General features: G+C 43.6%; 1 long non-coding RNA gene across 2 annotated transcripts; it reads left to right on the top strand.

Moving 5' to 3' along the window:
- Positions 1-34,386: 34,386 nt before the first annotated feature.
- On the top strand, positions 34,387-56,120 carry LOC309329403. 2 transcript variants are annotated; one of them, XR_014151131.1, is made up of 3 exons: positions 34,387-34,430; positions 43,549-43,728; positions 56,029-56,120. It is a non-coding gene; the product is annotated as an uncharacterized lncRNA (long non-coding RNA). The 2 variants fall into 2 exon arrangements; XR_014151132.1 differs by lacking the exon at positions 56,029-56,120 and adding an exon at positions 51,919-52,116.
- The last annotated feature ends 15,969 nt before the right edge of the window (positions 56,121-72,089 follow it).

Genomic DNA, 72,089 nt, shown 5'->3' with positions numbered 1-72,089 from the left:
CACAGTAGCACAGGGACATGGGTGGCGCTGTGGGTTAAACCACAGAGCCTAGGAATTGCCGATCAGAAGGTCGGCAGTTTGAATCCCCGCAACGGGGTGAGCTCCCGTTGCTCGGTCCCTGCTCCTGCCAACCTAGCAGTTGAAAAGCACGTCAAAGTGCAAGTAGATAAATAGGTACCGCTCTGGCGGGAAGGTAAACGGCGTTTCCGTGCGCTGCTCTGGTTCACCAGAAGCAGCTTAGTCATGCTGGCCACATGACCCAGAAGCTGTACGCCGGCTCCCTCGGCCAGCAAAGCGAGATGAGCGCCGCAACCCCAGAGTCGGCCACGACTGGACCTAATGCTCAGGGGTCCCTTTACCTTTACTAGCACAGATGTTGTACAGGTTGTTGCAAACAACCCCACTGAAGAAAATAACAGTGGTTATGCAGACCTCATTGCTGGTGGGAAGGGGCCCCCATAATAGTTCAAGCTTCAGGGCCCCAAAAATTGTAGGTCCGCCACTGGTTGTCAGCACAGTATTGAAAGAACAGTACATCCCCCGCTGGCACTGCCACCGAGAGATTTCAGCAACCTTTGGAAATTAGGAGGGAAACTCTGAAGAGCCTAGGGTTGTCTCCAACCAAGTTATACTCAAAGTAGACCTATTAAAATTAATAGACCTGAGTTAGGCTCCATTCACACCTTACCTTTAATGCACTATAATACCACTTTAAATAGCCATGGCTTTCCTCCAAGGAATTCTGGGAGCTGTAGTTTGTTAAAGGTTCTGAGAGTCCTGAGGAGACTGTCTATTCCTCATAAAGAAAAAATGGTTGTTGAACCACTCTGGGAATTGTAGTCCTGTGAGGGGAATAAAGGTCTCCTAGCAACTCTCAGCACCCTTAGCAAACTACAGCTCCCAGAATTCTTTGGGGGAAGCCCTGACTGTTTAAAGTATCATGGTGTGTTAAATGTATGGTGTGATGCGGCCCATGGACTGCAAGAAGATCAAACCTATTTATTCTGAAGGAAATCAGCCCTGAGTGCTCACTGGTAGGACAGATCCTGAAGCTTAAGCTCCAATACTTTGGCCCCCTCATGAGAAGAGAAGACTCCCTGGAAAAGACCCTGATGTTGGGAAAGATGGAGGGCACAAGGAGAAGGGGATGACAGAGGACGAGATGGTTGGACAGTGTTCTCGAAGCTACGAACATGAGTTTGACCAAACTGTGGGAGGCAGTGGAAGACAGGAGTGCCTGGCATGCTCTGGTGCATGGGGTCACGAAGAGTCAGACACGACTAAACGACTAAACAACAACAATGCGACCTTAGTCATAGCTAATACCTTCAGTGAGCCTACTCTGAGTTAGACTAGCATTGGATACACTCTCAGGTTTGTGCTTGCTATAGAATGAGGTGGAGGAACCCTGGGCAGGTCAATCGACTATACTGGGGTGGCTAAGATGGCTTCTTCCAGATATTGCTGGGCTCCAACTTCCCTCAGCCCCCACCCAGAATGGCCAATGACCAGGGATGATGGGAGTCCAATAACATCTTGATGCACTATCGTGGCTTCCCCTAGGCCAGTGTTTCCCAACCTTGTGCCTCCAGCTGTTTTTGGACTACAATTCCCATCATCCCTTGCCACTGGTCTTGCTAGTCAGGGATGATGGGAGTTGTAGTTCAAAAACAGCTGGAGGCGCAAGGTTGGGAAACACTGCCCTAGGCTATAGTGCTTGCTGTGGGCAGGGATGGAGGAAAAGGGTGTTTCGTGCATTGAATGTGAACCTTCCTAATTCTCACTTCCAAACCTGTGCAGAAACTGGAACATGGCTATCCTTCAAAACGTGCATGTTTCTGAATTTTGTCATGCAGTTCTTCAAGAAAAAATGGCAGAATGCATATATTTAGGGGTAAGTGTACACCAAAATGTATATAATAGTGAAGATAGCAAACAAAAATGTGTTTATTAGGCAAAGTTGCATTGCAAAAATATATTAGGAGTGAAGTTCACGAAAATGCTGATTAATACTGTATCTACACAAGAGTAAGACTGGGTCAAATGGGGCAGCTCCCAGGTAAATGATTGTAGGATTGTAACCAAAGACTTGTGGGTCACCTTAAAGCCCAGCACATTTATTATGGCACAATAAATGGGAGTCTATTTCATCGAATGTTGGGCTGTAAAGTTTACCTTTGAAGTAATTTGTCATAAGTCTGTCTGAATCTGACGCTCAGCTCCTGATATTTTCTACGCTAAACCTTGGAATGACTTTGGGGAGTCTGAGCAGAAATTCTCTCAAGCAAGAGAAACTCGAGGAAATGCATGAGCGAGTGGAGAAAATCGGAACGAGTCCCTATGCGGTTTTCCATCATGACGCTTGTTCCAAGTTCTTTTTCTCTTTCTTCTGCCTTTTAAAGGAAATTCGCCTTCCTGACTAAAGGACTGAAATGCTACAGTCTCTGCTGGAATGAAAGTGCCACCATAGTAATAAGATGGAGTCAAGTGGTATAGTAATCTATTTAAAGTAGTATGAACAGACAAAAAAGGAAGATATGAAGATGTGAGTCTTGTAAAGTTTCCAGGCATGGGGACACTTCAGGCAAGTGGTATCTGTTTTCTTTTGTGTTCCTTTTATTTTTTATTTGAATGCTGAGGTCCACCAAGGTGCGAAATAATGATTCACGGGGTGGAGACCAGGTTCAAAATGGTGGCTCAGGGCGTAGTGAGAAACTCTATTGTGTGTAAAAACAGTTAAACTGAGCCCTGAGCTCATGTTGCAAGTGGGTGTGGCTTAGCAGGCATCTACTCCCCACTTTTCTCTGCCTTTTTCTCTTTGTGCTTCCTGGAACAAGTAAGGAGCAATGCGTACAATGGCTCCCAGCTACAAGAAAAACCAAGTGAACTGAATCTCTTTCAAATGCTATTTTAAAACCTGCATCTTTGCTAATACAAAGATTGCATGGTCCTTTTTGTAAGGAAACCAATTACTTTCATTTTAAGTTGTTTGGAACCATTTTTCTTCTTTGTATTTCTGCCAGCAGATGGAGACTTGTTTGAGGTAAGGTCTGGAAACGCTGTGAATAAAACATTCACTTATTTGTAAAGCTAAGTCTGTGATTTATTCTAGTCCAAGTATTTTTATGGGGAATGTTTGTTTAAAGGTGGATGAGGGCAGATGTAAATCTAACCAAGTTTGAGTGCTTGGAGCAATCACCATTGTGCTTAACTCTGCTACTGGAGAGTAGACTCTCTCTTCCAAACCTTTCTCTCTCCAACATTGAGCCCCTCCATCCTATACTCAGGTTGTATATATGTTTTTATAGATCCATATATCCTAAAAACACCAGTCTGCATTGACCTTCATTCCAAAGAAATCAAACCCTGGGAAAGCACAGGGACCTCTGAAGCCTCTCACCACTTGGAGATTGGTGTGTGTGCAGAGAGAGGGAGACAATATGCATATATCTTTCTTCACTTATCATTGATGTAGTTCAGTCGCTGGTGAACGTTCTCTAGCTAGGAATTTCTCAATGGCCTAATAGCACCATAAAACAGCCATTCTCCAAGAACAACAGATAATTTAATTTGGTAAGCAAGCTGCTTTCAACTGCATTTAGAAATTCATTTGATAGATTTTCAAATGAGCTCATTGGAACACAATCAGTGTGCTGATTCTTCCTGCTTGCTTGCCTCTCTCTCTTCTGTCAGGCCCAACTATGAAATCATTAAGGGCTAATATTTTATTGCATGAGGATTAAGGAAGTGTGCAAATGAGACACTCCTTACTACACATCCTGTGTGTGTATGTGATTGTGCATTTGCTTTTCCCACCCATACATTACTACAGTGTTTGGAAATGCTTATCACTTACATACAGAAAAAGTCACAATTTGCATGAAAGAGGGATTGCAGCAGGCAGCCCCGACAGCCAAGCTCCAAAGCTGCTATCTCCTCTGAAGCCTGCCTTTGGAGACCACGGCACAAAATTTCATTTCACTCCAAAGCTGGTTAGCCAAACCCCCAAGTGCTAGCAAAATCTCCAGGGCTGATGCACAGAGTTTAGTTGCCAGAGCAAATGACGGCTGGTGTCCCAAGTGAGAGTAAAGCTGTATCATCCACAATTTCCCAGAATATCTGATTCCTCATCAGCTCCCATAGACCCCAATAGGGCTGTTGCAAAATACCCTCTTCCTAAGTTGTTTCGCCATTAATGGTGGAGGAAGAGCAGGAGAAAAACATCTCAAGCGGCTGAGGGGGAAAGCTGCATGTTTAGTTGAGGTGTGTATATTGTGTAGCAAGGAATCACACTCTCCCACCTTCCCCCACCCCGCCCACATCATTGTTCAGGTTAGGGAAAGAACTCAGCCAGCTAGAAAGAACAAAAATAGGTTGGGTGCAAGATGAAACCCAAGAGGTTCAGCTGCTTGACTAAAGGAGCTGAGCACTGGCAGAGCATGCCAGTTTCGGCCATTGTAGAACTGGGAGAAATGTGACAGATTCTGACATTTTCAGAAATGAAAACAGAGCATGAGCTGAATGTGGAGGAGGAAGACTGTGGGCACTGAAAATGTACCCACAGCGCATATGGCAAGCAAACAAGGGAACGCTTGATGACAACCCTGTGTCTGGAACCTACATGCTTGGAAGTAAGATTTCATGAGAGCCAGCTGGTGTATGTTCCACCACGAGTGGAGCTTAACTTGATGTTCTACATGAGGTTGAATGAACGGCTGGGGAAAACACTGATGTCATGGGGAGTGGGAGTTTTCTCCTAAGGCTTCTACATTAGTATCAATTGGTTAACTGGCAGCCAACTAACCATTCCTTTTATGAGATACTGGATACTGCAGTGTTTCCCTACCTTGGGTCCCCAGCTGTTTTAGGACTACAACTCCCATCATCCCTAGCTAGCAAGACCAGTGGTCAGGGATGATGGGAATTGTAGTCTGAAAACAGCTGGAGACCCAAAGTTGAGAAACACTGGTATACTGGATACGTTGGTAAGTTGACCTCTAATAATAATAATAATAATAATAATAATAATAATTTATTATTTATACCCTGCCCATCTGGCTGGGCTTGCCCAGCCACCCTGGGCGGCTTCCAACATAATATTAAAATACAGTAATGCATCAGACATTAAAAGCTTCCCTAAACAGGGCTGCCTTCAGATGTCTTCTAAAAGTCTGGTAATTGTTTTTCTCTTTGACATCTGGTGGGAGGGCGTTCCACAGGGCGGGTACCACTACCGAGAAGACCCATCAGATGTCAAAGCGATAAATAACTACCTGACATTCAGAAGACATCTTAAGGCAGCCCTGTTCAGGGAAGTTTTTAATCTGTGATATTTTTGTGTATTTCTGGTTTTTATGGAAGCCGCCCAGAGTGGCTGGGGAAACCCAGCCAGGATGGGCAAGGTACAAATAATAAATTATTATTATTATTATAACTCTGCCTGGTTCCCTGTAACTTGGCTTCTCGCAATGAGGGAACCGCCAGAAGGCCCTCGGTGCTGGACCTCAGTATCCGGGTAGAACAATGGGGGTGGAGACGCTCCTTCAGATATACTGGACCAAGGCCGTTTAGCTCCCATCAGCCAGTTAGGTTATAGGAAGTAGCTGGAAATGAAGAACATAAGAAGAGCCCATGGAAAGCCCACAAACGGATCCTGAGCACAGCAGCATGCTCCTCAGCAACTAGTATTCTTCCTCTGGTGAAGGAGGTAGAACATACTTGTCATGGCTAATAGTGGAGTCTGAATGAAAGATCCTTCAAAGGCAGGACCCTTCCAACTCAGGAAAGGGGTATGTTTGTGTGGGGAAGCGGCTTGCAGATTGGAAGAGGCAGGTAAAGAGCAGAGGGCTGGCGTAAGGCTGAAAGGGAAGGGCATCTCCCTGGGTACCTAGTATGTGTGAACGGATCCGCTGCCTTGTAGAAATGTCAGAACTATACACTGCTCTCTTTTCTCCAAATGAAATGAAACCCAGATAGCCATTCCACCTTTGTGCTGCAGAGAGAGAGATGGGACAGGGCCCTCTCAGTCACTCAGCTGAGAGACCAACAGTGATCCGGCTCCACCTGTCTCTCTATTGCCATCTACTGTCAACCATCCCATCTGACTGCAGTAGAGGAGGAGATGGGATGCAGAGCCTCTCTGCTGACTTAGATGAGATGCAGTGCTGCTCCATCGGATTGGGAGGCCTTTTGGCTCCTCCCCTTCATGAATGGTTTCCATGGAATTGTTTTATTGTTTTACAGTGGTACCTCTGGATGAGAACAGGATCTGTTCCGGAGCCCCGTTCGCATCCAGAGCAGAATGCAACCCACCTCTGTGCGGGTCGCGATTCGCCGCTTCTGCACATGGCGTCATTTTGAGCATATGCACATGCGCGAGTGGTGAAACCCGGAAGTAAAGGGTTCCATTACTTCTGGGTCACCACGGAGCATAACCTGAATGAAATATACTCAGAGTCGCAAAGTGATTTCATGCTCTTTATTCAGCTCATAGTGGTGAGGAGGAATGAATGAAATTCCCCTCAAAGTATCTGCTTTATATACATTATTTACACAATGGGCTGCACATGATTGGCTAATTCCGGAATTCTACTGTAAGCCAATCAGGTTGTGGATTCACTTCTATCTGGAGCATGATTGGGTGGTTCCTGCCAACCAATCATACTGCTGCATTGTTCTAGGACCAATCAGACTGCTGCATTCTGAATCCTATTGTTCTAGGACCAATCAGACTGCTGCCTTTTGGATCCTATTGTTCTAGGACCAATCAGACTGCTGCCTTTTGGATCCTATTGTTCTAGGACCAATCAGACTGCTGCAGTTTGGATCCTATTTGACTGAGTACATAACACTGAAAATCCTCAACCTGAAGCAACTTTAACCCAAGGTATGACTGCATAGTGTATTTCGCTAGCTACTAGCCACAGTGACTATGTTCTACCCAGCGGCAGAGCAAGCCGATCGGGTACATGGGGCGACGCGCATATCCTGTGCCCAGAGGCAGGGCCAGCAGCCCCACAGGGCGGGGAGAGCTGGGGCAGGACACTCTGCAGGGCCTCCAAGGAGTCTGCTCAGCCGCCCTACAGCTGGGCGGGAGGTAGAGGGCAGACCGTTTGGTGCAGCATGAAGCCTGCGGGTGCCCAAGCCACCACATCACTCCCAGGAGAGACAAATGGCTCGGGCGCACTGCAGGCCCTGTGGTGAGAGCCACCCAGCATTTTGTCAAAGCCCCTCCTCTGTGGTGACACACAGGGCAGCCCGCCGCCACTGCACCCCCCTTCCTCCGCCCCTGCTTCTAACTCTAGTATGCCCCTGAGTATCAGAAGTAGGCAGAGTGCTGTTGCTGGACTAGATGTGCCACCTTCCTATCTAGATATCATAAACTCTTCAAAAGTAAAAACCGTCAGGGCAGCTGAGATGGCTTACTCATCTTATATGACGAGTGTCATACTTTTTGTGGAACATCAAGTTATTTAAGTGTTACACACTGGGGATCATGCCTCAAAATTCCTTTGTGGCCAGAAAGAGCCGCTTATGAATGTTTCTAAGAAACACATAGCAAAATGTGCCCTGAAAATTAGAGGGGGAAGATAATGGAATGTGGGGAGATCTGGCTCTCATGAGCCCATAATGAAGTCATAGAATCTATCAGTTTCAGTCTCTCATTTTTTTTCCAGTTTGAAGTTCAACTCTCCATATTTCCAATCAGTTTGTCTTGTTTTTTTTTTTTTAAGGCCTCATGTAAATTCATCGGTTGTTTACTGCAAATATCTGCCCATTTATGCATGCATTTTTGTCTGTCATACACATTTTTGCATATTATGTAATGCATAACGGCTGGAGAATGTGCAAAATGCAGCTGAGATATGCACTTTCCCCAAGGCCTGTTGGAGATTATGGATACTAACCAGGAAATGTGCATAATTCCCACTTTGTAGATGACTATGTGCACATTGTCCACAAAGCCTGTTCAGCATGCATGTTTGTTATGCATATCAACCACTTGGCCTACATTACCCCTAAAATAAAGAACCCCTAATGTGTGTGGGAGTGCATATGTATGTGCCTGTGTGCCCTATAATGAATGCTCACTCCTCTGACTGTGGGCGCCCTTTGTGGGACTGCACGCAGCACCCCGAGCCTCGTGGGACTTACCAGCCAGTTGTGCTGGCCTGCATCTCTGATGCCGCAGCCATTGGGGGTTCCTGCCAAACCTCAATTTAAACTATCCAATCAATGGCATTGGTGGAGGCGGGGCCAGCCAAGTGGGCCATCAGTGAGCAGGGTTCATTCCGGTCTGGTGGTGATGTTTATTAGGGGGCGGAGCCTACAACAGAGCACCCAGTTAGTTGTCAGTGAACTCCCCAGCGTTGCACGGAAAAGCGGGTGGGCTGCCTGTACAGTCTTGCAGTGCCCCCACCCCGGATCCGATTAACCCTGATGAGCCTCAGTCCCCCAGCTGGGGGGCTGGGAGGGATACACGCCCAATGCCTGAGCCAAGGTCTTTCCTACACCTGAAAGAGTTAATAAAGTTGTGGCCCATTTAATCCCATAACACATTGTCATGAGTTATTCTTTCTTCCTGGTGGTCTCTCGGGGGTCAGGGGGGGGGGACTCCGCCTGGGCACGCAAATTTATATAGCATACCGATTGCATGAACAGAGACTGGTGTGAACAGATTGTACTTCCATTTATTTAAAATATTTTAAAGCCATTTATCTAGGCATATGACCATAGAAGGCTGACATATACTGAGTCAGATCATCAGACCACCTAGTACTGCCTTCTTCTCAGTATTGCCTCAGTATTGCCTTCACTGACTGGCAGCAGCTCTCCCCAATTTCAGGGAGGGGTCTCTGAGGAGATTTCACCCCTCGCATTGCAAGAACCTGCAGATTTTCCAGAGAGGAGGGGGCAGTTTGTGCTTGCTATTTATTCCGCTCCAGCCTCACTTCAAAGGGGGAGACTGAGTGTTATCTCTGTGTAGATAAGGTTGCTGCAGAAAGCAGCTGTAACACTCAGTGCAGTCCAGCCTCTCCATTTGTATATAGTTTGTATAGTACAGTAGCTGTAGTGAATAAAAGAAGATATTCTTCAGCACTGTCGTCCGAGTGATTTATGCTCTGTTGTACTCTGCTGTGCACGGCTGTCTTCTGGAAGTGAGTTCGGTGCTCACAGCTCTGAGTTGTGAGTCCACAGCACTTAGACCTGTTCCTGCAGAAGAAGGTCTCTGGAAGTGCTACCCCAGCTCGCCTGGCCCAGTCAGGGCTGAAGTGGTTGAGCCCAGTCGGTGGCACTGGCTCAAAGGCAAAGCTGACAGTCTCTCCCAGCCCTACTTGGAGATGCTGGGGAACCAAACCTGAGACCTCCTGCATGCAAATTAGCTGATCTGCCACTGAGCTACAGCCCTTCCCCTAAGCAGCTTAGAAGCAAAACAAACGATACAGGAATAGGACAAAATGTAAAACTTCAAATACAGGCGAAATCAATGCTTGACGTAAATATCAAAAAGTTATGTGTAAGAAGTTCTATACTAACTATGTATGGAGGTCAGTGACAGGGCCTGCTGCTGTGATCATACCCACCCACCCATTGGTTGTTCTGAGATTTAAGACTCCACACAAAAGGACTGACACTGAACGGAAAGAAGCTACAAAGAAGACCCAGTCAGAATCCAGAAACGGTCTTTCAAAAAGAAGGGGAGAGAAGAAGAGAGGGGATGTGTGCAGATACCATGCTATGTCATAATTTAGCTGTGGTTTCTGAAGCTCGCTGAGTCACAGATGTTACCTTTAACAACTGATTTGTCAATCGTCACCCACTTTCTGACAATGACATTGAAAGGATAAAGAGTTAAGCTGAAACTGCATATCCGTTTCCTTCCTAACCTGATGCTGAATTTAGCAGCAAAATAGCAGGAAGGAATGACTTCCTTCTTTTGCTACTTCCCTTCTCTTGAAATTCTGGATAGCACTTGTGGACATCTTTTGTCCACTCCTGCATGAAAGATACCTGGTCCTTGAAATTATATCCATCACGTTTCCAAAAGCAGTTTGCTTTTCTCTCTTTAGCCAACAGCTCTCCAGTAAAATGATAAGATTACTCAACAGATGCCCCACTTGGGGGGGGCCTGCCATGCCTGCTTGGAAGACCACTCTCTGAAGCTCCTCCCACTCACCTTCAAACATCTCACCTGCCCCCACCCTGCTCATGCTGCTTGCTTACCTGTCTCTTGGTTTGTCATCTTGCTGGAGTTCCTGCAGCTGCCAACAAACTGCAGCGTGATGACAACCCTACAATTTTGTTGTATAGTAAGATATAGGAAAATTTCATTTGATGGTACACAGGTCATTGTTAGCATTTGTCTGTTTCACCCCAGTCTGCCTATTTGTAACATCACAGCAGGTAAACCAATGACCACCGGGGAGACTGCAATACCTCTGCTTGCCGCAGCACACTGTGACAGGCTCAGGCTGCTGGTGAGACCATGCTCTAGGAACACAAAGGCTTTGTATCCAAAGCTACTCCTACCCAGAAACCCATTAAAATTAATGAGCAGAACTAACTTAGGTCCATTAATTCCAGTGGGCCTACTCTGTGGAAAACCTAATTGGATAAAAGCAAAAAAACCTGAGATACCCAGTTTTTAGCACCACCCTTCAGTTAAAGGGGCCCAACCCATTTCAGTAGTCTCCTACTGTGACAGAGTGGGGGATGTTCTGGTCTCAGTGGAATTTCTATAATGGAGTCATCCGAGTCCATGGGGTAAGCCGAATCACATCCTTGATCCGGAAGAGTACTTGATGCACAGGCTCCTCTGGTAGAAGCACTTCTGGGTCTGGATGCTGCATACCCTTCTTCCTTTTGGCTAGGAGTGCTCAATCCCCCAAAGAAGGGGAATCTGACCCCAGGGTCATAATAATCAGAGGGATAGGGCAGGCGGGGGGGGGGAGATAACCTAATGCCTAAATTATGAGGAACAGGTGACTAAGGCAGATTTCTGTGTTCCTCTAGCACACTTACACCAAGTCCTAAAGGTAAAGGGACCCCTGACCGTTAGGTCCAGTCGTGACCGACTCTGGGGTTGCGGTGCTCATCTCTCTTTATTGGCTGAGGGAGCCGGCGTACAGCTTCCGGGTCATGTGGCGAACCACAGCAGCGCACGGAAACGCCGTTTACCTTCCTGCTGGAGCGGGACCTATTTATCTACTGACGTGTTTTCAAACTGCTAGGTTGGCAGGAGCAGGGACCAAGCAACGGGAGCTCACCCCGTCGCGGGGATTCAAACCGCTGACCTTCTGATCGGCAAGTCCTAGGCTCTGTGGTTTAACCCACAGCACCACCCAAGTGACCGGAGAAAGCTGCCTTTTACAACATCAGACCATTGCTCCATCTAGCTCAGTAATGTCTAAACCAAACTTGGGTCTCCAGCTGATTTTGGACTACAGTTCCCATCATCCCTGACCACTGATCCTGCTAATTAGGGATGATATGAGTTGTAGTCCAACAACAGCTGGAAACCCAAATTTAGGAAACCCTGGTGTAAACTGACTGGCAGCAGCTCTCCAGGGTTTCAGAAGAGGGGGTTCTGAGTACCTACCTGGAGATGCAAGGTATCAAACCTTGGACCATCTGCATGCAAAGCAGATGCATTACCTCTAAGCTATGGTCCATCTCCCATTTGATACCTGAAAAATGCTGCAGAAGAAAAAGTTAACTACATTTGCCATTTTGAGAAGCTACAGAAAATTCAATGGTTATTTTCCTGGTGCTTCTTCTCAAACGATTGGCCTACAAAGAAATATAAGAGGGAGAGGGAGAAGTCCCAAACTGCCCATTTTTTAGATTTCAACAAGAGTCATGCACCAGCATGCTAAGCAAACGGGCCAAGAGGAATAGAGGGCTGTAAAATGAATTCATCGGTAATGGAGATTCAAAATGCATTTGGGTGACCCAAATGTGATGGGAGCAAATTAGACACAATAAAATAATTGAGCATTAGTCTTTGTATAATTAATTTGTTACTTGCTGACATTAATTGCACCCTTCCTTTCAAATCCCCGAGTTGCAATTCTCAATCAAATGCTTCCTAGGCACCTTGAAAGGCAACGTGTGGGACATGATGTTGGGACACTAGTTCCTTGGACACCTCCAGGGGTGTCCATTTCAAAAATATGGTCCATTACTGTGATGCATAGCTGAAAAAAGGCAGGCATGAATGGGAATGTCTTGTTTTATTGGGTATTTCCAACAGTGTGGTGCAGCAGCAGAATAAGCTAATGCTATTCTAGGTTGCATCAACTGAAGTATTGTGTCCCGATCAAGGGAAGTAATAGTACCACTCTGTTCTGCTTTGGTCAGACCCCATCTGGAATATTGTGTCCAGTTCTTGGCACCAGAATTTAGGAAGAATATTGACCAGCTGGAACATTTGCCAAGGAGGGCGACCAAGATGATAAAGGATCTGGAAGCCGAACCTTATGAGGAACAGTTGAGGGTTTGTTTAGGTGTTGCTCTGGCTCTACCGTGATTTCCCAACTTCCCCCCTCATTTGCCTCTGAACTGCAACCTCCCTCAAACCCCTGCTGCAAATCTATACTGTCTTCTACTTCCTCCTCCCAGGAAGGGTCAGTCAGACTGGGGAGGCAGTTTCCACCATTTCCCAGTCCCTGACAAAAAGTAAGATTAACATCTCTTGCTCTGCCCACTTTTGCCTTCAACTCCACCCACCACTGGCATGTGGCCCCCAAAAAGCTGCCTAGGAGGAAATGAGGCCTTCGGTCTAACAATGGTGCCCAGCTCCTCGCATCAGATTGCCTTGGCCAACACTGAGTGCTAAGCTCCTCTAGAGAGTCAGCTTCCGAGCCAAACTCTCCAGCAATTTGTCTTCTTCCCATCATAAATGATAGCAAACTCTAGACCTCCCTGCCAGCTCATGCCATCCAATGCCAAGAAAGGAGGCCAACGTGTGCCATCTTTGCTGTTGTACAAAGGATAAATATAGTCAAAGTCAGATTAATATTTCCAAGATTACTCATTTCTCCTTGATAGAGAAGCAAAGATCATGCACAAGATGACAGAAACCCATCTGGGATTGTAAAAGTCACCATATGGATGTCTTTAGCTAATTATAGTTATTTATTTATTTTTATATGAAGGAATTGAAAAAGCGAGATCCATCCGTTTTTTAAAAAAATAATAATAATAAAATACTTTTTTTTTCCCTATCAGTGTTTGCCCCGAATCTCAGGATACCAACAGATGGGTTGAATACAACATCTTGTTATGTGTTTGCTCACCTCTTATTCACAGTTCCTTCATTTCACATAATACAGGATTTCCTCATGTCACCCTTTAGCTTTTAAAATGAAATTTTAGCAGGCAGGGAATATATTCCAGCTCAAAGTATTCTATGGAATAGAATCATAGAATCATAGAATCATAGAATCATAGAATCATAGAATCATAGAATCATAGAATCATAGAGTTGGAAGAGACCACAAGGGCCATCGAGTCCAACCCCCTGCCAAGCAGGAAACACCATCAGAGCACTCCTGACATATGGTTGTCAAGCCTCTGCTTAAAGACCTCCAAAGAAGGAGACTCCACCACACTCCTTGGCAGCAAATTCCACTGTCGAACAGCTCTTACTGTCTTACTGAATAGCAGTGTGAAGCATCAAATTCTGCATATGGAATAATGTTGGTTATAGTATAATGTTGGGTTTTGGAGCAGAAGCAGAGAAACGCATTTTCAAAGCTCTGTGTTATGTCCTGACCTCAAGCTGAAGTCAAGAGGTGTAGGACCTTGGACAGTTCCAAGTGAACAGTATGTATTACATAGCTGTGGAGGCTAAGATCATTATGTTGCAAGCCTCAAACTGCCTCCCTGCAGTCTGATATTTAGCCATTGCTCTGGTCCTTGACTTCTGCCTGAAATAAACTATGTGTGTATAGTCCAAGAGACAGCTTGCAGGCTCAACACTGCAGGCAGAACCCAACCCAGGACATCTTGCTGAATGAAGTGAAGCTCAAGACCCCACTAAACCCCACACAGAAGCTAGTCAGACTGGTAGTTAACTGACAATGGCTCCAACCCATAAAAGCGTAAGAGCATAAGATGAACCTGCTGGATGAGTCCAATGGCCCATCTAGTCCAGCAACCAGATGCTGGTGGGAAGCCTGCAAGCTAGACATGAGCCCAACAACATTCTGCACACCTATGATTCCCAGCAGCTGCTATTCAGAGGCATAATACAACTTGCACCTTAATATCAGCAAGACAAAGGAGATGGTGTTGGACTTTCAGGGGAAGAGAGAACTAGCCCCACTGTACATCGGGAAGGGCTGTGTGGAGAGAGTCTCTTCCTTTAAATTCCTAGGAGTTTATCTCAGTGAAGACCTTACTTGGAAAATAAATACAACCCAGGTGGTTAAGAAAGCCCAACAGAGACTCCATCTCCTCAGAGTATTGTGAAAGAAGAATGTCAATCAACATTCGATGATCTCCTTCTACAATAGAAAGTGTCCTTTCATACTGCATCACGGTGTGGTACGCTGGTTTGACATCAACTGATAGGAAGTGCCTACAGAGGGTGGTGAATACAGCACAAGATATTATGGGCTGTCCCATGAATCCACTGGATGAAATAGCGGAAGAACGTTGCCTCGGGAGAGTGAGGAAAATTCTCAGGGATGATTCACACCCTGGCCGGCACTTTCTTGATCTCCCGCCCTCGGGCAGAAGATATAGAAGCATGATTAGTCGCACCAACAGGGTAAAGAACAGCTTCTATCTGTGAGCTGTTAGGCTGCTGAATGAAAAGATAACAACAGGGCAACTGACTTTCAGGTTTGGTGGGTGTGCGTCAGTAAACGAGGGGAATTAAGACTAAGAGAGCTGAGTGGGGGGTGCTCGTGTAATCTCACTGTATACAAATTGTACAAGTGACAATAAAGTATTTCAAATTTCAAAATACCTCTAAAAGTGTAGGTAGAACATAGCCAACTCAGGCCCCAAATATCTGAATTAATGCCTCCTTCTCTACAGCGTCCTGAGATTGGTGGATGGGACCCTCTTGGTAGTTCCTCCACCCTCAGAGGCTTGAGGGGTGCCTGGAGAAAGGGTATTCTCTGTAGCAGCTCCTAAGCTATGGAACTCCCTCCCCACAGGGTTACATCTGATATCTTAATTATACAGCTTCCAAATTAATATGTTGAATATGTGCCTCTTTGTGCTGGCTTTTCACACTTGCACACGTGTCTGCCACTTGGCTTGTCCCAAGACCCCATAACTACCTGGCTGCCTCAGCTGTGGTGGAGGGGGACAGCAGAGGACACATTGCCTGTCTTGAAGTAAGATTCAGTGGCTGCTCCAGTTGGCTTCTGTATGGGGAATGGGGACACCATGTTGCCCTTTGCTCAGGCAAACTTCTGCAGTTTGGACTACAGAAGAATCGGCATTTAGCAAATGAGTTTGCTGTGAGTACTGAGCATTGTGAAGCGGATAGTGAATCATTACAATCCCCAAGAGAGTGAAAACATTATACATTTGGAAGTGAGCAACAGCATATGTTTACGCTTCCTTAAAATCAGCCTGAGGCCATTTTATTTTTAAAAAATGTCACTCTCCAGGATAATGCCGAGCATGAAGCAAAATATGAGTGTTTCTACATGCGTACCTTTTGTACATCTGTTTTTTAGCTGAGCTCTAATTGCACAGCCAGAGAGACATTTGTTACTCTCAACAAGGAGCATGCTATTTAATGATTTACAATGGAGGGAAAGCATCACCTTGGAAGGAGCTGAGATATATCGTCATATATCATTAATAGTGCATTAACCTGCAAGGCGCTTGATGAGCACTGTTGATCTTGTCACAACAACAGTGGGTACAGGGTGGGCTCCAAGATTGAGGGCTGCTCTACTCAGATTCCGAAGCAGATTCGCCTGATCTGATCTGGGCAGATTGTGACCAAGATCAGGTCAATGGTAGACTTCAGAATCAGTCTTAAGGGCTGTGTGCTGACTCTGTTTCACCCTAAAAAAAACAAAATCCTTTAGAAGTTCAAAAAGTTTGTGTCTCCACTCCTCCACATGCAGCTGCTAGGTGACCTTGGGCCAGTCACACTTCTCTGAAGTCTCTCAGCCCCACTCACCTCACATAGTGTTTGTTGTGGGGGAAAGGAGAATGTTAGCCGCTTTGACACTCCTTCAGGTAGTGATAAAACAGGATATCAAATCCAAACTACTACTACTTTTGTACTCCTTTGCATGCCCACCACAGATAGTGGAGAGAAGACTTAAGTGAGCTAAAGAAATTGATAGCAGATTTCCCTTGTGTAGGCCAGCCTAGTACCCTCCATATGTTTTGGACTAGAATTCCCATCAGCCCTGGTGCTTGCTGGAGCTGATGAGAGTTGAATTCTGAAACATCTGGAGGTCATCAGTGAGATGAAGGTTGGTAGATGCTCAGTCACTGTACAAGATCTGGAATATTAAGGGGAGAAATGAGATTCCTAATGTTTTCTGTTCCTCTTTGAAAACTGGACTGAGTCTTTTGGAATTTCAGAATCTTGGGAGAAATCAGATGAAGAGCATGGAAGCAGGTCATTGGATCACGATTCTTGTAAATCACATTAATGCACAGACAGAGGCCCCATCTGCACTATTCATATAATGCAGCATCATACCACTTTGAACAGTCATGGCTTCCTCCCATGGAATCTTGGGGACTGGATCCCACCTGGGGCTGCCATTTTCATTTCCCACTATGCAACAGAATGATGCTACAAAGAGAGCATTCTGAGAAATTATAAATGTCATCTCGCAGATCCAGCCACAAAGCATGAGGAGGCCCAGGACAAGTCTGTTCAACACTGCAGGAAGAGGATTCTAGATGTCAGTACCCACTATAATCATTGTGAGCTAAAAGTTTGCAAATGAAAAAGAGCCAGTGTAGTGTAGTGGTCGGAGTAGCACCTGAGAGAGCAGGGTTTAAAACCCCAAATCAGCCATGAAGCTCACTGGGTAGCCTTGGACCAGTCAATCACTGCCTCTCAGCTTAACCTACCTCACAGGGTTTAATTGTGTGGATTAATTAAGGAGAGGGAGAACCATGTATGTCACCTTGAGGTCCTTGGAAGAAAAAGGAGGGATTAAAATAAAATAAAATAAAATATACTGGCCTGTACATACCAAAGTGATTTTACTAGAGAATGAGAGACGGGTTAATTTTATTTTACTTTTTTCCTTCTTCATGCTAATAAATAGACCTTGAGGATACGAAGGCCCTATCATTTTCCTCCTAATGCTGCTTCCCCCTCTTCCGCCTCCCCATCCATTCTAAGCCGCTTTAAGCTCCCGCCGGGTCTGCAGACTGGGAAACTGAGAAGGAGAACCCTTTAAGAATGGAGGTATTCATGTTACATTTGCTGGGCAAAATGGATGTGTAATTACATTACTGCCATGCACGGAGATAATAAGGCAGGCCAGATGTGAGTGGTGCGCCACACTTCTTGGCCTGGGGCTAAAGCTGTGTGGTGCCAGATGGCAGTGATGCCGAGATGCTGGGCAGAGAGGGGAGAGGGACAGGCAGTGCGCTCGCTCTGAGCGCAATTGCACACACACAATCTCAGACCAAGGCCAATTCATTGACAGCTCTGCAGCCTGTTGGCTCATCTGCCTCACTTGGAAATTCTAAGCATGAGCTGCAAAAGAGCCTCCCTCGCTTTTCAAGGCAGAACCACACAACTGGAATAGGGCTGTGCGGTTTAACGTCTGGCCTCGGATGCGCAACCATCCTCATACTATCCCCGTCAATCTGATTTTCAGATCCTCCCAGCATGCTGCAAACAGATGGGTTGCACAACCAGGGCCATTTGGATGCTTAAGACAGTGTTGGCCAAACTTGGGTCTCCAGCTGTTTGGGGACTACAATTCCCACCATCCCTGACTACTGGTCCCGTTAGCTAGGGGTGATGGGAGTTGTAGTCCAAAAACAGCTGGAGACCCAAGTTTGGCCAACGGTGGCTTAAAATGATCTAGAACAGGCTTCCTCAACCTCGGCCCTCCAGATGTTTTGAGACTACAATTCCCATCATCCCTGACCACTGGTCCTGCTAGCTAGGGATCATGGGAGTTGTAGGTCAAAAACATCTGGAGGGCTGACGTTGAGGAAGCCTGATGTAGAAGATGACACAGGAGAAGGGCCCTAGTGGTGGAGCAACTGCCTTGCGTGCAGAAGGTCCCAGATTCAATCCTTGGCACCTTCAGGTAGGAACAATGTTCCCCTGCATGAAAACTTGGGGAACCACCACCAGTCAGCCTAGGCAATGCTGTGCTAAAAGGACCAGTGGTCTAACTCAGTATAAGGCCACATTCATACCATGTACTTAATGCCACCTTGTCTTCTGCCAACCCCTCAAAGCCAGGGCACTACACAGGGCAGGGCCTCAGTGGTGGCAGCCTCTCCTCCTCCTGCTCTCCAGGAGCCCAAGGGAGGAGGCCAGCAACAGCAGAGTGTCAGGAGTGCATGCAGGAGCCAGGCCCTGTGACTGGTAGGCCTTCGCAGGACTGGGGTTTTCCTAAGTTTATTCTGAAGAGCCAAGGCACGGCCGCACTGGTGAGGCCACTTGGTAACTCACAGCACCTGGTGGCAAGAGCCAGGAAGGGATATAAGGTCAGCATTTCCCTTTGGCTCTTTGCCACGGCAACACGCTTCCTGCCTTGCTGTGTTTGGCTTCTTGACTCCTTGCTTTCTGATTCTCGGACCCTTGACTCTCGGCTCTCTGACCCTCGGACCCTTGGCCTCCTGGCTTCTGGACTCTCATTCCTGCTCCCACCCCGCTATCTTGCCCCCGGTCCCAACATCCTCTGCCAGGACTTCGACCGCCTGTAAACTGGACCATGACACAGAGAGGCAACAGGGATGCTCACTTGCCTCAGCTCAGGACAAGCACCAATCTATCCTCCTCCCTGAGTTTGGTGGCAGCAGCACTGGCAGGGGAAATAGGGACATTCCGGGATCAAATCAGAAGCTGGGATGGCTTTCATAGTTCTGGGCCTGTCCCTGGAAAATCAGGACACCTGGAGGGTATGGTATGAACCCTTCCTTCAAACCCCACCTTTTCCTACATGTACTCCCCCCCCCCATCTTCCCTCCCTATTTTTGCTAGATAGTTAGTGCTACTAATCCTGTCTTTTCTCACTCTCTCCAGATGTCTGTGAGCTCAGGCCGTGATGTGTAACTTGTGAGGGGGGTCACATAGTGCTCAGCTGAGCCCACCTACAGGACAGGGTTAAGTACTGTTGTTCTGATGTGGCATTATAATTCATGGATAAGTAGCACTGGTATTCACATCAAAAATTTTTTAAAAGGAACATCAAGATGTCTAGGAGCAAAGCACTTGTGGAGGAAGTTCCCGCTCCAGAACATGTTTCCTCTGTTTTAGCACACAAAAACTGTGTGTTCCCTATGCAATTTTAATTTGTGTTTTGGATGCTTCAAAGAATCACCTCACCTGACAAGAATCACCTCGCCTGGTGCCATTCCTTGCATGTATTCCTTGTTGTAACAGGGGCGGTGAACCTCAGGCCAAATACATCCCTCCCTGCCTTTTTAATTGGCCCCTTGAGCGTTTCACAGGCCCCACCCCTCTGAAGCCCCCCCTCTCCCCCCCCAGGCCACATCTCCCAATGGCCTTGCTTCTACATTTTCTCTGAGTGTCTTTGCCTGGCATTAATCAGTAGAGTGTAATGATGGACCTGGGCTGGATCTAGACATATATTTAAAAAAAACATTTCAGGAAAACGCATTGTAAACCTCATAATGGGGAATCAGGTTGTCGAAAGACAGAACTCCGCAGTGTCATCTGGTGTCACAGTTTTATAACACGCTTTTTTTATTTAAAAAAAAACAACAAAAAACAGTGTAGCTGTGTGCCTGGAAGCTAACTGTGCATACTGTTACAGTGGTACCTCTGGTTGCGAACAGGATCCGTTCCAGAGACCCGTTCACAACATGAAAAGTGTGCAACCTGAAGCGCCATATCTGCACAGGTGCACGGCACGATTTAGCGTTTCTGCGCATGCGTGAGTGGTGAACCCCGGAAGTAACCCTTTCCAGTACTTCCAGGTCGCCGCAGGACGCAACCTGAAAAAACGTAACACGAAGCAAATGTAACATGAGGTATCACTGTATTGTTCTTACAAAATCCCCCTAGTTAAACTGGAATTCAGGTCAGAGGGGCTTTATTACATGGATAGGGAACTATGGTTCCCAGGGACCAAATGTCTGGTCTCTATCTGGTCCTCGGGTCTCTTTGCAGGCCACATACCCTCTTAGAAAAATGGCACCTTTTATTGGCCCTTGCTTTTCACCTCCTCTGTTTTGGCCTGGCTGGAATGTATTTTTGAACTATGGTGATGCCAGCATGCCTCAAGGACACTTGTGTTCCGGTAGGCAGCCCCATAGCTCTGCCCCACAGCATGGACTGCACTGGCAGCATCTCCCTGGGGTTCTGGGCAGGGAGCCTTTGGCTGGCCCTGACTCAGGACGTGAGGGATTGAACCTGTGACTTTCTAATACAAAACAAATCCTCTGCTGTGGGACTTCAGCCCTTTCTGGAGGCAGCTTATACCGAGTCAGATTCTTGAATTATTGATGGATTGGTTGCAACACCACCATTTAAATGAGGTGTTTAAGGGAGATAAAAAGAAAAATGGTTTTGATACAGTAAGATCTAGGTTGGAGACAGATTTATTGGATGATAAGAAGAAAATGTACAAATTACTTTTGGAGTGGCATGTTAAAGATGAAGAGGTTAAAGGGGTGATGATACAATGGGCTAAAGATTTTGGATATAATATTCAGTTAGAATCGTGGGAAAGGCTGTAGAATGAAGGTATTAATTTTATTGCATGCAGCGCACTTAAAGAAAATGTGGTGAAAATTATGTAGAGATGGTATTTAACACCATCAAAACTTGCTAAAATGTATAAGACAAGATCTAACGAGTGTTGGAAATGCAAAGAAAAGGAAGGTATCTTTTACCATATGTTGGTGGACTTGTAAAGAGGTAAGGGCTTTCTGGGAAATTATATATAATGAGTTAAAAAAAATGTTTAAAAACACTTTTGTTAAAAAAACCGGAAGCCTTTTTATTGGGTGTAGTAGGTGAAGAGATACAAAAAAAGATAAAAGACTGTTCATGTATGCAACAACGGCAGCAAGAACTATTTTAGCCCCAAAATGGAAACAACAAGAAGTACCAACAAAAGAAGAGTGGCAGATGAAAATGATGGACTTTGCAGAACTGGCGAAGCTGACGGGGAAAATCCGAAACCAGCATGATCAAGTATTCCAAAAAGACTGAAGTAAATTTATACAATATTTGAAAGATCATTCTAAGCAATTAACAACATTGTTGTTGTTGTTTAGTCGTTTAGTCGTGTCCGACTCTTTGTGACCCCATGGACCAGAGCACGCCAGGCACTTCTGTCTTCCACTGCCTCCCGCAGTTTGGTCAGACTCATGTTTGTAGCTTCGAGAACACTGTCCAACCATCTCATCCTCTGCCACCCCTTCTCCTTGTGCCCTCCATCTTTCCCAACATCAGGGTCTTTTCCAGGGAGTCTTCTCTTCTCATGAGGTGGCCAAAGTATTGGAGCCTCAGCTTCAGGATCTGTCCTTCCAGTGAGCACTCAGGGCTGATTTCCTTAGGAATGGATACGTTTGATCTTCTTGCAGTCCATGGGACTCTCAATGCGATTTTTTTTTACCTTTCTATATTTAAACTGTGAGGTATTTTGTAATGAGTTATATTAGAATTGGAAAATATATAAAATGCTGTGATATAAATGTTAGTTTTGAAAGCCAAGAGGCGGGAGGGAAGGAAGTTGACAGGCTCTAAAGAGCCAAAGAAGTAAAGTGAATAATAATGATGTGATTATATATGTTTAAATGGAAAATTAATAAAAATGATTGGCAGCAACTCCCAGGGTTTCAGACAGAGGGGTAATCCTAGCCCTTACCTGGAGATGTCTGGGCTTAAACCTAGGACATGCTGCATCAGACCCTCCAGGTGTCCCTATTTTCCAGTGACAGTCCTGGATTTACAGAAGTGGTCCCAGTTTCTAATTTGATCCCGGAATGTCCTGCTTTTCCTTAGGTTGTCCCTATTTTCATCAGAGAAACGTTGGAAGGTATGGCTGCATGCAGCGCTCTATCACTGAGCTAGGGCTTCCCCCCTAATATGTAGTGAAAGGAAACCAATATATAACCAAGCGGATGGACAAGGTTCTGTCCCTCTGTTTATAATACAGTCAAACCTCAGCTCCCAAACACCTCCGTTTTGGAACGTTTCGTCTCCCAAACGATGAAAACCCGGAAGTAAACACTACGGTTTTCAAACATTTTTCGGAAGCCAAATGTCCGACGCAGCTTGAGTGTAGGAGACTCCTGCAGCCAATCGGAAGCCGTGCCTTGATTGTCGAACCAATCAGAAGCTGAACGGGCTTCCAGAACTGATTACGTTCGACAACTGAGGTTTGACTGTAACAGGAACCCAGGCACTGGGAAGGAGTTTGTGTATCTCCGTAAGGTCTCAAAATGTTTGCTCATTTTGTTACCTACCTTTCATTGAGCACATGCAACAAAGTGAAATCACATAATACTTCTGTAGTTCTTCTTACACTCGGTTCAGTCTGTTGGCAAAGTACAGTACGACACCCACCCTAAAGCAGGGAGGGGAAACAGTCTAAAGCAATTCACAATAATAGAGCCTACCTTCTCCAGGAAAGAAAGCTAAAGACTTTGCTACAGTCGGGGTTATTGTCTACCTAATCTGTATACCATTTAAAGGTACTTTAAAAGCTCCTATCACCATGGTATCTAATCTGTTCCGATAACGAGCATTCGGTGTGCAGCCTTTAAGTGGCATATTTGAAAGCATTTATGAAAGGCCGAGCAATCTCTGTTTTATTTGCTGGGGCTGCCACAACTCAAGATCAGATTCTGCTTTTTGTATATTAGTCATTTTTGTGGAAATGTTAGAGATTCTAAAAGCATAACACAAAGAGGAGGAGAGAATCCAAGTCAGGCCTATTAACAGTGTTTGGTTTAATCCAACGACTGGTTCACTTAGAAGATAATAGCGCTTTTCACAGGCAAGAACATCAGGAGCTGCCTCATGTCAAGTCAGATCATTCATCCCTCAAGCCAAGCATAGAAGGCAACTCCTAGAGGCCGAAGTCCCTTTGCCTGCCCCCATAAAATACTTGAGGGGGCCGCTCCCCTCAATGTTTGTTTGTTAGATTTATATACCTCCCCTCATCAGAAGACCTCAGGGTGTTTCACAGAATAAAATACAAGATTAAAAACAAAACAGCAAAACAATAACCTGCCCTGTTATGTACTGAAGTTCTCACCCTGGGCCAGCAGGGGGATACTGTAGATAGTTTTCACTCAGGTCAACATATGCAAATAAGGAAGTGAAAGTGACATTCAGTGATTGGATAGATACAGAAAGTTGTTGCTGTTGCCTTGTAGTGGAGCTCTATATAAGCAGGTTGGCTGAACCCTTCAGTTCTGTTCTGTTCTGTTCTGGCCTGTGAATAAACAAGAGCTGTTTGAAGAATCGCTGTGTCATCTGATATGTTCACCCACAAATTAACACGCCCCGTCCCCGACAAATCTAAAAGGCTTTAGAATATTAATCAGCCAAAGGCCTGGTTGAAGAGGAATGTTTTCACCTGATGCCTAAAATATATAATGAAGGTGTCAGGTGAACCTCCCTGAGGAGAACATTCCACAAATGGGGAAAAGGCCCTCTGGACCTCACGCGGAGGAAGCACATGAAAAAGGGCCTCAGATGATGAACGCAGAGTCCGGGACAGTTTATATGGGGAGAGGCAGTCCTTCACGCATTGAGGTCCTGAGTCATTTAAGGCTTTACAGGTCAAAGCCAACACTATGAATTGGGCCCAGTAACTAATTGGCTGCCAGTGCAGTCGGGCCATTGCCATTCAAGTGGTGTGCATGTGACGTGGCTTGTGCTCAAATATATGGGGCAGAGTGGGTGCATGCATGTTGCGCACACCCATATGTAACCATGTGCAATGCTATATGAATAGAGCCCAACACTTTATCCAATTATCTTCAGGTGTGAGACACTTGTTCATTTTTATTTCACCCCCCAGTAGGACCGATTTCAGACATTCCCCCCACCCTTGTTGTCTTCCAGACAGAAGACTTTGCCTCTCCAGCAGTCCTAAGCGCCATTTCCCCCGCACTCCCCGCCACAAAAAATAGAAATTCTTATGTACACAATAGCTAAACATCTTTGTAACTCTGCCTGAAAACATTCACAATGCTGCATGCCGTGTAGCATTCATTCCTCATTTAGAGAGAAACCTCAGACATGGCATTTGAATGAAAACTGTTTAATATTGATGTGTGCCCATTACAGAGTCTGTCACATCACCAGGACTGTTCAGGCATATTAAGGCTTTGGAACACTCAACGAACAATGCCCATTGTCCTGTTCAGAACAGTAAAAACATCAGTAAAAACTCTACACTCCCAGCAACAGCTGTTTCTCATCTTTCCAACTTCAGTTCTCAATATTTCAACATCAGCCTGCAATTTTTTAATTTAAAAAAAAACACCTCATGTCAATTTATCAGCATTTTTGTGCCTATTTCTCATAATAGACACCATTTTATGTGCAATTTTGCCTAATATACACATTTTTGCAGAGCACTTTTGCCCCATGCCCGGAAAAAAGAGCCATTAAATTGTTTTGTTTTGTTTTTTAAATCACTTGTTAAATGGTTTTTAAAAATAACATTTGTTAAATTTTAATGAAGTGGAAACTGCCAATTAGCCAAAGTGGGGAAAGCAGCGACTGCATAAGAGGGATGCATCCTGCACCCTTTGGGCATGTGAACTGGCACAGTCAAGGACTGGGAGAAGTGTCTTCCTCTTGGAATGTGCAGCTGCCCCATACAGGGATTAGAATTTACAACCTTGGCATTATCAGCACAACGTGCCCTCTAACCAACTGAGCTATCTGGGTTGACAATGCATGTGGCCCTCCATACCTCTCTATCTTGCCCTTGAAATTCTGCCTAGGTCACGTCCCTTTCCTAGGACCCCGGCCCTCATCCATACCCTCCTTGAGTACTTTGGGGTCTTACTGAACTGTGATAATGCCTCTTGATTGCCTGAATGGAGAGAGAGAATGCACTGGATCATGCCTAGAAACCTCTGGCTGAAAGTAGCTTTGTTTCTTTCTCCCAGGAAGCAATTTTATTTCTCATATTAAGAAAAAGTATCAGTGGTTCCATAGCATATTATTGACCCTGTCTCCAACCAAGCGAATGTTATAATTTGGTAATGAAATAGAATGGAAATCAAAACAGTTAATGATCTCCCAAACACTAGTCTGTGGGGACCTTATTCTTGCCACACACATCCCCCAAAAATATTGTTGTGCACTGGGGAAAGGGAGAATAACCTTACATCAGATGCCTACCCAGGGCCAGATTTAGGTTTGATGATTCCCTAAGCAACTGGAGGTAATGGGGCCCTTTATATGTCCTGCTGTCCTTTGTCAACAACAAATTGTTGCTGTTATTTTGTGTTGAATATATGATATATGGTAATTTATAGACCTAATAGGCCAATTGCACATGCAGAATGTAGGCACCCTATATATAGAAATGAGCAAACCAGTGATATTTTAGGGAGCAGGCTAGCAGGCGGGGACCCCATTACTTACATCATAGGTAAAGATAAAGGGACTCCTGACCATTAGGTCCAGTCGTGAACGACTCTGGGGCTGTGGTGCTCATCTCGCTTTACTGGCCGAGGGAGTCAGTGTAGAGCTTCCGGGTCATGTGAGCAGCATGGCTAAGCCGATTCTGGCAAACCAGAGCAGTGCACAGAAACACTGTTTACCTTCCCGCCAGAGCGGTACCTATTTATCTACTTGCACTGTGTGCCTTCGAACTGCTAGGTTGGCAGGAGCAGGGACCGAGCATTGGGAGCTCACCATCACTTACATCATAGGAGCCTACAAAACACTGTTGCTGTATGTAGGTTTTATTTTATTTGTTTTTTATCTTATATTTTGGAAATGTACATCCAGTTGTTTCTTCTTTAATTTTTTAGGGGGGCCCCAAGAGAGTGGGGCCCTAAGCTATAGCTTGTTTAGCTTACACGTGAATCCAGCACTGTGCCTATCACTTTATCAGGACATTTTCTGCTTTCAAACTCCTTCCTCCAATTTGTTTCAATATTATTAAGGTGAAGCATTGCCAGTGAGTCAGATTCCTTTCCCCCAGGAACACACAGATGAAACTTCCTGCCTGCCCCACAGCCGTAAATTATTAATCCAATTGTGTCAATCACAAAAGTCCTGGAGACCTCTGCAAATGGAGCGAAAGAAGCCACACAGGTGTCTTCAAGGTTTTCTATTATAAGGGAACCTCAGGCTGATCTCTGAGTCATATGCTGCCTTTACTTCTTGCAGAAGATACTGCTGTAAGACACGTCTCTCAAGCACAAATCTGCCTCTTACGGCTTATCCTTCAAAATTTGCACTTCACCAACTTCTGTGCTGCAGTTATCCAACAGCCAGTGTGGTGTAGTGGTTAGAGCGTTGGGCAAAGACCTAGGAGACCAGACTTCCGGGTTAGCACCTCCGGCAATGGCGGAGCTCCTCCAATCGGGAGGAACTTGCTCCGTGGAAAGCAGGGTCTGAACTGCCACGGCGAAGGCGGAGACCCTTGGAAATCACAGGCGGAAGAAGCCTGTGAACTTGGGATTCGGCTGGCACCTTTTGCGCCCCCCCCTACTCGCGGGGAGACCCGGTATCAGGAATCCGGAGCGACGTGGGGTGAGCGGCGTGGTGCTTTGAATCGACCGCTTCTTTCACGGAGTGAAGCCGCATTGCTGCTGTCAGAGAGCGCTGACTTTTTCCTGTGGACAATTGGATTTTAAACAACAACCCGTGAGTAGAACGGAAAATTGGATTTCTAAATACCTTAATTCGGCATCGAACAGGGAAGGCTCAAAACAGGAAGTCTGCCTCCCCTTTTTGTAAATAGACTGAACAAAGTAGTCGTAAGCTAAGGTTTTGGAAAGCTTCATGTAAAGGATCAAACTTCCATTGATTGAAACTATTAAACCCCCCTTGGAAGCAGGGGAAGAGGGGGGAAATTTTGACCAAGCGTGCCTGCAGGAGAGAGTGAAAAACTAAATTACCACGTCTCTGAACCTGGGAACGGGCTGCAAAAAGAAGGGGGGGGAGGAAAAAGTCCATTGACAGTGAACAGTACATATTTGACAGCTAGCTATAAGAGAAAGATACTGTTTCCATTGTCCGCTTCTGCGTTTTAAAAGAAGAAAAAGTAACTGAAAATTGATACTATTTTTCATCTTTGGAATTGTGTTGGAAAGGACTGAGTTTTTGAAACTGTTACAAGAGTGGAGCTGAGTGCAGCTGTAAGATAAGGACTGTGAGAAACCAGAGTTTGACCTTGAACATCCCAAGAATGTCGGTTAGGGAAGATTTAGTGTCTGCATTTTATAAGACAAACTATTTGTTGGAAAAGCTTCATAAACAGATAGATGCTATGGCTACTAAAATTGACATCTTGGGATCAAAAGTGGGTATCAACACAGAAGTTGCCCAGGATCCGGCACAGGAATCTACTTAACTGAACAAATCGTTGAAAAGGAGAAGGAGAAAGTTGCTGTGGTCGAACCTAAAGTAATACAAGGGGGAGCCTTAACCTTACAGATGCAAATTGAGGATTACAAGTTGAGGCCCTTTATGATTGAAACTAGAAAAAGCCATGTCTTGAAGATTGGAGCCTGGCCTGGTTTGGAAAAGGAAAGTTGGAGAGATTCCCCAATGCAGGGATCAATTGACTTCTGGGATATGGATTTGGGTCAGGAGGAGATTGGAGCTTTTGGGGCCTTTGGATTTGGAGGAACTTTGAAACAAGATTTGGAATGCTTTATGAATCCTAGCTTTAACTATGGAAATCTGGCTGTCCTGTTAAGAAGGAATAAAGGCATTGTTGGGATGGCGCTCCCCCGAGATCTGCTTTTTAGCACTAAAGACTATGAAGAAGATCGGCAGAAGGGACGTGAAGAACAGTTAGGAGCCTCGGATATAAGATCTCCAGGTTGATGGACTGTCTGGAGTTGACAGAAGGGACGGCAGAGGCCGAGACTAAGGAGAGGAGACGGTGGAAGAAGATTGGGAATTTAAAGTTTATATTTGGAAATTTTGTAAAAATTTAATGAGGGAGAGAAAAATCGTGGAATGAAATTTTTATGACCTTAGTGGAAATGTTCTAAGAGATTAAGTTCAAACAGATATATTAGTTTTAATGAGAAATAAGATTTAAAAAAGTAAAAACGGATTGTTAATTGGTGAAAGAAGAGAATGTAAAATTACAGTACATTAAGATGGATTATAAGCACAAAATAAAGAGGGAAAGGATTTGCTGAAATATCTGAATTAGAATACAAAAAAGGGAGGTGGGAGGAGGTCAAGGAAACAAGCAAATAAAAGATAGATTATGTGAAGGTTTGACGTGTTTTTTGCTTTTGTTTTTTGTTTTTTCTTAATTTTTTTCTTTTTTCCCTTTTTTATTGTGAATTTGGTGTTTTTCTGTTTCATGCGTAACTTTTAAAACCTCAATAATTATTTTTTTTTTTTAAAAAAAAGACCTAGGAGACCAGAGTTCAAATCTCCACTAAGCCATGTAACTCACTGGGCGACCTTGAGCAGGCAATCACTCTCAGCCCAGGGTAGTTGTGGGAATAAAACAGGAAGGAGGAGAACTATGTACACCACCTTTGGCTCTTTGCAAGAAAAGTGGGACATAAAATTTTAAAATGAAAACAACTGCAGCCCCCAAAGTGCATATTAGTGAAAACAGCACACATACAAAAAGTATTTTATTAGGGAAATGGCTTGCAAAAATGAGCAAACATTGTTTCGGTGCATAGAAAAATCCTGTTCCTTCTACGGGAACTAGATTTCAGTTTTTTTCTCTCATTCTTTAAGAACTGCAGTTTCTATTGACGTTCTAAGGCATGAGAACCACCTTCTGTTTCCACCGATATTAAAACAGCCAAGCATATTGCTCTGCCTCTCATAATCCAAAACAAACGTTGGAGGGTTTTGGTTTGTATTCATACATTTTTTGTATATGTATTAATGTATATTTGCCTTCAAGCAGGACTTCACTGGGAACAGGAAGCATTTGGAGAGATTTGACTAATTTATTGGAATATATAGAGCAGAAATATCTGGCAGCTGGAGTCTTAATTATGGGAGACTTCAGTGCAGAAGTTGGATCATCAGATGGGAATTCCCTAGGAGAAAATCTTTCCATTTGGGCATGTCTCTAGAGATTATCATTTTAATAAGCAAGGACAAAAACTATTAGAATTTATGGGTAACCATCACTTTTTTAACTCCCAGATGTTGTCGGGCTCCAATTTCCATCAGCTTCAGCCAGCACTGCCAATGGTCATAGATTATAGGATCTGTAGTCCAGCAATATTTGCAGTGTCCTACATTGTCAACCCCTATCATCAAGCCATCTCCAAAGCCTTCCTCTCCCCTCTCTTTCAGTCTTTTGTTTTCCTCCCAGTGACCTTCATTTTTTCCAACTCTTTGGTTTGCTAAGGCTGCTGCATCTCCTGTAGGGATGAAAGACTCACTCTATATCCAGTCTGTGTCTTTGTTGCAGACATTCACCCATAAAACCATTCCATTCCATTTCTGCATTAATCTGTGCCTTAAACTTTCCACAGAATCACATTTAAGTACATGTTTTATTATTGTTTCTCAAAATACACATGATATAATGTATTTTGTTGCATTTTTAAAATCAAGAATGGTACAAAAAATGAGAAATAATTTCATCAGTCTAGGAGCTATGCTGCTGCTGGTGGTGGTGTTGTAGTTGTCATTGTTGCTAATCTCAGGGTTGTGGGTGAAAGATTCCTGCATTGCAAGGGGTTGGACTAGATGAACCTCACGGTCCCTTCCAACTCTACAATTCTGTAATCTATGATTTATGATCATTTTTCCCAGACTGGGACTCAAGGGAGCTGACACAAATTAAAAACAAGACAGATTAAATACAGAAAGCTAAAAGCATATAAAAAGATAATCATCCAAAGTAATTAAATTGTAATAGAATTAAAACTTGTTATCCTGAACTTGTTATCGAATGAAACTGGACAATTCAGAGAAGACAAGATGAATCATAGAATTGTAGAGTTGGTAGAAACTTCATGTGTCGTCTTGTCCAACTTCCTGCAATGCAGGAATCTCAACTAGATCATACATGACAGATGGCCATCCAACCTCTGCTTTAAAAACTTCCAAGGACAGTAATCCCATGGGCATTGAACCAGGTTTTGGTACTTTTGGCAGTGTGGGCAGGCGCCAAAGTCCTGCTGGCAAATGAAGTCAGCATCCCCATAAAGCTCGTCTGCAGAAGGAAGCATGAAGTGCTCCAAAATCTCCTGGTAGATGGCTATGTTCACCCTGGACCTAATGAAGCACAGTGGAACAACACCAGCTGATGACATGGCTCCCCAAATCTCTTTTCTGATGAGAGCAGCTTTTGCATCTCATTTGGAAACCAAGGACCCAGAGTCTGGAGGAAGAATGGGGAGGCACACAATGCCAGATGCTTGAAGTCCTGTGTGAAGTTTCCACAGTCTGTGTTGATTTGGGGAGCCATGTCATCAGTCATCAGATTTTCGAGCACTTCATGCTTCCTTCCGCAGATGAGCTTTATGGGGATGCTGATTTCACTTTCCAGCAGGACTTTGGCACCTGCTCACACTGCCAAAAGTACCAAAACCTGGTTCAGTGCCCATGGGATTACTGTGCTTGATTGGCCAGCAAACTCGCCTGACCTGAACCCCATAGAGAATCTATGGGGCATTGCCAAGAGAAAGATGAGAGACATGAGACCAAGCAATGCAGAAGAGCTGGAGGCTGCTGTTGAAGCATCCTGGTCTTCCATAACACCTCAGCAGTGCCACAGGCTGATAGCATCCATACCACGCCGCACTGAGGCAGTAATTGATGCAAAAGGGGCCGAAACCAAGTACTGAGTATGTATGCATGCTTCTACTTCTCAGAGGTCCAATATTGCTCTATTTGCAATCCTTGTTTTGCTGATTTCATTTAATATTCTAATTTTCTGAGATAGTTAATTTGGGGTTTTCATCAGCTGTATGCCATGATCATCACAATTATAACAAATAAAGGCTTGACATATCTCGCTTTGCATGTCATGAGTCTATCTCATATATTAGTTTCACCTTTTAAGTTGAATTACTGAAATAAATGAACTTTTCCACGATATTCTAATTTTCTGAGTTTCACCTGTAGATGCTACTTCCAGGATAAGATGCAGCAGGACTCCCAAGACCAGGCAGGCAGCACTATGGCATTAATGTTCTGTTTGTAGGATTCCCATAGGCATCTGGTCATCCACTGTGGCTAAGCAGAATGCTGTACTACATACAGCAGGTTTTTGCTCTGGACCAGCAGGTTTCTGCTGAAGACCTTCTGTTTGTAAACAGTTATGTGTAGAAAGGCATGTGATTTAGGCTCATATTCCGCCTTCTGCATCCATGAAGCCTTCTGTGGGACCAATTATCCTGCACTACCGGAGATCATGATCCCAAACATTGTAGCTTGTACAGCAACTTTGTTTTTGTCTCAGTCAAATGGCGGACCTTCACCTTTCACAATATGGGGAAATTGACCTGTTTCTTCAGCCACGAGCGATGTTCCCCTTCAGCAACTCACATCCACATCTGAAAAAATCCCCGCAGGGCATTTGGTTCAGATTATGCATGCCTTCCCAACTGTTTGATCCCTTGCCTCTCTCTCTCCACCTGTGCCACCTGCCATCTTGAGATCTGGCAATGGTTCCTTGCTGTTATTCTGATAGTTTGGCAGATGAACTCCATTCAGCTGTAAATATGCAGTTGTGCTGCCAAGCAGTGAATGATTGGTCTCAAGCAAAGGGGACTCTCTTTTTTCACTCTAAGGTTCTGGCATGTCATTCTGTGGTTAATCACTTTTAGTGAGTGTCAGTCAAGCCTACTCAATGTGACTCTAATGGATGTTCCCAATCCATAACAGAGAGCTGTTAGATGCCAGATGCCAATCTGTTTTGTCACTGATGTGCCTACGATTCTCGCAAATCAACGACTACAATGAATCAACCGTGGTTTGTATTTTCTTATTAAAAAAAAAAGAGGGGGGAGGGGGGATCCACAAAATGTGCAAGAATCCAAATGTTAATGGTGCAGAGCTTTCGAAGTAAATTGATATTTTCCCTCCATGCATGTGGGAGAATGTCAGTAATTTATAGCATAAGTCTTATAGCAACAGAAAGGCTAACAAATTTATTATAGAGCGAGCGCTCATGAACTGCAGCCACTTCATCAGATGCCTGAAGAACAGATAATGCTTTATGCATATTACAAAGTGGACTGTTGTCTGTGAAAGCTTAAGACAGAGGTCATCCACCTGGTACTTGCAAGCAACATGGTACCCACAAAAGCTTCCACTGGTGCCCTGGACTCTGAGATGTTTTTTTAAAAGGAAGTCTCTAGCCTTCCTAGAAAGAAGATTATGGGGCAAAATGTTCAGGTATCTTTGTGTGAAATGAGATTGTGCATGGTGTAGCTACCTTGTACATTATCCCCTATTACTAGAGAACAACTCTCACTGTGTGTGTGTGTGTGTGTGTGTGTGTGTGTGTGTGTGTGTAAGATCAATATTGTGTGATCTCCACAGTCAGGACCAGTAGGACAAAACCAAATTCCCATGTTAAGCTTTAGGTTCCAGAGGTTGCTATCTCTCTAATTTTGTGTTAAGCCAAACCCCCTCCCCATAGTAGCTATTTTGTGATTGATGCCCCCAGTACCCTCTCAAAATTCAAAATGTGTCCACTGATTTACAAGTGTAAAGTCATGTATGTTTGGACATAACATCTGAATTTCACATATACGCTTATGGGTTCTGAACTGAAGCAGACTGACCAGGAATGAGGAGGAGCTCAAAGTGGCATATATGATTCTGTCCCTCGTCCCATTTTATCCTCACAACAACCCTCTGAGGTAGGTTAAACTGAGAGCTGCTGACTGCCACAGCCACCCAGTGAGCTTCATGGCTGGGTGGGGATTCGAACCCCAGTCTCCTGGGTCCTAGTCCAGCATTCTAACCACTAAAGGTGAAAGGTAAAGGACCCTGGACAGTTAAGTCCAGTCAAAGGCGACTATGGGGTGCAGCGCTCATCTTGCTTTAGGCCGATGGAGACAGCTTTCCAGGTCATGTGGCCAGCATGACTAAACTCCTTCTGGCACAACAGAACACTGTGACAGAAACCAGAGCACACAGAAATGCCATTTCCCTTCCTGCCACAGCGGAACCTATTTATCTACTTGCACTTTGATGTGCTTTTGAACTGCTAGGTTGGCAGAAGCTGGGACAGAGCAACAGGAACTCACCCTGTTGTGTGGATTCGAACCGCTGACCCTCTGATCAGCAAGCCCAAGAGGCTCAGTGGTTTAGACCACAGCACCACCCACTCCCTGAGTCTAACCACCACACCACACTGGCTCTCAAGTAGAGAGGGAACTCCTGGGACTCAAAGCCCGCACTGCAAGCACCACAGAGTGCTTCCTTACTAACTTAGCAGACAGTGAGATGAAGAACATAGTTTTTTGGTGGAAGAAGCAGTGCAGTGGAACAGAAACAGTGCTGCATGTGAGCTAGGCAGAGCAGAATGGAAAACTAAGCTTTTACATTCCTAGTTATGTCACAGTAGGCTGCCTCTCTTGATCTGCAAACAGCGAGTGAATCATTCTGCCCCTAGGCAGGGGAGTTGGCTGCTGTCCTGACCTTCTTTTCATCCTTCTTATGATGTGACCATTGCCAATCAGAATTTTTTTAAAAAATTAAAATGTCATATTGCTAGCATCATCTTTTCACAGTAGATTTGCCTGGCAAAGGATTTTTGTCTCCCCCCCCCCCCCAGTAATACATCAAAGCCTACCCAGATGGCTTCCCAAATTCCTAGAGCCCTGTTTAAAATATCTGAACCCACAGCGTGTCCTTCACACATTGGCTTCAGATAACAAGATCCTCAGTGTGGAAAGGACTGGTGCGTCCAAAGCTTTTAATCATTGGCATCTCAGCACTGTGCTCAAAGTTCTTAAATAAGCTGAGCTGACAAAGTCCAATGGCTACCAAATTTCCTGCCTCTGTTAAATAAAGCTTATTGCCAAGAGAGAGAGAGAGAGAGAGAGAGAGAGAGAGAGAGAGAGAGAGGATGAAGATGAAGATAAGGTTGCTCCGCATGGTAAGGACTTGTTTACTTGTTACATTTCTCCCTGAGGAATTGTTCCCTTGCTGAACATGTCCCTGTGGATTCTGCACCCCCCTCCTAGAGTTGGACAGATGTTACTTTTCTCGATTTTATATTTCTCTGGCAATCTCATCCTTCAGTTTGAGACATGGCTCAGTTTCAGAGCCTGTTTCCAATGCCCTAGCTTGGCCCTGACGAGGCTATAGCTCAGTGGTAGAGCATCTGCTTTGCATCCAGAAGATTCCAGGTTCAATCCCTGGTATCTCCAGGTCAGGCCATGAGAAAATCCTGCCTGAAACCCTGAAGAGCCATTACTAGTCAATGCAGAATACTGGATGGTCCAACACTCTTAACTTGGTATAAGGCAGCTTCCTATATTCCTATATCAACCTTGTTAACAAGGATCATTTTGAGGATGGGCTATAGCTCAGTGGCAGAGCATGTGCCTTGAATGTAGAAGGTCGTAGGTTCAATACCAGCAACTCCAAGTAGGGTAGAGGGAGACTAACATCTTGTCAGCACAGTAATGAGTTCTGCACTCCCTGAACTCCCCATTGCTCATTGTGGAAGGTTCCTAAGAAAATAAAATGAGCCCTGCTGGCCCATCTAGTCCAACATCCTGTTCTTGCCACAGCCAAACAGATGCCTATGGGAATCCCCAAAGCTCCTCTTCTATTTTTATGTTCTTATTTAGCTAGGTAGTAGTGTTCATATTGAGGCACTAAGCGCGGATGGCGCTGTGGGTTAAACCACAGAGCCTAGGACTTACTGATCAGAAGGTCAGCGGTTCGAATCCCCGTGATGGGGTGAGCTCCCATTGCTCAGTCCCTGTTCCTGCCAACTTGGCAGTTCAAAAGCACATCAAAGTGCAAGTAGATAAATAGGTACCGCTGTGGCGGGAAGGTAAATGGCATTTCCGTGCGCTGCTCTGGTTCACCAGAAGTGGCTTAGTCATGCTGGCCACATGACCCGGAAGCTGTATGCCGGCTCCCTCAGCCAATAAAGCGAGATGAGTGCCGCAACCCCAGAGTCGTCCTCGACTGGACCTAATGGTCAGGGGTCCCTTTGCCTTTAGTGTTCATATTGCACTAAATGAGTTTCAAGTACTCTATCAGAAAGTGTTCATTGAACCATCTTGATCCTAGGAGGTCCAAGTTGCCTCCATGGGACAGGTGCATTCAACCAGCTTAGGCTGCTGCTCCAGCCTGGATAGAGATACCCTGGTCTTGGCTATGTATTTCCTGGTAAACTTCAAATTTGACTGCTGCAATATATGGGCCCGTCTTTGAAGATGCTTAAGAAACTGCAATTGGGACTAGGCGTTACAGTCACATAAGGCCAGTGCTTTGCCAACTGCAGTGTTTTCCAGTTCGTTCGCCCCCACAAGCAGAAAAAAGATGCAAGACAACATATTCAATGGTAAAAAAAAGGTTCTATTTACTAAATTTTAACTGATGAGAGGATCTGTCAATTAGCCAAATACCTAAGTGCAATTGGGGAAAATCAATGATTACATAAGAAGGAACCACCCTTCACCCCCACTGGACATGTAAGACATTGAGTTAATTGCTCCCCAGTGAAGCACTGGGAGAAGGTCTCCTTGTTCTGGGAGAATCAGCTAAGTGATGCCCAAGATGCCAGACTCGGCTGTCTAGCATTCACCATGGTGCACAGACCCCAAGAGTGTGCCCTTATAATGCCTCAGGGTGGCAGTGAATTTAAACCTTTTCTTTTCTTTTCTTTTCTTTTCTTTTCTTTTCTTTTCTTTTCTTTTCTTTTCTTTTCTTTCCTGGCCTGCACTGAATGCCAAGCAGCCAAATTATGCCAAATCAGCAATTGGTGCCGGCTGGAACATGTCCTTGAATTCCGATAGTGTCTCTTACTTGCTGGACGGAGACTAGAGAGGGTCATGTGCGCATAGAAAGGATGCTATTGTACACAGGTAAAAATTATACTCATTGTTCTGCCCATGTTTTCCTCTGACCCTGCCCACTGTGGCCATGTGACCTTCAGGCTGAAAAGGGTTGCCCACCCCTGCTTTGTAGCATCTGTTTGTTTGTCTGTCTGTCTGTCTGTCTGTCTGTCTGCCTAGCCATCCCATGCTCAGTGTACAGGGAGACAAAAGAATCATCAGAACTTCCAGCCAGGACTCAATTTTAAAGCGGGTGGAAATGAGAAGGTGACTTCCTTTCAGCTTCCTTGCCAGCCTGCAGTAATAAGACAGCTCTTCAGCCTTCTTTAATTATATAACAGTTGGTAAACCTGATAAGATCTCTTTTTTCCCCCCACCCTCCTGTGGGGAAATCCTATAATGTCATTTGCAGTTCTTTCCCTGCCTGTGATCACTTCGTAATAGCTTTCGGCTGAGGTTCAGTAAATCAATATGGCTACACACCAATCTGCACCAGCTCTCAGTGGATCCATACCAACCCTTTTATTTCTTACTCCCATAGTCTTCACAGGACCTTGCCAACTGTCGGTCTCAGACGAAGGGAGCGAAGGGAGGTTTCCATTTGCCCTGACTGCCCTGAAGGAGGGGCAAAATTCCCAGATCAGTTCAGGATTAAAGGTAAAGGTAAAGGGACCCCTGACCATTAGGTCCAGTCGCGGACGACTCTGGGGTTGTGGCGCTCATCTCGCTTTACTGGCCAAGGGAGCCAGCGTACAGCTTCCGGGTCATGTAGCCAGCATGACTTCACCAGCATGACTTCTGGTGAACCAGAGCAGCACATGGAAACACCATTTACCTTCTCGCCAGAGCAGTACCTATTTATCTACTTACACTTTGACGTGCTTTCGAACTGCTAGGTGGGCAGGATTAGGACCCCCCAAAACCAAGCTCAGCACACACCTACTCCCACTTACTAGACTTTGGAAAGGAGGCAGGAAGGCACTCCTTCAGCGAGGCAGCCTGTGTGGGGGAACCAGTTGTGTTCTCCTGAATCTGTCCCCTCTCTTGTTAAGCAATACGAGACATTAAGAACATAAGAAGAGTAAGAAGGCCAATGGCTCATCTAGTCTAGCATCCTGTTTTCACCGTGCCCAACCAGGTGTCTGTGGGAAACCAGCAAGCAGGATTCAAGCGCAAGAGCACTCGCCCATCCTGTGGTTTCCAGCAAATGGTATTCAGAAGCATTTGTGCTTCCATCTGTGGAGGCAGAGCCATCACAGCTAGCAGTCATCAATAGCCTTATCCTCTGTGAATTTGTCTAATCCTCTTTTCAAGCAATCCGGGTTGGTGGGCCACCACTGTCTCCTGTGGGACTGAGTTCCATAGTTGGACGATGTGCCACATGTACTTCCTTTTGGCTGTCCAGAATCTTCTGCCTTTCTGTTTCATTGGATCTTCATGGGTGATTGTGTTATGGGGGGAGGTGGAGAAAAGGTTATTGTCTAGCTTATATTAAATATTGTTCTGAGTTTGCTCCTGTAACAAGGAGTGGTGAAACCAAAATACATTAACTTGCAACCTTAGACCTGATGTGAACACATAATGGCTTTTTATTACACTTGCTTTGGGAGGCAACACTGTGGGAAGGGTTTTTTTTTGGGGGGGGGGCATTAAAATGCCAGTAGCTCATTATATTTTGCACATGAATAGAGGCTTGTAAAGCTGCTGGTTTGTCTTCTTCCATGCATATATTTCTGTTACTGTGGTCTGTCAGAGAACTCCACAAGAAGTAGGGAATCATAAATATTGAAAAGGAGATGTGTATTGACTCTTTCGATTTGCTCAGAGTCATCCCCCTTGTGCTTTTTCTGACCTGGGGGAATTATCAGTGAGATTTCTCTAAATGTCAGCTTCTGTTCCTTGAGCATCTCAAATTAGTAGGCAGGCCTTTGACTGATAATCTCGCAGGTTCAATGGGAAGCAGATTTCCACCCCCGAACTTCTTCCCCTACCCCCTTTGCAGCAGGGATCCACACGCCACCAGGTCTTGCGAATAAATTTGCCAAGGATTCCATGCACGTTCAGCCTTCAGACCGGTGTCAACGTGGGTGGCATTCACATCGAACGCAGGTTGAATGTTGGCTGAGATTCAGTGGCTGTTTCAAGGCTCGGCTGAAAGAACGCCCTGAGATATTATGCCAAATATCTGAGTGATATGCCCTGGCTGTCCTACTGAGCCCCACTGCAAAGGATACGTTGGAACCGGAGAACCTGCCAATATTCAAAAGCAGTAGTAGGGCAAATACTTTTATAAGACTGGCTCAAATTTTACAGAAATAAGTAGAGAGACAGCAACTTTTTTGAGCTCTTTGGAACACTTATTCTGGCTGAACAAAAAGGAAAGGAAAGGAGAAGGAAAGAGAAATGTTGCCAAACATGGAGATAAACATACAAAGCCCAAACCTACAATGGCTATGTTCTACCTCCACTGACAGGGGCATTATGCCTCTAAATATCACCTGCTAGAATTTACAAAAGGGGAAAGTTCTGTTGCACTCATGCCCAGCTTGCAGGCATCTGGCTGGACACTGTGAGAACAGGATGCTTGGCTAATTGGGCCATTGGACCAATCCATCAGACAAAAAGAATGATGGAATTTCCCCACACACACAAAAATGGAATCTGTTCTAGCAAGAGGCAGTGATAGCCACCAACTTGGAAAATAAGGAAAGCAGGAAGGAAGGGGCACGGAAATGAGCATTACATTTCTGCTTGTTTTCCAAAAGTAGCTTTTACATAGTACGAAAGATCACATAAAATGTTTAAATTATCAGGTAAGGGAGCACTGTGTAAAGTGGAATAAAGTGCTGTCTGAGTGCAGCCTTATGCCCATCAATTTCAATGACTCTACTGTAAAGTGGGACACTACCTAGAATATTTAAATTTCCCTGTCTTGCACTAAAGGTAGCATTTCTATCTCAAGCTTCCACCCAAAGAAGGTCAGTGTCAGTGACAAAACAATTCACCTTGTTTGACTGTTTCCGCCCCCGGCCCCCCACCAAAGGAGCTTTCATAGAAACAATGGCATGAACATTATATTCAGCATAGACCCACTGAAATTAATGGACCTGAGTTATTCATACTTGTTAATTTCACCGTGCCTACTCTGAGTAGGACTAGCACTGGACACAACCCAATGGGAAAGCTGAGTGTCAATGAGAGGAGAACGTCCATTGCACCATCACCTCTGCTTTGATTTGCTTCCTTAACTTTATTTGATGACTGCTATTAAGAAGACCCACCCCCCACCCTGTTTCCAGAGCTTTCCCTGGTATTTCATTATCTAGCTTGAGCTTGAATTTTTGCACGAAAAGTTTTCACATTAGAGTAGCATTCCCTGATGAAGAGGAAGATCAGAAACAAAAGCAGGTTGAATTTTTGATCTGCCGCGCCTGTGCTTCATCTCTCGCTACCTTTTTTTAAGTCAACTGTAAAAGAATATGACACTTAGGCATGATTAGTTCTTCTCATTCTGTACCTTTCCACTGGAGGGAGGGGGGCTGCCAGTTTCATGCTCCTCCCTTGATCTGCCGAGTTCCGAAGCATGAGTCAGAAGTGCTTCATGTCAGAAATTAGGATTCTCTCCAAGAGCCATGAACTGATGAAGTCTTTTGTTGTTTTGAGACAAAATGCACTGAGTTCTTCTCTTTTAGAAGTTAGTCATCCTTTTCTCAAGCCTCTCTCTCTCTCTCTCTCTCTCTCTCACACACACACACACACACACACATATATTAAAACTGAAACAATATTTGCAAGCTGGCCTGAGTAATTATTATGCTTTGAGATTCTGGTGCCTTAAATTAAAACTTCTCTTCGTTTCATCTTCTGCCTAGTGTAGGCACTTGAACCTCAAGTGCTGGAGGTCATGTTCACTGGTACTTGGGACAAAGGCCCTTCAAAATTCTCAAACTTGGGCTGTGTCATTTTCATTTTACTTAACGGAAGGATATGTGAACTAGAATCTATCCTCTGTTCTCAGTAATTATATGCTAAAGGTGTATAATGTGCTTTGGGGGTATATTTTAGACTTCAACACTGTGAATAAAAAGTTTTAAAGCTTTAAAAAAGAACATTCTCCATGATGTTTGTGGAAAGAGAATTTTATTTTGGGGGGCAAGGGAATTGATCTAATTTTTATGGGGGAGGAAAGACCACTGCTTGGCCAGGACAGGCACAGGCCAAAGACTCTGGGAGCTTGGAAGGACCCCTCCTTGATGCATCACAGGGGCATATCTAGTCGCCACCATCTCTGTGCCACTTGGAAGACTAGCAAAAGTCAGCTTCCATGCATGGTGGCTACCCGCATTGCATTTTGTGTAAATGGCAGACAGCCACCATGCATGGGAGCTGACTTAGTTCCCATTCAAAAGCATCATCACCAGTCCACCGATGCAGGGTGTCTCCAGGGGTTCAGTACAGGGTGGGTGATTGCCACTGCTGCCCAAGCAGTTGTGGTGGCCAAGGAAGTTGGTGGTGGCCACCTACACAAGCAAAGCTAGGTCCTCAATTGGAATGTGTATGTGTTGGGAATGGGGGCCCACCACTGACACCAGCCCTGGGAAGAGATATTCCCTAATAGTTTCTTGAGGGGAAGAGTTATCATTAGCCATTGCACTAGCATGGCTTCCATCTTTTTTCATTAAGGTCCCCATCAGCACTACTGCTAGTGAAAGCAGTAGCAGCCTGGCCGCCATTTTGTAATCCCCCACAGTGCCCCAGGTTTAGTGCCATCCCAGGGTTTCCATACTCCTCTTGGCTAGGGCTTCAAATTTAAAGGTCTCTGGTCCAGTCCTAGCCAATAGAAAAACAATGTCCACAGGATTCTACATCTCCTCAAGTGTAGCTAGAGTTTCTGCCCAAATAATGCCTCCCGCAGTTCCCAGAGAATTAATTTAGAACAACGTACAAGATAAAAACATGCATTTATGCATCCCCTGTTATTATTCCGAGCCCTTTAATATTACTTGGGGGTAAAGCCTTAATTGCTTTTCTTGTTATCCATTATCTGAGGACATTCCTGAGACATCCCGTAATGAAAAGACTATTCAGATCACATCACAAGCACCACAGCAGACTTGGTTATTGAATAATATTCTTTCCCTCCCCCCTCTTGGTAAAGGAAAGGGCATTTAAAATCAAACAGAAAAAGCCAGTAAAATGATTATTAAACATAAGAAGGCATTGCATTACAGAGCATCACAGATGCACTTGGAGATACATAACTGCAAACTTCAAAAAACCATTATCTGTACCTCATCGTGGTTTTTGTTTCTATTAAAAAAAATGTTATAAAGAAAACAATAACAATACAAAAATAACAAGCCTCTGCACCTCCCACTTCCCTTCTTCTTTCAACAGCAGTTGTATTACAAAAACACAAAATTTGTGAGCATCATTGGTTGGATCCCATAATCAGGTAAGGTAGGGAGCTTGAGTTTCAAACAACAAGGGATGATAGCCCTGAATTGTCCACTCTGGTGGACAGCAGCTCACCCTACCCTGCCTCATCTCCTAAAATGGTAAACTGAGATATTAGGGACTGAATCTGTGAGATGCTCCCAGGGTCTAGTTGTGACAAGAACACCTGGCCAGAGACTAGAGTCACCAGCTAAGGAGCTAGACTTCTTGACTCTGAACTTGATGCTGGTGATCCAGGGACTATTGAACTGAGGATTGGCAGGCAGGAGCCTCCCAAGCCAGATCCCACAACACCAGGCCTGAAGAACTGGAGCCAGGACTCTGTGGACACATTTCCCTGGGTCTGGGTTACTAATTGCAAGTCCAAAAGAAAAGGAAGTGTACCAAGTCAGACAGCAGGAGAAGTGCCCAGCTTTAGGCCAGAGGGCTTACCTTTTAAGAGGCTATGGTTCTCCAGAAGGGGGGCACCATTTAGGAGAAGGGGCCTGGAGGCTAAGGCTTTAAAGTTCTCTGTTCACATCCAGTCCTTCTTGGGGCAACTTGTGCACTTGGAGCTCTCCATGGTGTTGAAACAGCCTTTTGCTGTAGGCTCCTCCATGGAAGTGGAGCAGGATAATTTGTGACCTTCTGTGTGCAAAGTACAGTCATTCCTCGGGTTACAGACGCTTCAGGTTGTGTGTTTTCAGGTTGCACACTGCGCCAAACCCGGAAGTACCAGAACGGGTTGTTTCCAGGTTTTGGCGCTTGCGCATGCACAGAACCGCTAAATTGCGCTTTGTGCATGTGCAGAAGTGCCAAATTGCGATCCGCGCGTGCGCAGATGCGGCGGTGAGGGTTGCGAACGCTGCAGGGTGCGATCGGATCATGTTCGCAACCCGAGCATCCACTGTATATGTTTTGCCATTGCGTTCTGGTCTCACCTAACATTTTATTCTATAAATGTACAGAAACGTCTTTGTACAAAATGTTACAAACTGTACATTTGGAAAAATAAAAGTGTAAACATCATGCAATAATTCAGGAACACAGGGAGCTACTTTACACAGAGTCGAACCCTTAGTTGATCTAGTTCCATACTGTCTACACTGACTGGCTAGTCTTTCCAAGGCTTCTGTTTGGGAGTATTCCAACTCCTACCAGGAGATGCCAAGGAATGGACCTGGGACCTTCCATCTGCATAGCAGATGCTCTGCCCCTGAGCTACGGCCCTTCCTCTTAATTTACATGCCTTTTAAGTGAATTAAATTGCACACATGGATAATTGCTTCCTTCTGGGTGAATTCACATGAGCACAACGGTCGGAAGGGCAGGTGGGAATCTAAAGGAAAGGAAGACTGCATTCACTTTCACCCTGGATTGGTTACTTTCAGCCTGGAAGGGTTTTCTTTCCCTTTGAAGACTTTGAGGATTTCTTCACCAGGCTTTTTAAAACATGAAAAGTTAACCTATCAATATGGGACGTATCTCCCAGGGTGAACTGATGCCAAAGTTCTCCATTTTAAATAATATTCTGGACTCCTTTTTCCCTTTCCCTTTCCCTTTTTTCTTTCTTTTTTTTTACAATAGCCATTATCTCACGCTTCATTCAGAATCACTGTAATTTGAGTGTGGAAGGAGCAGCATGGGCATGTCACTCTAATGAAAGTCTTTGTATGAGATCTGGGCAAGTGGTGTCAAGTGTACAGCTTGCCTCAGTTCCAACATACAAGAAAAATTCTGTTGCATTCTCATTTCTCAAACCAGACCAGCTAGAAGAAATGCTGAAATTAGGCCTCCTATCACCATTCTCCAGCCCTCAGGCAGCTCCTGTGATCCCAGCAGGTTGGCAGGGTCTACTACAGATGCCTACCTGAAACCATCATATATACAGGGGGTGTCACTGCCTGGAGTTGACAATGTGACTGAAATAAGCCCCATTCCAAGGTATGTTGCACTCAGGTCCTTGTTACAGGCTTCCCATAGGTATCTGGCTGCCTACTTTGAGAACAGGACACTGGACTAGATGGGCCAGCGAAGCTCTTCTGATGTTCTTAAGAATCTTCTACAAGGAGTAATGGGGAGCTCAGGGTAGTGCTCATTACTGTGAGGATAGGACCGGATGTTACAGTTTGCTGGAGAGTCTCTCTTGTGATCCACAACATGCAGGAGTGTATGAGATTTGTGGTGGTGGGCATCTGCTTTGTTGTTTAGTTGTTTAGTCATGTCCGACTCTTCATGACCCCGTGGACCAGAGCACATCAGGCACTCCTGTCTTCCACTGCCTCCCGCAGTTTGGTCAAACTCATGCTGGTAGCTTCGAGAACACTGTCCAACCATCTCGTCCTCTGTCATCCCCTTCTCCTTGTGCCCTCCATCTTTCCCAACATTGGGGTGTTTTCCAGGGAGTCTTCTCTTCTCATGAGGTGGCCAAAGTATTGGAGCCTCAGCTTCAGGATCTGTCCTTCCAGTGAGCACTCAGGGCTGATTTCCTTAAGAATGGATAGGTTTGATCTTCTTGCAGTCCACAGGACTCTCAAGAGTCTCTTCCAGCACCATAATTCAAAAGCATCAATTCTTTGGCGATCAGCCTTCTTTATGGTCCAGCTCTCACTTCCATACATCACTACTGGGAAAATCTGCTTAGGCACTGTAAAAATGGGATTATGGATTTAGATGGGCCACTGGCCTGATCCTGCAAGTTATTCTGATGTTCTTCTAGCAGCTCCCTCTTGGGACCCAGCCAGTATAAAATAAACAAATATGTTTGGCAGTCCTTTTGCCCTAAACTCCTTGCTAGATTAAAACTACGGAAGTTCCTATGACAAATTAACTATTTTTTTAAAAAAAAGACCGTGGAAGGCTCCCACTTGCCACTTCCCCCTGCCTTTGCTTAAACTTCATCAGGGTCTAAGAGACTGTTTTTAACTGTCCTGAGCCTGGGATGCAGTCGTGGGAATGGGCCAGTTTCAAACTGGTAGATCTCAAAGAAAATGTTTCCTTTTAACATTTAGGTGTGTTGAGTGTGTTTTAAAAAAGAAAGAACGAAAGAAAAGTTCCTTTTGCTTCATTGCACCTTCTGGAAAGAAATTCAATCAGTCTGGAGTAGATCTATATTGCTGGCAATTGCACCAGCTGATTAATACCTGCAGGAGCAATCACTTACAGTACATCATCTGCAGACTGACAAACAATTTATTATCAAGGGCTTAATTGCTTGTAATATGATAGATCCTTGTAACGAGGCAAGCCAATTTAGAAATGTAACAGTATGGGGGAAGGGCAGGAGGGTTACATTATGGGGATGAATGACCATTGAGGTTATCTTTAGAAGAAGAAAAATGAGCAGAATGGATGTTCATCCCAACTGCATTACCAGTCCAGTAGCAGAGTGTTTCGTCCCCCTTATCTCATTCATAAAACAAAACAAAACATGGGGATCAGAGAGCCCAATATTCCCCTACTCAGCCATGTAGCTTACTGGTGACTATGGGTTAGTCACCTGCTCTGAGCCTAAGCCACCTCAAAAGGTTGCTGTGAGGACAACATAAAGTGGGGGAGAAACATGTACGCCATCTTGAGCTCCTTGAGAAAAGGCGAGATATCAATGTAAACAACGTGGACATTGTAGAAACTGTTTCCAGTGTGCCTTAATTTTTATTGTCCTGAGACCTCCGGGTATAGAGGAGTATATAAATTCAATAAGTTATAATAATTTTGCTGGAAGATTTACCATGAGAATGGATCCTAATGTTGATATTTCAAGGAAGTTCCTTCTACTACAGATCCAGCAAAAAATCCACAAAACTGCTCAAGCTATGACCAAGTTGATGGGAATTTTGTCCAGGTCCCTCAAGTGTGTATTTTGCTCCTGGGGCACTCAGGAGAACAGAAACATGATAATGGTTTGCCTGTTAGGTTTTTTTACAGTTAGAACAAGCCCTTTAAAATACAAACACCTATAATAGAAATATACAGAGCAACGTGGGGGGGGGGGTGAGGTTATGTGTGTGCTTGTCTGTATGATAACATGAATATTTATATTGTCCTACATAAGTGACTTGGTTCCACGCAGACTTGACAGATGCCAGTAACTTAGGTACACTCAGAAGCGGAACTGGGAAAAACATCACATTGTAATCTCCTTTGTGTAACAAGCTCTAATGAGCAGTAAACATTAACTGTGTTAGAAGCAGGCTAAATCCAAAGGATGAATTTCCTAGGAAGACTTGGCCAGATCAAAGAACACTATTGTTATGAACATTCCTAAGTACCCCCTGCTCTTAGCTTGAGTCCATATAAGAATGCAGGCCAGGCTTCTGAAGCCTGCATTGCGATGTGCTGCCCTGACACAAAACATCCAGTCAGGCACAAGATGGGTGTCAACAGGGGCTGGCTGAAGTGTATATAAATCAGACCTTTTTCGCTTAGAGCAGGGAACACTCAAGAACATACGTAACAACCATCACTATGCAGGATCTCCATGAGGCACTTCCCATCGCCAGACACTGCAGAACAGGTGCAACCTTCCAGGTGTTGCTGAACACCAACAACCCACAGCCCTAGCAAGCAAGGCCAATGGCCAGGATAATGGGAGTTGTGTGTCGAGACCCCCCAAACCACTCCTTCGTTGATGAATAAGACACAAGGAGATGGATATTAGGTTAATGTTACAGTGGTACCTTGGGTTACATAGGCTTCAGGTTACAGACTCTGGTAACCCAGAAATAGTACTTCAGGTTAAGAACTTTGCTTCAGGATGAAAACAGAAATTGCACAATGGCGGTGCGGCAGCAGCAGGAGGCCCCATTAGCTAAAGTGGTCTTCAGGTTAAGAACAGCTCCTGGTTAAGAATGGACCTCCAGAACGAATTACAGTGGCACCTCGCAAGACGAATGCCTCATAAGACAAAAAACTCGCAAGACGAAATAGTTTTTCATTTTTTTAAGTTGCTTCGCAAGACAAATTTCCCTATGGGCTTGCTTCGCAAGACGAAAACGTCTTGCAAGTTTGTTTCCTTTGTCTTGCAAGTTTGTTTTCTTTTTCTTAAAACCGTGCATTCACTTGAGGAGCAACTCATAGCACGCGGTGTGGTAGCCTTTTTTGAGGTTTTTGAAGACTGGTGATTTTTGAAGCTTTTCCAAAGTCCGTGCTTCGCAAGACGAAAAAATCGCAAGACGAAAAAACTCGCAGAACAAATTAATTTCGTCTTGAGAGGTACCACTGTAAGTATGTAACCAGAGGTACCACTGTATTGGGCAAATTTAGGCCACAACTTTATTGGTTACAGAATGTGAGCAGTATTGGCTTAGGCATTGGAATTGACCCAACTATATCTGACTCCTGCCCGTCACGCGGGGAGTCCAGTAAGGGTCAACCACCGGTAGGGGGAGCCCCATTGATGCAAACCAACTCAAGCTCCCCCAGGGTTCCCGACAGAGTCGTGGCATGGCCCTAGCCCCACCCCAGGCTTCGGACAAGATCCACCCCCCCGGATTTCTTTAACGGAATACCCTTAGGCTTGGAGGGGCAGGTGATGGCCACACCTCCCCCAACATAAGATCAACCAATGCCTAACCGCCAAACCTTACAAAGTTGTGACGATTGCTACGAGGTATGCCAAATGGCCTGTGCCAATTTGCCAAGTGGGGAAATTCCTACCAGGCCCCTCAATAGTGACCAACTGAGGTCCATAGCAAGGCCAATGCCGAAACCTGAAAATTAGGGAAGGAGGGAGGTAGATTGAGGAAGCGAGCCAAGAGTAAGCTTTCCGACTCGTGCCTCAGTTTAAATGGGGCCTGGCCACACCTCCCCAGCCAGTGGATTGGCTGGCTGGACAATGACATGGCCAGGAACCTCCGGGTGATGCAAGACTTCGTTCCCTGCCCCCGGAGGGGAGTGGATGGCCATGTGGTCCACCGCAACTCCTCCCCACTGGGAAGTGGAGCGGATTTGCTAGGTCTATCCACCTAGCACCTGCAATGCTGAGTTGGGAGAGGTGAAATTAAGAGGGTCCTCTGGCTGTTGACTAATGGAGACCTGGCAACTCACCACTGATACCAGGTGCTGATCCTTAGCCCTGAAGCTCTAATGAGAACAAAGTGTGGGTCTTGCCCCTTAGTGTGCAGGTTGTATAGGTCTTGCAGGAAAAGACAGATGTATGCAGATTTAAAAGGTGGCTTGCTAATTGGGGTTCAGCCACAAAGCTTATCTGGGTGGACGTTGCCGCTGAATTATTGCCACTTGCCATCTTACACAGAAAAAGAGAAAGGTTAATTACCCAGGAATAGGAAATTAATAACTGAAAAGAAAGCCTTTGTGCAATGTTAAAAAAAAAAACACTTTTTTTTCATAATTATGTCAGTACTGTGTTTCTAATCATTCCTCATGTTGAGATAAAAGTGTTATCAAAAGGATTGTGTTTGAATGAGAATTATTTTTTTCCTTTCATATTCTGAGCAGCACCATGAAGACTCTTAAACGTAACAGGAAATGTCAGGTTTATTGGGAAACGCATGGCTTTTTCTACAGAAGTGCCAGGACTTGATGTACCTTTGAAATTATAATTCACAAGAATAGATTGGGCGGGGGGGGGCAGGGACCAGGAAACTTTTAAAACAATGGTGTAACAACTTGTTAACTGCAGTTACATAGCTATCTCCTGCAGCTTTTAAATACATATTTTTGCATCATCTATGCTTGTTACCTCCATTTGCTACTGTACTCTTCCCTGATAAGAATGTAAAAAGAGCCTCCTGACTGAAGCCAATGGCTATCTCATCCAGCATTCTGTCCTCATTGTAGCCTAGGTGCCTAACCCTTTGTACCCTCAATGCAGCTCAATGGGGAAGGAATTTCCAATCTGCCCATTTATTCCTACTTGCCACTTCTGTTTCACAAGAGGATCTCTTAGTCCAGGACTGCTAAGCTTTCTCAGGTACTTGGTTGAAAGCTTTTTGAAAGTCCAAGTGCATGATATCAACTGGGTCATCTCTATCCATATGCCTGTTGACACTCTCAAAAAACTCTAATGTTAGTGAGACAGGATTCACCCTTGCAGAAACCATGCTGGTTCTGCTTCAGCAAGGATTGTTCTTCAGTCATGACTCCCAGCACTCAAAAAAAAACTACAGTTCCCAAGAATCTTGGCAGGAAGCCATGACTGTTGAAGTGGTATAAGAATGTCTTTTTGGGGAGGGAAACGAAGTTGTGTGTTTTAAAAAATACATGACTGTATTTAGGTTTCCTCCTGACAGGATTATTTTTCCTTGGCATTCCTCCAAAGCTTGACTTTCTTCATTGATTTTATTTTTAAGGAAAAGGAAAAGAAAGAAAACATGTTCAGTTCCAACACAGTTGAAAAGCTTTAAGGCTGCTTTAAAATTGATCTAATTGTGTTTTCTGTCTTTTAATCATTGTATGTATAAAACAAAAACAAATGAAAGGTGACCTTTGGATAATTGATTTTCAGTATGGAAATTTCCCAGCAGAAATTCTTTGCTGCTGGTGAAAAGATTTAAAACAATAAAATGCCCCACTCTCTTCAAAGGCTTGTGTGTCTAATGTCCACACCCTGGACCCATTCCTTAGCCAATTCCTATTAATAGTCTGAAACTTGCATTAAAACTTTAGTAATGTGTTCTCATGAAGACATGGGTGACTGTCAGGGCATCTACAAGTTTATAGCTCTGTCAGCTGCTTGAACATAAAATTCATGGCGTGGTAGCAATAGTTTCACAATCACACCAAATTCTAACCTTTGGCCCTGATCACTGTCAGGCAACTGAGAATCCCATCTTTCCTGTTTACATGTTGGCAAGTTTGTAGCCCTCACTGCAGTGGAACTAAGCTGAGAGAATAAATCCACCATGATGCTCCCTCAGCTGTCACCTACCAGGTTATAGGAGGGAGGATCATGGTGGATTTATTCTGTCTGTTTTCAGCACTCCCACAATACAGCAATGTGGTGGGTTTCCCATTCATACAAATAGAAACTTTTCTCAAAGCCTTCTTGCCATGTGAGGAAGCTGAGGAGAGGCCATTGGCCAAATCTAAAGGACTCATGGGTTATATCTGGCCAGCATAAGCATAAGCTTAGCCTCCATTTTAGGTTAACCACAGTTTGTCAGATCATCCAGACCTTGACAAACTGTGGTTAATTTTAACTATGGAAACCAGCCAGCATCAAACTGTGGTTTAAAAAGTTGACTTGCTTTCATTCATCATAGTCAAGATGGACCACAGTTTAGTGTTTGGGTGACATGTGAAATTGTGATTAATTCAAAAGAGAAGCAGAAGCTTCCATCATCTTCCTCATGGTCACGTCAAAGAAAAAAAGAAAACTCACATGCCTGGGGAAAGCTGGGCCCATTTACAAGGGTAGCCAGTACAATGTGTTCCAGAGGTTGCAGGATCCAGTTCCCATCAGTCCAAGCTAGCAAGGCCAATGGTCAGAGATGATGGGAGTCGGAGTGCACTGACATATGGAGGGCACCATATTTTCTGCTTTAACATTACACCTCAACATAGCCAATGTGTCCATCTTCTGCAGCTAGTACTTTCCACTAGCTAAACTAGGTAAAAGGCGTTTCCGTGCGCTCTGGCAGTCGCCACGGTCCTCCGTGTGCCAGTAGCGGTTTAGTCATGCTGGCCACATGACCTGGAAAACTGCCTGTGGACAAACACCAGCTCCCTCAGCCTGAAAGCGAGATGAGTGCCGCAACCCCATAGTCACCTTTCACTGGACTTAACCGTCCAGTGGTCCTTTACCTTACTTTCAACCAATTTATATCAACACTGAGAAGTGAAATATTCCAATTAAACACCAGAGCTCCTTCAGCAAAATGCATAGATTTTCCCAGAGAGCCACAGGTGGACTCTCAGGGACCTTGTAGAGAGTCCATATACCAGGTCACAGTTCTAGCAACCATCACTTGCATGAACTTATTTAAATAGGAAAGCAATAGTAGATTTCAGTGTTGTCACAAAGTATCTTTAAATACAGTAATTTTGTCAAATTATGAGTAATTTTCAGTTGCAAAGAAAGTCTTCTGCTGTTTAGGAGAAATAGGAAAGGAAAACAAGCTGAGCTATTATTGCACATTTCAGAAATCTAGTCCCACACAGGCACAGAACTCAAGTGTTGTCATTAAGAGTAAATTATTTAATCAAAAATATGTGTGCATGTATATTCACAGCTTTGGATCTGCAGCCTGCTTGTTACTCTGTTTCCCAGTTTTTATATCAATGCTACTTGATTTTTTTATTTTTAAAAAATCTATTTTTATTAAAATTTGTAAAATGTAACAAGAGAGGGGGGAATTTGCATACAGACAAAAGTAAATGACAAAAAGCACTAAAATCATATGTAATATAAAATCCAGCAGAAGACAAAACAATTGCAATCATTTTCCATGCAATAATTTTTCATACAAACTTGCTAAATGAAAACATGAAAGAATGAAGGCATGAAGTGTTAAATTCATTGTTTTCCTTGCTCCCCAGTTCCTTGCAATCCAACAGAAATATAAATGGCATGCCTGCCTAAATAAATGCCAATTACCCTCTTTTTTTGGGGGGGGGAGCAGATTTGCCATACCCTCCACCCCTACAGAAAGAGGAGAAATGGTTTAGTCTGGGGTGGAGCATGCTGTAGCATGTGGGACAGATTTGTCCAATGTGGGAAGAGACAGTTATCATGCTATTTAAAGGGCTCCCTGCCACACTCTTTTCACTTCTTCATTAAGCATCCACCCTCCCAAGGTTTACACTGTGGACCTTGCTAGTTGTTCTATTGAGGTATGAGGATGAATTTTGTGGTGAGCCCCTGACTCCTCATTTTTGCCTATTTCACACTGTCTGGTGCTGTTTGCAATAGGTGTGAAATGAATTCTTTATTTTTTAGATTTAAAATTTAGAGATTTTTTAAAAGCCAGTTAGGGATAGGGAGTGATGGTCCTTCTTGTTATTAAAGAAATCTCACTAAATACCCACCCACCAACCCCAAAAAATCCACAATTATCCATTTTACTTGATTTTTCAGTGGGTATTGATCAGTGAATTAAGCCTACTCCCTGTGTAGGTGCATTTCATTAATTATCTCTTTTAAATCTGGTTTGTTTTTGTTTTTTTTATAAGGAGCCTGCTGAAATACAGGCTGTTTCTGAAGAGGATGGGCTCTATTAAGAACGTCTGTTGAACAAAGAAGGTAGTGATTTTATCTGTCTCCAAGTAATCTCCATGGCTGCTTCAATCTGAGACAATGGAATCATTATGCACAGTTTGGTAGATATGAAGAAACTGAGATCGGGAAACACAGGTTACAAGGACAATGTTCTATTCCAGGGGTCTGCAACCTTTAAGATAAAAAGAGCCACTTGGACCCGTTTCCGAAGGGAAAAAAACTTGGAGTCGCAAAACTCGTCATTATAAAAATAACTTTTTTGCCACTTTTTATTATTTCTTTGTTTGACCCCTCAGAATTACTCCTTCTCATAGAAATAAACATTAAATTAACAAGTTACCTTTTTGTGTGTGTGTGTTCTTCACTCCCCTTCAAAACAGTGACCAGCGTACATGCCCCTTACAATGTAGCGGGTGGGCGGGCGGGCGGGCGGGCGGGCGGGAAGGTGACGTCGGGACAGTGCATGACTAACGCACGCACTGCCCCTATGCGACGTCACAGCCAGTACAGCACCCGCCACAGTGGGGAGTGTCAGGGCGCACAATGCGCCTCCTCCCCTCGCTAGTATCCGCCCCGGAGCCGCGGCAAAGGTGTAAAAGAGCCACATGCGGCTCCGGAGCCGCGGGTTGCAGACCCCTGTTCTATTCTGTTCCAGTTTTACCAATCACCGGCAGGCCTTTAAATTCAAAAACAAACATTTGATTCCATACAAGGACAGAAATAATCTCAAAATGACAAGAAAGCCCACTATTGGTACATTTTTCACTGTTAAAGGCTGCAGTCTGAACCCCTGGCCAGCTGCTGTTATACCCAACCTGGCCTCCTGCCAATTTCAAGGATCATCAGAATGCAGGGTGTCTCTTGCTTTCAGAGACCACCTAGTGAGACTCTTACTCTCACAAGCATGGATGCTCTTTGTCATCATCAGTCCCATCTGTTCGTAAGTTTTATTTCCTCTGTTAGGTACTCCTGGTTGCACTGCCACAGCTTCTCTGTAGACGAGGTTCCCTGCCTAATAGAATTCCTTCTCAATTCATTAGTGGGCTGAAGACACTAGAAGCTCAGTGTTATGTACTGAGTTGAATAGGATCCAAAATGCAGCAGTCTGATTGGTCCTAGAACAATGCAGCAGTATGATTGGTCCGCAGGAGCCACCCAATCCAGCTCAAGGTGGAGGTGAATCCACAACCTGATTGGCCTACAGGAGAATCCCAGAATTAGCCAATCATGTGCAGCCCATTGTGTAAATAATGAATATTAAGCAGATATTGTGGAGGAACTTCCATTCCTCCTCACCACTATGATCTGAATAAAGAGCCACTCTCGACTCCGAGTATATTTCACTCAGCTTCTTGTTTTTGTCAAATGAGACTCACCAACTCAGGAAATGACCAATGGCGCTCCTGCAGATGATCTCAGCAATCAAGCTGGAATATAAGGATCCCCGAGGTACTCAGGACCTAAGTCATTCAAGGTTTTGAAAATTAATACAGGGACCTTGAACTTGGCTCAGCAGTAGATGGGCAGCCAGGACATCTGTTTTAACAATGGTGCTACATGTTCTTTGTCAGATGTTCCCATCAGCAATCTGGCTGCTGCCTTCTGAACCATCTGAACAAGGTCCAAGGGTAGCCCCACATAGACTGCATTGCAGTATACATCTTTGCCAAGCAATTTTCCCTAACAGAATGCATTTCCTATGTTAATTTTGCCAATGTATGCATTCATATGCACACTTATATGCCTTTTCGTACACATTCTTTGGTTGGAGAAGGACACTGAAACTTTCAGATGAGTGTGAATCTCGAAGGGTGGCTTTGGTTCACACATTATTTCAGAAAGTGTAAATTAGGTAAGTTTGCCTTTAAATGTAAACTGAGTCCGGCCATCCCTAATTGCCTTTGATCCTGAAAGCAGAATATATCACTATCATGGCTAGCAGTTATAGACAGCCTTACCTTCCATGAATTTGTCAAAGCCCCTTTAAAACCATCCAAGTTGGTGGCCATCATCACATCTTCTGGAAGCAGATGTGATGGTGGCTGTAAAGACATTGAGGGCCTTTTTTTGTTCTGTTAATGGCCTATTTTGGGAGAAAGGAGGCTGCACAGCTGACAGAGAAAGAGAAACCCAGGATCTGCCTCAAAGGATAGAACTCCTTTAGTGCAGTGAAGGCCCCCTTTTTAGACACATTAAAGACTTCCATTTTCTTTCTAAAACACGTAGTAAAGTGTTATGATTCCATTGAACAGAATTTGGGCTATCTCTGCAGCGGTTGTTCCACACCTGCCTTTCAAAGCAATTAACATCTGAAACATTGCGCTGTACATCAAATGGGCCCTTTTGCTTAGCAAATCCAGAGTGTTTTGCCTTTTTCCTATTATTATCTCCAGGCAATTCCGGCAGTGCTTCTTATATAATCATACATTAAGTAACCAGAGCTATCTATTAGCTTTCAATCATCACATATGAAGGGATTAAGGGGAGCCCAGTTCCTCCAAATACAAAACAATGGGACAGGAAGCAGAAGATTTAATATTGTGTCGGCGGCGCCTTTTGTCAAGAAAACTCCTTCACTGTATCAAGCATTTTGATAGCTCAAGGAAACAAGAATGGTGAAGACTGAGATGAATGCTCGCCTTTTTTGCTTTCAAGTACCGGTACTCCAAGTCTATATACCTGCCCTTACTCTCCTTTATCCCCAAAGAGTGCTCATAACCAGGAATGAATAGCTGTAAAGATGGGGACAGGGTGAGAATTCAGGCCCAGGAGCCAAATGCAGCCCTCTAGAGTCTCCCAGACCACAGTATTCTCCAGCTCTGTCTCACATCCTTCTTTGTTGTTTTACTTGACTAGAATGTGTCCCTGAACACCAATAAGATATAGCTCTCCCTCCCCCACATGCTGAAGACACATCACTTACCCCTGGCCTTCAACAGTTGAGATGCTTGGGGGCAGCGGTAGGCAACCTAAGGCCCGGGGGCCGGATGCGGCCCAATCGCCTTCTTAATCCAGCCCGCACATGGTCCAGGAATCAGCATGTTTTTATATGAGTAGAATGTGTCCTTTTATTTAAAATGCATCTCTGGGTTATTTGTGGGGCATAGGAATTCATTCGTTGTTGTTGTTTTCAAAATATAGTCCGGCCCACCACATGGTCTGAGGGATGGTGGACCGGCCCACAGCTGAAAAAGGTTGCTGACCCCTGTTTTGGGGTGAACCCACCTCTTCTATGCTTGCTGCTTTGGTTCAGAATTATTGTGGGGGTTTTTACTTGTTTTCATAATTATATTATTTTTGTACCCTGCCTCGGGTGTCATGGGCAGCCCCGGACAGAAAAGGAGGAGGCAGGAGCAGGAGTAGATGAAAACCTGGAAGGCTGGTACCCAAGGCTGGAGGGTAGAAATCCTCTCCTTGTGACTCAAGATGTCAGAGAGGGGAAAGCAGACTGGTTAGCTCTCTCCCTTCCTGTGGAGTGCAGAGACTCATCAGAGAGCAGGGAGAATATTGTCTTTGCTCTATTCTGAATCCTCCCCAGAGGTTATTATTTTATTTATTTCAGATTTTTACTCAGCAATATTTGACATTTCTAAGAATGGGTATATAAAATGTATTTTTTAATAAATAAAAAACTCTTCTAAAAGATCAGGAAGATTGGGCCAGTGAGATGATTTTTTTAATTTAGATTCTTTACTTTTGGATCAGATAGTTCCCCCCCCCCCAGACAATTTGTTGAGGTCCTGATTGAAATACCATTTGCTGCATTATAATAAAATATTTTTTAAAAAAAAAAGAAAGAAAGAAAGGCAGAACTCTGAACTTATCGGAATGTTTTGGATTCCTTTAACCTGGTTCAATTAATATGACTTCTGTCTGACATTCTACTTTGAATTAAAAGCCTCTGGATATTATCTTTCCAGGAAGACAGAAGCATACAGCAGTACCATCTTTTAAAAAAAATATACGAAAAGAAGGCATGGTGAAATCATTTTTAATAAGATCCGCCATGACTTTGCTTAACCCCTTTGCCAATGCATGGGAATTATTTTTTCCTTATCATACAGATTCTTTGTGGCATTTCCCAATCAGAAATTGCATCCAAGCCTGCCAAAAATGAGAAGATGACGTCCCTTGCTGATTACATGCTCAATGTCCTCTGCATAATATATCCAGGCAAGTTGTCAAAGTCTCTCATTCCCCTACTCTCAGTCTCTGGTCAGGGGATAGAGACATCATGATTAGTGATGAGGCAATTATTTGAAATTGGGGTTTGTGTGTGCTTAAATAGGCAAGTCCCCCAGCTCACTTGCAGCAGCAGCAATTTGAGGTGGGGACAGCTCTCCATTTCCTGAAACAACACCTTCCTTGAATTACTGGCACACCTCTCTCCAGAAAGCTTAAAAAATACACCTCCTTAGGAGGAAGGGGATACCAGCAGGTATAGACTCCTTCCACATGGGTAAGAGCCCCTTGGCAGCATATGACACACAAACACAGAAGAGAAGGGCCTTAGCTAGGTAGTAAGGCATGATGGATACATATATAATTATGTATGGTGCAGAGAAAGTGGACAGAGAATTGGGCCAGCCAATGAAACTGAAGGATGGGATATTTAGAATAAATAAAAGGAAAGCCTTCTTCACAGCTGCTTAGTTAAACTATAGAGTTTGTTGCCACAAGACGTGGTAGAGGAACTTTTTCAGTCCAAGGACTGTAGTTCCTTGTGGGAAACCTTCTGGGGGCCATATAACAGGGGTGGGTGGAACAATGGGTGGGACTCTTAGTTTTGTACAGTATTTCAGACCCTCCAAGTGTCCCTGTTTTCCAGGGACAGTCCTGGATTTACAGAAGACATCCCGGTTTCTGATTTGATCCTGGAATGTTCCGCTTTTCTTTAGGATGTCCCTATTGTCATCAGAGAAATGTTGGAGGGTATGGAGTTATGCAACCCCTGAGCCATCTGAAGGCAGCCTTCTATAGGGAAGTTTTAATGTTTGTGTTTTATTAGGGTTTTATATTTGTTGGGAGCCACCCAGAGTGGCTGGGGCAACTCAGTCAGATGAGTGGGGTACAACAACAACAACAACAACAACAACAACAACAACAACAACAACAACAGATGTCCCTAGTTTCTTTGGATAAATGTTGGAGAGTATGCTATATTTTGGCAAGCAAAAGGAAGGCATAATTATAGCTCAAGAAGATGTTCTCATCTAGCAAAAGAATTGGAGGAAGGTGTGGAGAATGGCCAGTGACTGGGGAAAGTCCTGAGGGCCAGACAGAGAGATGGAGGCCTTCATTTGGCCCCTAGCCTGAATTTTTCCCATTCTTGGGTTTAGAACACCTATTTGAGGACAGAGAAGTTGAGGGTTGCAGAATAAGAATTGGGACTCTTTTGGGTTGGTGGCGTTTCCTAAAACCTTCTGCAGAGAAAGAATCGTGTCGCCCAAAGACTTGGAACAAACTTTAGATGGGAAGCAGGAAATAAATGATCTTGTTTAATGTATGGATCCACATGTCAGATCCTGGTTCCCTTGCCCTTGCTGGCTGACCCTTCACTGTCAGAAAAATGATAGGCTATCTACTTTAAGGACTAAAAAAAAAATTTCTAGTCTAGCTGAAAGTAACATTTCCAGACAGGGAAAGAAAAGGGGAGGGGGAGCCAAAAGCTTCTGGCAGCTATTCAATAATAGCCAAGGTATTTGTATTTCAAAAGCAGCTCTTGGCTGCAATCCAGAGAATGGTACAACTCTACTAGAGCTGCATGAAATGTTCACCCATTTCAATATTCAGGCCAAAAATTGCCTGTTGGGGAGCCAAATATTTCTTTTGAACAAGCACACAAACACATTAAGAAGTCGCGATGAAGAAATCACGGTTTCATCTTGGTTAAGGAAGTTTTATTCTTGAAGCTTCATTATGAAATCAAGCTTACTGTTCGGCATACACACAGGAAAGTGCACTTGACTTTTCCATGTGGAATCTGAAGTATAACACTTCCCGTAGCTCATGTGAGGGCAAAGGTTATCCGTGGTTATTAGCCACGATGGGCGTGTTCTCCCTCCTCTGTTGGAGGCAGAGGACCTCAGAATAACAGTTTCTGGGAAACACAAGTAGGGAAAGTGTTGGCGTGCTCAGATCCTGCTTACTAGTTTCCCAGAGGAACCTGGTTGGCCACTATGAGAACAGGATGCTGGCCTAAATGGGCCACTGGTGTGATCTAGCTAGGCTCTTTGTATGTTCTTATCTAATAACTAGAGCCTCCTGCCAAGAGACCAGGTATATACCAAGGTATATATACCAAGGTATATTCTTCCTGCTTTGAACTTTTTCCACCTCTAAAAATTTGTGTTCAAATTCTATTTCATTGATTTGATAAATCGGTTTTTTGTGTGTTTTTTACCTATAAACTGAACTCTGATTTCCTTAATAACCCCAAAGTTGCATCCAGACTGTGTTAAGTTCCATTAACATTGAATGAATATTAGCCATGAATTCCTAGTTTCCATTGAAGTAATAATGTTTATAAGTCCCTTCTTCTCCTGGGAAAAGACCACCAGGTAGAACCTTCACCAATTGGTGGATCTGTAAGCTACCATGTTTTCCATAGTTTAGCTCCACCTACCTGTAGCCCCTCATGTTCTCTCTTGTAGAGTTTTCCTTTCCCCACCCTTGAACTTTTCCCTTTCTCTCTCCTTGCTTGCCGCTGGACTTTACAAACTTGGGCTTGTTTCCTTATGTCTCCCTGTACCTTTATTTCTCATTATAATCCAATTTTCTCTCTCCTAGTTTCACTTTCCTTGCTCTGTAGCCCATCTATGGTCTGTAAAGCCATCAAATATCTGTCTGTTCCATCTATCTATCTCTCTGGGACCTCTCTCTCGCATTCCAACATCCTGCCTTTTATGCAGCTGCTGTGAGCATCTGGGTAATGCTACACAGCTGCTCCTGTCCCATCCTGTCACCTCCAGCTCACCCGTGTTTTGATTTGAGCTATCAGAGAGACAGGAACAACATAGATGGCAACAGCATCCTCACGACACATAACAATATGAACATTATCAAGTGAAATCTACATGAGACTCCTTAAAATGTGCCGCAAATCTTCCACCAAGACACAGCAATTAATAAAACAGCATACTGAAATAAAAAAATATATAAAGACTTACAGTAAAAATTGGGAGCAATAGGTCCAATGTACTTTCTGGGGGAGGGCATTCCACAAAGAATGAGCCAACGCTGAAAAAGCCCTAAGCACATCTGTCAATCTACTACAGACTTCCTCAACCTCGGCCCTCCAGATGTTTTGGCCTACAACTCCCATGATTCCTTTTTTTTTTTATAAATATTTATTAAAGTTTTTAAATATAAATGCACAAATAATAAACAGTCTTACTTCTATCACAGACATAATTTCATCACTTCTTTGGACTTCCTCACGTCTCCCGCTCCCATTTACATCGTTAAAAGTTTTTTCCACACAAATTATCAACTTGTTTACAATCTCATGTCCACTCATTCAAATATAATCTAGCACTTCTTCCAAAAAATTTTGTATTTTCTTTAGTCTCACTTATCATCAAATTTCAAATCTAATTTAGTGGTGGCCAGTTTTTTATAATCTAGCATCCTTCTTAGCATTCAACCAAATTACAATGTTTTTGTAGATACTTCTTGAATTTCTCCCAGTCTTCCTCCATCTTCTCTTCTCCCAGGTTACGGATTCTGCCTGTCATCTCGGCCAGTTGCATATAGTCCATCAGTTGCATCTGCCACTCTTCCAGTGTGGGTAGATCTTGAGTTTTCCAGTTTTTTGCGATGAGTATCCTTGCTGCCGTTGTTGCATACATAAAGAATGTTCGGTCCTTCTTTAACACCTTCTGGCCGACAATACCCAGAAGGAAGGCCTCTGGTTTCTTAGTGAAGGTATACTTAAATACCTTTTTCAGCTCATTATATATCATTTCCCAGAAGACCTTCACCTTAGGGCATGTCCACCAGAGGTGAAAGAATGTTCCTTCGTTTTCTTTACATTTCCAACATTTATTATCAGACGAATGGTATATTTTGGCAAGTTTAACTGGGGTCATGTACCATCTATATATCATTTTCATTACATTTTCCTTCAGAGCATTACATGCGGTGAAGTTCAGCCCAGTGGTCCACAACCTTTCCCAGTCCTCAAACATAATGTTATGCCCAATGTCCTGTGCCCATTTTATCATAACCGATTTGACCATTTCGTCTTGTGTATTCCATTTTAACAGCAAGTTATACATTCTAGATAATACCTTAGTCTTTGGTTCTAACAATTCAGTTTCTAACTTCGATTTCTCCACCTGGAACCCTAACTTTTTATCATTTTTAAAAACTTCTTTAATCTGAGCATAATGTAACCAGTCTCGCACCTTATCCTTCATTTTCTCTAAACTCTGCAATTTCCAATTGTCTCCATCTTTTTCTAATATTTCCCAATATTTTGGCCATTTAGCCTCCATATTGGGTCTTTTTAGGGCCTTAGCCTCCAGAGGTGAGAGCCACCTTGGAGTTTTATTTTCCAGTAAGTCTTTGTATTTTGTCCAGACATTAAACACTGCTTTCCTGACAATATGGTTCTTAAAGGCCTTATTGATCTTAACTTTGTCATACCATAGGTATGCATGCCAACCAAAAGCATTGTTAAAACCTTCCAAGTCCAACACGTCAGTGTCTTCGAGAAGTAGCCAGTCTTTTAGCCAGCAAAAAGCTGCGGCTTCATAATACAACTTTAAGTCTGGCAGGGCAAAGCCCCCTCTTTCTTTCGCATCTGTTAATATCTTAAACTTAATTCTGGGCTTTTTGCCCTGCCAGACAAATCTGGATATATCTTTCTGCCACCTCCGGAAGCACTCCGTTTTGTCCACGATCTGTAATGTTTGAAACAAAAACAACATTTTTGGCAATACATTCATCTTGATAGCAGCAATTCGGCCTAACAAAGAAAGCTTCAATTTTGTCCAACTATCCAAGTCTCTCTTAATTTCAGACCAACATTTTTCATAATTATCCTTAAATAGACTCAGGTTTTTTGCTGTTATGTTTACCCCTAGGTATTTTACTTTTTTAACCATAGTTAGTTCTGTTTCTCTCTGAAACCTTTCCGACTCTGTATCTGTCAAATTTTTTCCCAACACTTTAGTTTTCTGTTTATTTAATTTAAATCCTGCCACCCGACCAAAATCCTGTATCAGCAACTCCCATGATTCCTAGCTAGCAGGACTAGTGGTCAGGGATGATGGGAATTGTAGTCTCAAAACATCTGGAGGGCCGAGGTTGAGGAAGCCTGATCTAGTATGCCTTGTTGATGGGCCAGAGATCAGAGATGAGAGGCTGATTTTGGAGTCCAGACAGCCTCATACAAGTCAAGCAGTCCTTCTCATAACCTGATCTCAAACCATCTGGGGCAGTGATAGGCAAGCTGTTGTCCTCCAGATCTTGTTAGATTACAATTCCCATCAAACCTAGCCAGCATGGTCAGGGAGATGAATGTTGAATCCAGCAACAGCTGGAGGGCAATATGCTGCCCACCCCTGCTTTAAAGAGTCCACTTAACCAGAGGCTAGAGGGCAGAAGTCAACTGAACTCACTCCCTTAGCACCAGGGCCAGAAGAATAAGAGTTGGGGCCTATGCAGGCATCTTCCCCTGAGTCTGAGTTTCTCCTCCACTGCATTGCCAGTCAAATAGGGCAGGGAGTGCATCAGGAGATGTAGCAGAATTTTTCCATTTTATTTCATCTTTGGATTCATTTTGTGCAGATAGAGCTTTGCAGTCTGACATCTGTGTATGAGCCTTCAGAAACCTTTCCTAGTAGAACAAACAGACTGTTTTAAATATGAGCAAGCCTGTGTTCCCTTACAATTCTTAGCACCACTGAATGCAAACATATAGAACAAAACACTAGGAGATCGGCCAAGCATAGTAATTACACGAATTCCTAGGTCAAGAAGAGAACAAAAATATAAACATAGATACATGCAGACATTGGCAGGCCACTAATATACAGAGCAATTAGTCAGAAGACAATGAAGACACTGATAGATGCTTCTGTGTATCCACATGAGAAGGATGGGATGGGCTAGTCAGAAGAGCCAAAGGATTTCTGCATGGTTCAAGAATGATGACAGTATGTTGTGACTGTGCAACTGGAAAGGGAAAGATTGCTGTAACTGTCTGACTGGTTAAGCGGTAACCACCTGTGTAGCTGGATGTGTAAAAGGATTGTGCCTGGCATCATTAAAGGGCAGCATCCCTCTGATTTTATTTATATATTTTTAGGAGGCTAACCCTACGTAGGTTTGTATGAATAAAGGCCTAATTTATCTCTTAAAGCCTGTGTCTTTTGGTGTTCCTTTGGGGAACCACAGTAGGATGAACCTTTTACAACTTTTAAAGAAAAAAAGAGAGGCCCTTGTGCTATAATTTACCTGCAGTGTTGCTCCATGGCCTTCTCCTAAGAACCAGGATAAGGCAGCAGTTGAGATGTTCTGCTGCTTGTTTATTTTCTTTTGGTTTAGCTTTTTTTTACTGCATATAGATTTCTTTCTGTTTCTTCTGCTTTTCCTTGATTTTCTACTGTATGTTACTTGCTTATCTTTCAGAATATAATTGCTAGCTACCATGGGGGGGGGGGCTGCTTTCACAACAGAAAAGCAGGATAAAAAGTCCTCATAAGTGAATAAATAATAATAATAATAATAATAATAATAATAATAATAATAGGGGGAGAATTGTGTAAAAAATGATATATGCTGCCCGAGAGTCTCTGTGACATGGAGATGCATGTTGAACAGCTGTTCTAAGCAGACCAGAACATTACTCTTTCCAGGACAGAATCTCTTCCAAAGCAATATGTCAGGAGCTGGGAACTTCCTCTATGTGCCACTGCCCCATGTGGTGAGTCACAGAACTGCAGCTTTGAAGCACCTGCCTCATCAGTGAAGTCTGATTTAATACAGACCTCCCAAATTTGGGTGTGTTACTTTCTGTATTCTTTTGTTGATCCAAGCTTCAGGTTTGTGCCTTGTTCCTCTCACCTGGTTTATCATATTCAGCCATAAAACTCACTGGGTAACCTTGGACCCAATCACTGCCTCTCAACCTAACCTAAACTCACAAGTTTGTTGTGGGGATTAAATGATGATGGGGAGAACTCTGTCCGCCAGCTTGAGCTCCTTGCAGAAAAAGGTGGGACAGAAATGCAATAAATGTAAGTAAGTGGCAGGAGGATAGAAGATGAAGATTGCCCTGCCTCAGAGGAGGTGAATATTGGAGGTAAAGGGAAGGAAATAATAAGGTCTAGGATTGTTAACTCAGTTGTGAGCCTGGAGAAAGAGAAATCAAATTTATTCAGAAACTTTACTGAAACAGTGTGGGTTGTGGGTTAGGATTGCTCTTTTACTTTGCAATCCAAAAACCTACTTCCTGGCAGTAAATCTCACAGACCTCAATGGGAATTACTTGAGAGTAGATAAAGCAAGCAAACAAACAAAATTCCTTCCAGTAGCACTTTAGAGACCAACTAAGTTTGCACACGAAAGCTCATACCAGTAACAAACTTAGTTGGTCTCTAAGGTGCTACTGGAAGGAATTTTTGTTTGTTTGTTTGTTTGTTTCAACTACAGCAGACCAACACGGCTACCCACCTGTAACTTGAGAGTAGATAGGCGTTGTTAGAAACTCTTGCATCTTTAAAGGAAATTACTTTTAAAAACCCAGTCTTCAAATGAAGCACGGATTATATTAACTTAACATTTTTGTTTTTCTATTGATTTCCCCGCTCATTATAGGTGTCTCTTTTTTTCACACATGGTAAATATTTCTGGAATCTGTGTCCCAAAATCAGTGTCTCCTTGTAGTGAGATTTACTTTTCACTGAAACAATATAATTCAGGGAAGGGCTGAACCACGCACATTTATAATTTAGAATAGCAACTAGAGAATGAATAACAAGGAAGAGTTTTTAATATATAAAAAAAGCAAATGCGCTGTCAGGACATGTAATAACATTAATGAGCACAAGACTTTAAGCTTCCATGTGCCAAACTCTGTAATTTTAAATGCAAAAAGAGAATATTCACGACCACTTCGCAAGAATACAAGGAGGCGACAAAGACAGCTGTTGATGTGCACCTTCCTTCTCAGCTCTGCTATCTGCATCTTATCAGGTCCCTTGTGTTTCTGACAAAGGAGGATTCATTGTGAAATTTAAAAGTACAAAGGGGTGGGAAAGAGTACCTCCCAAAAGTTTTCAAAACAAGTGGCTTTCTTTCCCTGCTTTCTTGATTGGGGACCACAAAGTAATCTTCATAGTTGTACCTATCAGCCTCTTCTCCCTGAAATCTGCCTCTTCAGTGCTCACCTGCTGTAGCTCAGCAGGGCAGGGGAAAGGGGTGTGGCTTAGTAGGGGTGTGGCTTAGAGAGAATAGGCGGGGCATAATGGAGAGTGACAGAGCCAGATTCAGAGGTCTTTGGAGCCAGATTGTGCCCATCAGCTGGAAGCTCCCCCAGTGGTGGAGCTAGCTGCTCTGGCACCCGGAGTGGCGCACATGCAGGGCGAGGCTAGCCACCTGCGGGGGTGAACTGGCAAGCCTCCCAGGCGGGTGCGCCAGTGGTGGCAAACATCCCGGGAGGGGTGCTGCCTGTGGTGATGTCACACACCCCTCAGGGATGACACCCGGGGCGGACTGCACCCACCTTGCTCTGCCACTGGGCTCCCCATCACTTTTGTAACCAGTAATGTATATGTATTTTTTCTATTTCAGGATACAGTACATGGGGCTGTTCAGGTAAAGCGTGGCAAGGTGCAGGTCAGATTGATGAGATACAGGACCCTAATGGGCTAGACAGCATCTTAAAAAGCTTGCCAACAAAGGAGACTTCCGGTCGGCGCCAGCATCTTAATGGCGGTCTTTGCCTTGAGCTCCGAGGCAGGACTGCTCCACGGGTTCGGGTCTGACCCGCTACGGCGAGCGGGGGACCCCTAAAATCACAGGCGCTGAAGCCTGTGAACAAGGAGATTCGGTGGGCACCTTTGCACCCCCCGGTATTGCGAAGGAGCCTTTTTAAAGGCTCCGGAGCGGCATCGGGTGTGAGTGCGGTGCTGAGGATCGCAACCCAGCTCGTGGAGCGAAGCCGCGTCGCCATTGATGGAGAGCGCCGATTCCTTCCTGAAAATTACAGATTGGCAACAAAACCTGTGAGTAGGAATTACAAAATATTTGAAAAGGACTATTTTTAAGAAGATTCGGCTGAAAACGGGAAAGGCAAAATTAAGGAAGTCAGCCTCCCGGAACTGCACGATTAACGCAGCAATGAAAAGAGCTAGCTGTATTTAAAGGGAACGTTTTATTTGAACTTTGCTAAACCCCGACATTGAAAAGACCTTCCCCCCCACGGAGCGGGAGTAGGGGGGAAGGAAAATTTGGCTTAATCTAACCCGCTAGAAGAAGTAAGCTTTGAAAGGGAAACTCTCCGCTGCCGATACCTTTGATCAGGCTGCCTGAGCGGTGAGCGCCTAGAAACGAACTGTCAAAAAAGAGAGGACTACGGATACAAAGTAAGACTATATTTGAAACATAGTAACGGGACTTTACTTGGCAGACCCAGATTTTCAAATGGCAACAAAGTAGGACTTTGGGTTGGATTTTATCTCCTTTGGGACATTGTATGGCTACTTGCTTCCCTGTTTCTTTGTTATTCCTGCTTGGATACAATTTCTCCCTCTAGAGGATTAAAAGAAAGACTGCAGTACTGAGGCAAGAACTGGGTTTTTCCACTTGCAATCTTCCTGTGGGAACGACCTTGAGTTATGAGCACGCCACTGGATGAAATATCAACAAGAAGCAAAACAAAGCAAGCTCAAAAGCAGGCTCAGAAAAGAAGCTCTATATCAGGAGCAGCAGCTGGACAAGAAAAAGTAACAACAGCATCAATGGATTCTATGACACAGGCACTGCTCAAAATAAATCAATCTTTAGAAGTACTCACTAAGCAATCTACAGAGAACTCTAAGAAATTGACAGAATTAACAACAAGATTGGACTTGAACACAACGACAATATCGTCTAACACAGAGTCTATAAATCGTTTAATACAAGAAAGTACGGAAACAAGGAAAATAGCCGAGACTGCTAAAATTACTGCCGAGGAAGTCAAGGGAAAATTTGTACCTATTGTAAAGAAGGTACATGAACATGATGCAACCTTAGCTCTTATGGAACTGGAGAGGAAAGGCAAGAATCTGAAATTGAGACTGGTACCAGAGGAGGAAGAGGGCAACCTTGGGGAATTTCTCACAGACAAATTTCAAGAATTTTGGACTGATGAATTAGAAGGAGAAGAAGATGAATTTGTAATAACTACAGCCTTCCGGATTGGCAGGAAGCAAGGCAAGAAACCAAGGGATTGTTTAATCACTTTAAGATCCAAGGAAGAAAGAGATAAAATATTGAACCTACATTTCCAGAAGGCACTGATTATTAAGAATTCTCAAATACAGATTTACAAAGATATTCCTAAATATTTTTTGGGAGTGAGGACTCAATTTAAAGACTTAGTGGACTTGCTGAAACAAAACAACACTCCATTTAGATGGGAGTTCCCACAAGGGTTGTCCTTTAACTTTAAAGGGAAGAAAATTAAAATAAAAACAATCCAAGATAAGGAACATTTTCTGGAGAGAAATTTTGAGGACTTTCAGAAAGGAACCGTGAGTGAGAGGGAAATACCGGATATTGCAAACTTATCATTTGGACTGACTCCAGCACCGACTGATCAGGAACAAGAACTTGGAGCGGTTGGTGGAAAAGACACCCAATAACAAATATGTCTCTGCAACTTCTGAGTTGGAACTGCAATGGTCTTAACCATCCCCGAAAAAGGACTCAAGTGTTTCATATATTAAAGAAAGAGCAATTAGACATAATATGTTTGCAAGAAACTCATATTGCCAGAATACATAGAAAACTTTTGACAAATAAAAGATTAGGACTGGAATTTATTTCCTCAGATAAGGTTAAGAAAAGAGGAGTGGTGATCTATGTTAAGGAGAAATGGGAACCAAAAATGATTTTCAAGGATGAACAAGGAAGATTTCTGGCAGTGGAAATTCAAATGCAAGGAGAAAAAATTTTGATTGTAGGTATTTATGCACCTAATGAGGGGAAGGCTGAGTTTTTCAAGAAGTTGCATGAGACATTAACCGATTTTATGGACTATAAAATTATAATGATGGGCGATATGAATGGAGTTGTCTCCACAAACATGGATAAAGCTCAAAGACAAGTAATCTCTAAGGATGGGAGACTTCCAAAGACTTTTTTTGAACTGACTGACACAATGGACTTGATTGACATTTGGAGAACAAGGAATCCTCTGGAAAGAGAGGGGACCTTCTTCTCTGAAGCAAAAATGACATGGACCAGGATTGACCAAATATGGATTTCTAGTAATCTGGCACCAAGGGTTAAAAATACAGAAATCTGCCCAAAAACTTGCTCTGATCATAACGCAGTAAAGATGGAAATGAAATTGACAACAGCTGGAACTTTTAGATGGAGAATGAATGACACCCTTTTTAGAGATGAAGCAATTGTAAAAAAGGCCCAAAAGACTCTGAAAGATTACTTTGAAATAAATCTAGGAACAGATCTGGAAAGAAGAATAATATGGGACGCAAGTAAGGCTGTCATGCGTGGTTTCCTAATTCAACAAAATTCGATAAAAAGGAAACAACAGAATGAGAAGAAAGAAAAAATTTGGAATCAGATGAAAGAAGGAGAGAAGAAACTGAGGTCAAAACCAAAATCTCAGGAGATTTTAAGAGAAATAAAATACTACCAGACCCAATACATGGAACTGATGAACCAAGAAATAGAATGGAAAATAAAACAAATGAGGCAAAAAACTTTTGAATCAGCTGACAAATGTGGGAAATTGCTGTCATGGCAATTGAAAAAGAGACAAAAGCTGAACACTGTGACGTCCCTTGAAGTAGAGGGAAAATTTATAAATAAACCAAATGAAATTAGTCATTGTTTTCAAAGTTTCTTTAAGAAATTATATGCACAAGGGCCGAAAGATGAACAAGAGATAGAAGAATTTATTAAAAAATATGGACTATCAAAGATCTCGGAAAAAAATAAGAGGAGTTTAAATGAAAAAATTACGAATCAGGAAATCGAGGGTGCCATCCAGAATATGCAACTAGGAAAATCACCAGGGCCAGATGGACTGACGGCAAGATATTATAAAGAAATGAAGGAATGGTTAATACAACCACTGAAAGAAGTGTGTAACCAAATTTTGGAGGGGAAAAAGGCTCCAGAATCGTGGAAAGAAGCATTCATCTCACTTATACCGAAGACAGAAACTGAGAAACATCAAGTTAAGAACTACCGCCCTATATCACTCTTAAATGTGGATTATAAAATTTTTGCAGACATTTTAGCAAAAAGATTTAAAAAAGTGTTGTTAGAGGAGATTCATAAAGATCAAACAGGCTTTCTCCCAGGGAGACATATGTCAGATAATGTAAGGAATATTATAGATATTTTGGAACTACTGGAGACTGATATAAATAGAAAAGCAGTTCTAATTTTTGTGGACGCGGAGAAAGCCTTTGACAATATCTCTTGGAGTTTTATGAAGAGGAATCTCCATGGGATGGGGGTAGGCCAAAACTTTGAAAACGGTATAGGTGCAATATATTCAGAGCAAAAAGCTAAATTAATTGTGAATGGTGTAGTCATGGATGAAATTCCAATAGAAAAAGGGACACGACAGGGTTGCCCAATATCCCCTCTATTGTTTATATCGGTCCTAGAGGTGTTGTTGAATATGATTAGAAGGGACCAGCTGGTTGAAGGAATACACCTCGGAGCTAAACAATATAAGTTAAGAGCATTTGCAGATGATCTAGTTTTGACTTTACAACAGCCAGGAGCCAGCACAAAAAGAGTTTTAGAGTTAATTGAAATATTTGGTCAGGTGGCTGGTTTTAAATTAAACAAACAAAAGACAAAGGTACTGGAAAAAAATCTAACGATGGGGGAAAAAGATAGTTTTCAAAGAGAAACTGGCTTGGAGATAACAAAAAAGGTGAAATATCTAGGGGTGAATCTAACATCTAAAAATATGAATTTGTTTAAAGACAACTATGAGAAATGTTGGTCGGAAGTGAAGAAAGATTTTGACACATGGTCTAGATTGAGATTATCCTTGTTAGGCCGAATTGCTGTTATTAAGATGAATGTATTGCCGAGATTGTTGTTTTTGTTCCAGACACTACAAATTATAGATAAGATGGATTGTTTCAAGAAGTGGCAGAAAGATATATCAAAATTTGTCTGGCAGGGCAAAAAACCCAGAATAAAATTTAAGATTTTAACTGATGCAAAAGAAAGGGGGGGTTTTGCGCTGCCGGACTTAAGACTCTATTATGAAGCAGCAGCTTTCTGCTGGTTGAAGCAATGGCTACTTCTTGAAGACACAGATATTTTAGATTTGGAAGGGTATGATAACAATTTTGGCTGGCATGCATATTTATGGTATGACAAGGCAAAGATCTATAAAGGCTTTAAAAATCATATTGTCAGGAAAGCTTTATATAATGTTTGGAATCGATATAAGGATTTGTTGGAAAATAAAACACCCAGATGGTTGTCACCAATGGAAGCTAGAGCAGTTAAAAAACTTAATATGGATTCAAATTGGCCAAAATATAGTGAAATTATAGAGTATGATGGTGAAAAAGTCAAATTACAGAGCTTTGAGAAATTAAAATCCAAAGTTCGAGACTGGTTACATTATTATCAGATAAATGAGACTTTTAAGCAGGACAAGAAATTAGGATTTCAGAAAGAGAGGTCAAAATTGGAAACAGAACTGTTAGAGACCAATATTAAGAATCTGTCTAAAATGTATAACTTGTTGCTGAAATGGAATACACAGGATGAAACAGTTAAATCAGCTATGATTAAGTGGGCACAAGATGTTGGTCATGAAATTATGTTTGCTGACTGGGAGCAGTTATGGACCACAGGCCTTAAATTTACGGCATGTAGTGCCTTGAAAGAAAACATAATGAAAATGATCTATAGGTGGTACATGACTCCAGTCAAGCTTGCAAAGATATATCATTTGCCCAATAATAAATGCTGGAAATGTAATGAATGCGAAGGAACTTTCTATCATCTTTGGTGGACCTGCCCAAAGGTTAAAGCCTACTGGGAAATGATCTATAATGAAATTAAGAAAGTCCTTAAGTGGACATTTGCAAAGAAACCGGAGGCTTTTCTCTTGGGCATGGTCGGCCAATTGGTACCAAAGAAAGATAAAACCTTTTTTATGTACGCAACCACAGCAGCAAGAATTCTCCTGGCAAAGTATTGGAAGATGCAAGAATTACCTACTCTGGAAGAATGGCAGACGAAGGTGACTGAATTTATGGGACTGGCAGAGATGACCGGCAGAATCCGTGATCAAAGGAGAGAGACGGTGGAAGAAGACTGGAAAAAATTTAAACTATATCTTAAGAACTGTTGCAAAATTTCGGACTGATAAAATGTTAAGGGTCAAGAAATAAAGAACTATAGCTGTAAATAGTTAAGTTAAGAAAATTTTGAGGGAAACGAAATATTGAAAAGGAATGAAGGATTGCTAAAAATTTCTGAAACAGGGGTGCAGTGAAGGGGAGGCGTGGGGAAGTCATGTGTTGTTTATTTGTGTGTTTTTTGGTTTTATGAAAATTAATAAAAATTATTTAAAAAAAAAAAAAAAGCTTGCCAACAAAGGTTCATATAGTTAAAGCTATGGTTTTCCCAGTAGTGGTGTATGGAAGTGAGAGCTGGACCATAAAAAAGGCTGATCACCGAAGAATTGACGCTTTTGAATTATGGTGCTGGAGGAGACTCTTGAGAGTCCCATGGACTGCAAGAAAATCAAACCTATCCATTCTGAAGGAAATCAGCCCGGAGTGCTCACTGGAAGGACAGATCGTGAAGCTGAGGCTCCAATACTTTGGCCACCTCATGAGAAGAGAAGACTCCCTGGAAAAGACCCTGATGTTGGGAAAGATGGAGGGCACAAGGAGAAGGGGACAACAGAGGACGAGATGGTTGGACAGTGTTCTTGAAGCTACCAGCATGAGTTTGACCAAACTGCGGGAGGCAGTGGAAGACAGGAGTGCTTGGCATGCTCTGGTCCATGGGGTCACGAAGAGTCGGACATGACTAAACGACTAAACAACAATAATGGGCTAGGGCTCCCCTGGCAGCAAACTGTGGGCAGGTGGTTTATAGGATGATGCCACCTTAGGCAAAGACTTTGTGCAATATGCATGTAGTGTGTGTACCTAGGGGAAGATGCTTTTTGTACTCGTTTCAAGAGACAGGGCCCCGTGCAGCTAAAACCTCAAGGGGTATATTTATTTATCCTGTGTACTTATATAACGCTTAATATTAAGACGGCCTCAAAGAGTCAGGTATCCCTTCCCTATTCACATGCCATCTTGCCAAGGCACATCCTGACTCACACCTAACACAAACACATTGCGCAACAGGAAACAAAGTCCAGCATGAAACTCATTTTTATCTTGCTCTGTAGGATAGGAAGGTGTCGAGTGAGGGTCAGAAATGGGCCAATTCCTGTCATTTCAGACAAAAAAAAAAATTAAGGGCCTCTTCAGTAGCATTTTTATTGCCAAAGCTCTCTTAAAAACAAAAGCTCGACACAAAAATTTACTTCTCTTCATGTAGCCCGACGATTTCTGTAGATGAAATAAAAATGGATTGAAACTACAGTTGCCATAGAGATGGTAGAACACCTTGCAGCATTGGGGCGGGGGGAACCCACACCAATTTACTAGAAACAGCAAGAATTAAGACAGGAGGGTAAAAACTTAAACAGTGATAACTCGGGTTGCAGACACTTCAGGTTACAGACTCCGCTAACCCAGAAATAGTACCTCGGGTTAAGAACTTTGCTTCAGGATGAGAACAGAAATCATGCTCTGGTGGCCCAGCGGCAGCGGGAGGCCCCATTAGCTAAAGTGGTGCTTCAGGTTAAGAACAGTTTCAGGTTAAGAAC

This window comes from Podarcis erhardii (genome assembly GCF_964252035.2).
Source record: "Podarcis erhardii genome assembly, chromosome: 14".
NCBI lineage: Eukaryota > Metazoa > Chordata > Lepidosauria > Squamata > Lacertidae > Podarcis > Podarcis erhardii.
Note: the sequence above shows the minus strand (reverse complement) of the source record. Positions and strands in the feature narration are given on the sequence as shown.